Source organism: Diplotaxodon limnothrissa, linkage group LG15, assembly GCF_057381915.1.
Source record: "Diplotaxodon limnothrissa isolate DT_005_m linkage group LG15, D_limnothrissa_male_GT1.1, whole genome shotgun sequence".
In the NCBI taxonomy this organism is placed as follows: Eukaryota; Metazoa; Chordata; class Actinopteri; order Cichliformes; family Cichlidae; genus Diplotaxodon; species Diplotaxodon limnothrissa.
The window spans coordinates 338,524-410,612 of record NC_140610.1 but is presented as its reverse complement, the minus strand read 5'-3'; the positions used below and the strand labels follow the sequence as shown (position 1 = coordinate 410,612).

Genomic DNA, 72,089 nt, shown 5'->3' with positions numbered 1-72,089 from the left:
AGAGAGAGGAGGAGATCATTAATACAAAGGATTGGAGCCGTTTTTGGATTTTCACTTGTTGGCTTTAATATGAACAGTCACATAAAATTCATTCCAATTTTTTGTCACGGTTCTGGGTCAGTTTGACCCAGTATTTTGAGTTATGCTTTTGGTGTGTTTTGCATTTTGGATTCTTTTCTTATTATGATGATAATGATGATTATGACTCTATGTTTCGGTTATTCTTGTTTAGGGATTAGTTCGTAGGTTTTTGTGTTCTCATGTTTATTGCAGGTTTAGTTCAGTGTCTAGTCTATCTCTCTGTGTCGTGTCTGCGTGTTTGTTTAGTGGTGTCTTGTTTCCTGTTTTACTCTGAAGGCTCATGTTCCCGTCTTATGTCAGTGTTTCTAGCTTTGTTCCTCCTGTCTTATCAGGTCTTATTCCTCCCAGCTGTGTTCCCCTTCTGTCTCTAATTTCTTGATGACTGCCTCAGTGTATTTAAGCCCAGTGTGTCTTTGTGTCAGTGTCAGATCGTCTGTTATCCTCACCTCGTATTTTCGTAGTTTCCCTTATTGTGACACTGTGTTTCATAGCCTGCTTAGTTACTCTGTGTTTATAGTTTTTTCTATAGTTCCTTCACAGAGTGCCTTAGCCTTTTTAGTTTACACTGTTAAAAGTCCGCTCGTTCATTGTAACTGTTTATACTACGTTACCCATGATGCACCTCGGTATCTGTACTTCCGGTTGGGAACGTGTTCAGCGCAGTTCTGCACAGATGAGAGGTGTGTCGGAGGATAACGTATTTACTTGCATTCCTGTGTGAGTTAATACTGTGTGCGTGCTTACCATATGACCACACACACACCCATAGACACACTCACACCCCCTTTACCTGCATGTGAATCCTATAATGCCTCCCTACCAACGCTGTACCTCCTGTTGATGTCATCTGCCACCTCCTTAGTAAAGTTATTTGAACTACATCACTGTGGAGTACCATTCCTTCTGACCGAGGACGACTCAGTTGAAGCGTGATCGGCAATCAGTGCAAACATACATTACATACACAGTGTTCTCTGTCTTCTTAGTTTTCCCAGTCTCAGTGTCCCCTAGTGTTTTTGTTATGCCTGCAGCCACAATAAAGGCTTGCCTTATTTTGGAAACCTAGTTCTGTCTCCACCGTGTCTGCTCTTGGGTCTACCTCATTCCTCACGCCGGCGCGCCCCGCCGTGACATTTTTAGCCTTTGCTTCAATTAAGATGTTTCTTTAAATCTACAACAGCTTCCTTTTCAAAAAGTTTACTGACATAATAAGGAAGTAGCTATGGAACTCAGTAAGTATGAGCAACAATAGCTTAGGGACAGTTTCCACAATAAAGAGGATTTCATCATCTGCAGTTCGTCAAAAAAGGGCCGTATTAAAAACAATTCAGCAGACCCTCAGAGTGTGGATACAATCTGTTTTCAACTGTAGAGGTAGAGGTACACTTCATGTACTTATCAATATGCAGTTTAGAGGCTTGCATTAGAGGGCTTTGGTGCTTGGGCCTCTTTTATTTAGCATGGTTATACCTTTGTGAATTTAGCTATCATATGTTTGACATTCAAATTCAAATTCAAATTCAAATTTTATTTGTCACGTACACAGTCATACACAGTACGATATGTAGTGAAATGCTTGGACAACTGCTCGTGACCTAAAGAGAACAAAAAAGGAAAAGGCTATGAATAAGATAGGAATAAATATGAAAAATTAAAAAGGGTAAATTTAACTAGGAAGGAATAAAATATAAATTAAGGTTAAAAATGAAATAACTGTACAACACAAATTAGAATGAAGGGTAAATTTAACTGGGAAGAATAAGATAAAGATAAATATATAAATTAAAGTTGAAAATAAAATAACTGTACAACAAAATACACAATACACAATATAGAACTATATAAGAATGTATGAAGAAATCTAAATATAAATAAATATATACACAATAACAGCAGCTGTACAAGTATTAACCGGAAATGAAGAATATAGTGACCAGTGTTGTGCAAAACCAAAGTCCAGAAAGTCCAGTGTGTGTGTAAGAACCATATACATAGACATGCAACTAAAAATTCGAAAATACATTTTTTTAAATCAGTAACTTTGCAAATTTAGAGGAATTGTTTTCGGACAACATATGTGTCACATTTTAAACAGGGTTTGAATAATCAGCACTGACATACAGACAGACATTTATGCCCTGGGTATAACAGACATGCTTACCTTGTGAAAGGCCCTCGGATTTCTTGGAGCAGAGAAACATGCTGTATTGTTGCTTTTCTCTATTGTATAAGCAGCGCCCGACTGTCAGAAACGCTCTGTGCGGGTAGCAAAGTCGGCTCCAACGCACATTCAGGTGAAAAAATAAAAAGTTAAAACGATATACCTTGCGGCATTTGTGAAGTGCTGAGGAAATACTATGTGTCTGATGGGGTGTTTTTATATAGGTGGACTTGGTTTCAGTTGGGCTCTGAGATGCAGATATAAAGAGCAGGTTGTAAAGAGAAAGGTGGAAAAACTATGGTGGTTCGGTTAGTCAGTAGGATGTGTAATTGTCTGCCTGTAGAGATAAAGGTGTGGGGTGTAAGAAAATGTGAAAAACATTTGGAGGCTCAGTTGGACATGGTTTCAGTTGACCTCTGACATGATAAGATAAGATAATGGAACTGTTTGTAATTAAAAAATGTGGAAACTATGGAACTATAGTTGGGTTGTGTGCTGGGATGCTCTTGATAAGGGAGCCTCTTTTATTGTTTCATGACTTCTTTTGCTGACTGTTGGGGGCCTAACTGTAACCCTCTCTGTCTAACTGTTGCAGAGTGTGACTAGGTGTGAATATGTGGTTTTAGAAGTATCACAAGAAAAGTTTATTTCTAAAGGAATACCTATTCTTGTTTGTGGTACTCTATTTAAAACTATTAGCCTCTGTGTCTTTTCGGAGCGCTAAGGAAAAAAGTAAAATGCCCCTAAAGTAGTTAAATCATCTATGTGTAATCATCGAGTCTTACTGTTGCAGTGTGTTTGTGACTAGTAGATAATCATAGGGCTAGTTGCATTAAAGGAACATTGGGGTTGATACAGTGCTAGTGTGACTAGGTGTGAATATGTGCTTTTAGAAGTATCACTGTTTATTTCTAAAGGGATACATGTTGTTTGTGGTATTCTGTTTAAAAACCACTAGCCTGTGAAACTTAGAAAAGTGAAATCTTCCTAAACTAGCTAAATGCCGTGTGGGAATACACGGTTTTTAGAAGTATCACTGTTTATTTCTAAAGGGATACCTGTTATTTGCGGCACTCTGTTTGAAACTATTTGCTCCTAAATAACACTAAAGAAAAAGCAAAATGCTCCTAACTAGTTAAAATACCCCTAAACTAGTTAAATTACTACAGCTCTGCATTTAACACCATAATTCCCTCCACACTCACCACCAAGCTGGAGCATCTGGGACTCAGCTCATCTATGTGTCAGTGGATCTCCAACTTCCTAACTGGCAGACCACAGGCAGTAAGGATGGGCGGACATGTCTCAGCCTCCACCACTCTCAGCACTGGAGCCCCCCAGGGGTGTGTTCTGAGCCCCCTGCTGTACTCTTTGTACACATATGACTGTGTGGCCACTACCAGCTCCACCACCATCATCAAGTTTGCTGACGACACCGTCGTGGTGGGCCTGATCTCTGATAACAACGAGACGGCCTACCTGAAGGAGATTAGGAATCTGGAGAACTGGTGCCAGAGGAACAACCTCCTTCTAAACGTCAGTAAGACAAAGGAGCTGATAGTGGACTTCAGCACTAAGCAGGAGAGGAACTACCAGACCCCCGTCATCAACGAGTGCCCAGTGGAGAGAGTGGACAGCTTCGAATACCTCGGAGTTCACATCACGCAGGACCTGTCATGGTCCTGTCACATCAACACCGTGGTGAAAAAGGCCCGACAGCGTCTCTACCACCTCAGACGCTTGAGAGACTTCCAACTGCCCTCCAAGGTGCTCAGGAACTTTTACTCGTGCACCATAGAGAGCATCCTGGCGGGAAACATCTTAACCTGGTTCGGGAACAGCACCATGCAGGACAGACGAGCTCTACAGAGGGTTGTGCGGTCAGCTGAGCGCACCATCCGCTCCGAGCTCCCTGACCTGCACTCAATCTACAGCAGGCGGTGCTGGACCAAGGCCAGGAAGATCGTGAAGGACCTCAGCCATCCCAACAACAGACTGTTCTCTCTGTTGAGGTCAGGAAAGCGATTCCGCTCCCTGAAGACCAACACAGAGAGACTGAGGAGGAGCTTCTTCCCGCAGGCGATACGGTCTCTCAATCACACCACCACACAGTACTGACCCACACATACAGTTCTTACACACACACTGGACTTTCTGGACTTTGGTTTTGCACAACACTGGTCACTATATTCTTCATTTCCGGTTAATACTTGTACAGCTGCTGTTATTGTGTATATATTTATTTATATTTAGATTTCTTCATACATTCTTATATAGTTCTATATTGTGTATTGTGTATTTTGTTGTACAGTTATTTTATTTTCAACTTTAATTTATATATTTATCTTTATCTTATTCTTCCCAGTTAAATTTACCCTTCATTCTAATTTGTGTTGTACAGTTATTTCATTTTTAACCTTAATTTATATTCTATTCCTTCCTAGTTAAATTTACCCTTTTTAATTTTTCATATTTATTTCCTATCTTATTCATAGCCTTTTCCTTTTTTGTTTTCTTTAGGTCACGAGCAGTTGTCCAAGCATTTCACTACATATCGTACTGTGTATGACTGTGTACGTGACAAATAAAATTTGAATTTGAATTTGAATTTGAATTTGAATTAAATCATCTATGTCTAAATAACAGTGCTCTGAGACCTATACAATCCTTTAAAAACAGTTTAATTAAAACACATAATGGTTTCTGTGAGGAGAAAACTCTTAGGAGGCAAGAAACTCAGACTCAACGATTTTGCATGTACATGGGCGATGCCCCGCACAGAGGAATCGCGCGGGGCTGTCAGTACATTCTTTATTTATACTCAAACAGCTTTCACACCAATAGGTGTGGCATGTACAGAACTCAATAACAACTCCTTAAAAGGAGAGACCGTTAGCTTATCTGTTGAAACAGGAAAAAGGCGTTTAGCTGTCACAGCACATTTTTTCTGCACACAATGTCTCACTTCCCTTTCCTGCAGTTGTACAACTCATAAACTCTTCTTCCTTTAAATGAAGCTACAAATAAACATAACACAAAACTCAAAATCTTCCAACATTCCCTCCTGTTGTAGCTGAATTTAAAATATACAGCAGATACATCAATGTGTTTCAGACACAGACCCTACATTGTGAGTGCTTTCGGTCTAGTCGTCATAAAATGTGTATCATTCAAACATAATCATTCATCATATTAGTTTCATACTCATCGTCTTCTCCTTCTTCCTCGTCTGGCACAGTGACATATGCAACAAGAGATTGGGATATCATTCTTGATACCATTCCTCTCACACAGGGAATAATGCATGTCATAAAGATACAAAACATGATAAGTATTACGCCAATAAACATCAAAACCTTAAACATCAGCATTTTCCATGAGCCGCTCATAAGCCAATCCCACCAATTACTTTGTGAATTTGCCCAATCGGTTACCTGTGCCTGTTGAATTTCTCTAAGTAATTGTAGAGCATTTGTCATATTGTCAGAATGCACACAGTCCGCCCTTTTCTGCCAAGATCATGTCCAGGGCAACTCAGTGTTGCATAACAGTTATTCTTATGGCATCAATTTCCTGATTTTGCTCTTTGTTGATGCTGTTCGATGCATTTAAAAACAGCCCAAAACGATAGTCCAATAGTCAGGGGGTCGCTGTGGTTTAGGACAATTCCTGAATATTGATAACCTAGACTGGCAAAACTTGCTGTGCATTTCACTTGGGTCATGTTCATAGGTCTGCCATATAATGTAGCATGCTGTGTTGTAGCAGGCATGTGTGAGCATATATAACAATCTTTGCCTTCTGTGCGATTATATATGTATCTGTACCAGGCGTTGTTCATCCAGGGATGGATGTGGTCCTGTGTCACTTCAGCCAGGTGTGAGTTGTCATGTGTCCATGCCCTTCTATGCAAGTTGACTTCTTGATCCATTAAGTACATCAGGGTCCATGCTGTAAGCAGCAGGGCCAAGGTGGTAAGCAGAATAATCTTCATGGTGACCAGACACACCGATTTACTCTGGTGAGTAGACTACAGGCGAGAAGTAGAAGGCGGGATGTACCCAATCAGCCCTCCCTTCACCTTATAGATCACCAAAGAGTCGGGGTGGTGGTGTCTTTAGGTTGGGCTATCACTCACTTCCACCTTTTTGCAATGGCTCTGGTGGATCCAAGAGGGCCTCTCAGCGATTTTGCAAGCTGTTGGTGTCGTTAGGAGTACTTGGTATGGACCTTCCCATACCATCGAGACAAGTGGGAGGTCAATCTGTAAAATTTTAAGCCAAACTCTGGCCTGTTTTCTCCCAATTATTATTATTATTATTATTAACCTTTATTTTACCAGGAAAAGTCCCATTGAGATTAAAAACCTCTTTTTCAAGGGAGTCCTGGCCAAGAGGCGACAACATGTTAAAATTACAAAGTTACATACATGTTATAAGTAACAATTACATTTTAAAAAACATTTTTCTCTGGCTCTCTCAATTTGGACTTAAAAGCATTTAATGAAATAAGATCTGCTATCTTCCAGTCTTTTTTGCATCATGTTCCATGTAAAAGGGGCAGCATAAGAAAAAGCCCTCTTTCCCAGTTCAGTTCTGGCAAATGGAACATTGAGCAGAAGAAGATCGCTTGAACGCAGGCTATAAGAAACAGTACTCCTCCATGTGAGCAGATCGCAAATATAGGTGGGCATTTGTCCAAGCAGGGCCTTGTAAATAAAGATGCACCAGTGATCAAACCTCCTGGAGGACAACGAAGGCCATCCCACTCGAGCATACAGATCACAACAATGGGTCAAAGCCCTACAGTTTGTAATAAACCGTAAAGAGGCATGATATACTGAGTCAATCTTATGAAGACACTGGGCGGAAGCATTCATGTACAGCAGATCACCATAATCTAAAACAGATAAAAATGTGGCATTTACAAGACGCTTTTTTGTCTCAAAAGAAAAGCAAAATTTGTTTCGAAAGAAAAATCCTAATTTTAGTTTGAGTTTTTTCACAAGATTGTCTATGTGAGATTTAAAGGTCAGAGAATCATCAATTAAAAAGCCAAGATATTTATACGTGTGCACCACTTCTATGAGGTTTCCCTCAAGAATGGACACCAAAGGGACAGTTTGAGGAAGTCTCTTCATGTTTGAAAACAACATTAGCTTTGTCTTTTCAGCATTAAGAACCAATTTCAGCTCCAGAAGTGTGTGCTGAACCACATCAAAAGCTTTCTGCAAAGATTCTATTGCCTTTTCAAGGTTTGAGCCAAAGGAATAAATAAGATAAGATAAGATAAGATAAGATAACCTTTATTAGTCCCACACGTGGGAAATTTGTTTTGTCACAGCAGGAAGTGGACAGTGCAAAAGTTATGACGCAAAAATTAGAATACAATAAGAATAAATACAGTACACAGCTGTACAGAATAGAATCAGAGTCTAATTACTGATACGTTAGTTATAAAAAATTACGAGAAGAAAAGATAAGAAAGAAAGAAACTCAGAATGAGCAGAGCTGCTGTAACAGGCTGCCGCACACGGGGGGCGCCGGAAGTATGCCGGAAGTATGCATTTATTATTAAATAACTGTGTCATCAGCATAAAAATGCATACTAGCATTTGACACATTTTGTCCCAAATCATTTATATACATGATGAACAACAGAGGTCCTAAAATTGAACCCTGTGGCACCCCAGTGTGAATATTCAAAAATTCTGAGTACAGATTTTCACATTTAATGCATTGAGTCCTGTCACTCAAATAGTTAGTGAACCAGGAGACAGCATGTCTAGACAGCCCCAAAGAAAGAAGCCTATGCTTCAAAATAGCGTGATCCACAGTGTCGAAAGCTTTTGACAGGTCGATAAAAAGAGAAGCGCAGTGCTGTTTTTTATCCAGAGCAACAAGTATGTCATTTATCACTTTTGTGGCAGCCGTAACAGCACTATGCTGTTTTCTAAACCCAGACTGCATTTTTGAGAGAACTTCATTAGAGTACAAGAACTCTTTTAATTGCTCACTGATGAGAGACTCAAGGACTTTTGCCAAGACACACAAGTTTGATATTGGCCTGTAATTAGTCAGAATGGCCGGGTCGCCTCCTTTTAATATTGGCGTAACAAAAGCAGACTTCCAAACAAGTGGAATTTCTTTAGTTTGGATTGAAAGATTAAAAAGGATCATAAGAGGTTGTGCAATGTAATCAGCTGCTATTTTCAGAAAATAGGGCTCTATTAAGTCTGGCCCTGGGGGTTTCCTGTGATCTAAGGCTTTAAGAGCTTTATGCACTTCCTGGACAGAAAAAGGAGAAAAATCAAAAAGCTCCCCAAAATATGTTTGGGGTTCTGTACAGGGAGTCATGGGGGCTGCTCCAACAGAGTTAAATAAAAAACCAGTAGCTACGAAGTGCTTGTTAAAGCTATTTAAGACCTCAGTTCTGTCATAAACTGGGACAGAATCTTTTAAAATGAATTTTGGAAGAGCCTGTGATATTTTATTTATAGATAAGGACTTAATTACTTTCCAAAATTTCTGAGGGTTATTGAGGTTTTCTGTAGTAACAGATAAATAGTATTCTGACTTAGCCTTCTTGATAAGTGTCGTGCATTTGTTTCTTATTTTCCTAAAGTCTAACCAGTCAGTCAGGGAATCATTTTTCCTAGCTTTTGCCCATGCCACATTGCGCTGATGGATGGACTCTGATAATTCCGATGAAAACCAAGGGTTCTCCCGTCCCTTGACCCTAAATTTTCTGGCAGGTGCATGCTTATTTAAAATCTTCATAAAAATTCCTTTAAAATAAGCCCAAGCCAGATGGATGTCTGGTATCAGACTCAAATTTTCCCAGTTTACCGTGGACAAGTCATAATGAAACGCTTGCTCATTAAATGTTTTAAAATTTCTTTTACAAATGATACGCGGTTTACATTTAGGGATTTTAGTGTTCCTACAAGTAGCAACTACACAATGATCACTTAAATCATTACAGAACACGCCTAGAGACAGGAACTTATGAGGGACATTTGTTAGAATTAGGTCAATCAAAGTAGATTTGTCAGGACTCTTTATATTTGGCCTTGTAGGTAGGTTGACCAACTGGCTAAGATTTACAGAGTCACAGAAGGATTTAAATTCATCAGAAGCTATATTCAGCCAGTCCCAGTTCAAGTCTCCAGCCAATAGAAGTTCATTATAATTTAATTTGGACAGAAGATGCTTTAAAGATAATAAAGTTTCCCTTACAGCAGACGGAGGCCTATAGCATCCAACAACTGTTATAGAGAGAGACTTTACTATTTTAATATTCAAAGCCAAGAATTCCATTTGTTTAGGAATAGATTCAGATAAAGCAATAGATACTTCATATCTTGATTTAACATAAATTGCTACGCCTCCACCTTTCCTAGGCCTATCTGTACGATAAAGATTGTATCCCGTTATGTTGATGTCCTCGTCTGTAATAGATTTGGACAACCGAGTTTCGGAGATAATCACAATATCCGCGTTTGTCGATTTCGCCCAAATTCTGACCAAGTCCATCTTATGTAATAAACTGCGTACGTTTAGATGAATACATTTTAACCCTGGCTGAGATTTAAAGTCGGCAGGGGTCTGAACACTTTTTAACTCAGGTCCAGGATTTGGTTTCACATCTCCGGATATAAGTAAAAGTAAAACAATCATCATTAACCTTCGTTTCATATTACATTTAAAAGCATTTTCGTACTTTGCAGATGTTAATGACAAATACTGCTTTTTCTTAAGTGAAAGTGAAAGATTATACAGAACAAGAGAACCTTGTAGTTTGGGTAATACTTCATATCGGTTTAAGCTTACAACCAAAGCCAAATGAATCGTTGGTGACTCCAGGTGCTCTGCTACAGTTGACCTAGTGCCACTAAAATAAGTCTCACCCATACTCAGCTCATATTTTGCAGTTCTCACCCAGGGAGCACCGCAATGTCCCAAGTCCCAAACCACGAATGCACACAATAAAGCTTCGATAAGTTATGTTATGTTAATCTATGGTTTTGCCACTGTACTCAAAATTCTAGGTTGAGAAAAGTCCACCTTTATTTATTTGTGACCTGTATTGACACACTAAACCATACCATTAATATCATTTTCATTTCTTTTCTTAAAACCTCCATTTGCTTCATCTGGCTAGAGTCTGTTTCTTCTGTTTTTCTCTCTGGGTGCTCAGTTGTCACAGTGAGTCTCCTTTTATGGGCATGCAAAGTTCCTGTCACACACACACTTCCTGTTACTCTCTTTTGTGTTTCTACAGGCTAATCAAACTCATTTTGTATTTACAATCTACAAACCCTCTGTAATTCTACTAACTTTTGATCTAAAATGTAGCATTATTCACACAATAATTTCATAATCCTCTCACACACACTGCCTTTTGAATAAACTAAACTCTTTGCATTTTTATCTATTTCAGGCATTTTCTGAGTCTCTGTTTTATGGTGCCGTTAGTCCTCTCTACTAACCCTGCACTCCGTGGGTGATAAGCACAATGGTTCTTATGCTGAATCCTAGTGCTTCAGAGACCTTACTGATCACATCATTGACAAAATGTGTCCCATTGTCTGATCTTCTCAGAGAAGGGATACCATATGATGGAATAAAATGATTACATAGACATTTTGCAACTGAGATTGCATCTGCTTTTTTCACTGGATAAATCTCTGGCCAGTTTAAAAACACATCTATGATCACTAAGGTATATTTTGATCCTTGACATTCATTCAACTCAATAAAATCCATGTGGATGGTATGGAATGGATGAGGTGGTGTGGGGAACTGGCCTCTCTTAGGTCTTAGGTTTCCTTGTGAGTTGTGTTTCTGACAGATTAGGCATGTTCTTACAAATTCTTTTGCTGAAATTTCAAAATTTATAGTGTAAAAGTGTGTATTGATTATCTATACCATCCCTCCTGTTGACACATGTGTTACTCTATGTGTCACTAAGGCTACTGTCCTGTGTAACGACTCTGGTAATATTGGTTTTCCATCACAGACCATTAAATCATCTTTCAGTTGTGCTCCACATTTCAGCCACCTGTTCTGTTCAGTGGTTGTTGCAGATTTTTTGTTCGGTTTTTAGTACGTCAAGTGGTATTTGTGGACAGTAGTCGGATACTAGTAGCTCTGCCGATTGTTGTGCAGCCTGTTTTGCTGCTTGATCTGCAAAATTATTTCCTTTTGTGACAATAGAGTTGTCTTTTTGATGTGCTGCACATTTGCAAAGTGCCAATTGTTTTGGCAAGGTGATCACTTCCAATAAGGTTTTTAATAAGCTTCCAACAGTGTTGCATTGGGTTACCCGTAGAGGTGACCATACCTCTGTTATGCCAAATTTTTGCAAAGTGGTGCACTGCTGAAAAAACATACTGGCTGTCAGTGTATATATTTATATTTTGGCCTGCGTGCAATTCATATGCACGTATGGCTGCACACGTGCAGCTGACTTTTTTACTGCCTCTGCTGCGGCTACACAGGCTTGCACATGCAGGCAGGCCTGACGCAACAGAGTCTAATTTACACGAGTGTAAGTTTCACTAGGGAGGCTAACGGGCGTTGTTTTTCTCCAAATGCTTGTGTTAACACAGCTTTCACATAACCTGCTCCTCCATCTACACGTAAGTAGAAAGGCTTATCATAGTCAGGCAATGCTAAAACTGTATTTGTCTGTAATGCCTATTTTTAAATAACTGAATGCTTCTTCTTTTTTCTTCTCTATAGATGCAACATTACATTTTCACTTAAGGCATTTTTAGATAATTTCTAGTTTTTCAAAGAATTCACACATCTCACACATCTTACATATTTCAAACTTTGAAGTTAGGGTTTCATATATATATATATATATATATATATATATATAATATATATATTTTAAACTTTGCATTACTCACAGCTCATAGCTCACAGCTCTAAAACTAGGCATTTGTAAATCATATGCCTAATCACTATGTGTCACTGTGATCCACAAGTATGGTCACAAATTTGTTTCCAAACCAACAAAATAAAATAATCAAACAAAAACAAAAAACATACATGAGTCAGGACACAAAAAGAAAAAGAAAAAATGCTGCCACTGAAACAAAGCAGAAGTGTGAGGGAAAAAACTGAACTCACAGACAGCTGCATGTGTTGGCTTTTAATAGTATGCAGCTTCTGCTCTAAAAAACAAATAAATAAAAAATAAAAGAAAATGTGTAACATGCTTATCAGCTTAGCAGTGTCCACATATTTAATTCAGCTTCTCAATCCTGTAGCTTTTACTGTTGTCTACAGGGTTTGGCTTATTAGTTGTTATTATAGGTGTGCTCTATATCTCAGTAATGTTTCATCTAGGATGAATGACAGGTTTTCAAGCAGGTCAAGTGCCTCTATGCACTTAATTAGTTTAGATATTTTCTTTATTTTCTTCATCTCATATGTCATTATACTGAGTTTGAGCAAACCTTAAGCTTGATGCAGACTACTTCATAACAATCGTCCACCTCACATCATAACTGACTAAGGTGCCTCTTCATATTAATATTATGTCATTATTAATATTATCATCTTTTTTCTTTCTCTATAATAACAATAGTATATTACAATATTTTATTAGTGTATACCACTATACTACTACTGAGCCAATTTAATAGTTAGGATCATCTTACTCAGCAAAAAGATAATTTAGAATTCATCCAATCTGCACAGATTTGCTTTTTCTCTGAACAGGTTTGTGCCTACTTTTTTAGACTGGTCTTCTGTTTGCCTCATCTCAGATCCAACCTTCGGTCACATTCGTTCTCTCTGTTGCATGGCGAACCAGGCAGTTTATTATAATATATTATTTATATTTTATTTTGTATCCATCAAGGGCTTCGGGTGATCTGCAGTTTCACCATTTCCCAAGTTGGAGACATTTACCTTTTCACACACTTTCCTTGGCTGAACAATGACACAGCCTTAATGTACCTTATGCATCTCTCTGTTTTATTTAATAGGTTTTCGTGTGAATTATTTCCTTTTATTCATTCTATACATTCTGGGCATGGTCGTCATGCCAACTATGTTTCATTGTTAATATCAGTTTACAGGTGGTTATCCTTGCTATTATTAGTTTGAATATGTTAAAGATAAGTTCTAATGTAATTTTGCCTTTGTTTATTTTATTTTTATACTTCTTATATTTATATCTATTCGGTGGGGTCTGTTTCCAACCTTTTTAAACTACTTTAAACTACTTTAAACTACTTTGATCTCTAGTTTTCCCTTAATAAGGGATTTGTCAGTTGCTGCACTGTAGTGTGACCTGATGCTGATTTTACTATTAAAGTATCTTCTGAGAATTGTACTTCCTGTGGTTTTCTGTTCAAAACGGTTTTACATGCTCCTGTGTCACATAACATCTGCACTGGTTGGCCATTAACATATACTGTCAATGTAGGTTTGCCTTCTACTTCAGAAACTAATTGATGGATATTAAATACTTCTGCGTCACTTTTGTCCTTTTCTCATTTAGTCATTCATTTGAATATTGTCGTTTGTCTGTTTTATGTCTGCAATCTCTGGCGAAATGCCCTTCCTTGCCACAGTTCCAGCACTTATTATCTCTTTCTTTACTTCTTTTGCGTAAGTCTGTCTGTCCTACGTATCTCTGGCCCTTTCCTCTAAATCCTCCTCTGTCCCTATCTGTTACCTCTGCCTTTTTCTTTTTCTTTTCTTGTTTCTTTTGTTTATTCTCACATCGTCTATCTGCCTCTCGCTTCCATACTTGGAAATATTCTAATTCTTGCGTGCGTTTTCCTTTTTTCTTTAAATCTTTTGCTTCTCCTACTTCTTTTAGTAGGGCTTCTTTAAGTTGTGTTAGTGCAGATGGGCTACCACTTTCACTACTGCCTGCGATTGGATCCTCCTTTTTATTTCCACACGGCTCATCTCACTCGCCGTGACAGTTTTTGAGGGTTTCCACTGATATCGCACACAAGGTTTTGGGGGATACTGGGAGTCCCTAACAAGTTATTGTATGGGGTTTAGCGGTGTGAGCTCGGGAGAAGCCGGAGGGTTTTTTCAGGAGTTTAACCTGCTTATTTGCCTAAAGGTTGGGTGGGAGCCGCAGTGAGCTTATGCTTGGGGGGATCGCAAGGGTTTGTGAATCAGATTTTGATTCTCATTTTCTTTGTTTGGATTAAACAAATGCAAATAAATTGAAATAAGTTTTCCAACGGGGCATGCAGCCTGTATGTCTCACCATACAGAACGTTACAAAAGCACAAGTTTAACTAAGCACTTTTACTCTGGTTTAAGACATTTTTACACACACACACACACACACACACACACACACACACACACAGAGAGAGAGAAGGGGCCCAGACACAGGCGCACGCACACACGCACTGACCCACCACCAGATGGCGGGGTTTTTTTGCCCATAAAAAAAAGTAAACTTTTTTTTGGCTTGAAAATAAAAAATGCTATTTGATATATAAAAACGTTATTTTTTCTTATTTTTGGAAAATTAATGAGTTATGAAATATGATAATTTTATGAATATGATAATTTTATGAGTGTCACTTGTCTTTGAGTGAAGATTTAAGGTGATGGGAAATACAAATAACTGCAATTTGAATCTTTACTGAAGCTCAGTATTTGACACAGAGTTCAAGCTCATTGCTGTAATAACTAATAATGATTAATATAATATTAACTTTAATATCGGCCATATTATATTTACATTACCAAAGTGAGATGACTTTAGTCTCATGAACAATATTAGCTAATTGTTATTTACTACCTAATCTTAAAATGACTGTCCAGTACAGAAATGAAGCCCAACAATCATGTTTTTACAGTCCTGTGGTCTCAGTCTCAGATACTTATCAAATCACACAAAGCTCATGTTGACACAAACAAACAAATGAACAAAAGATTTTCTCCTTCATTTCTGTCAAACAATGCTGTTAGAAATGTTTCCAGTGGTTAGTATCATGGTTGCTGGGCAACCTGGGCAGCGCGACGGAGGCTGGACTGTCCCATTTCACAGGCCTCGCACTTCCGGCCTTAGGGGTCTTTGAGTACGCAGCCCTTGTGGACCATTAAGGCTGCGTACTTTAAGGCTGCAGACCCTGAATTGGGATACAGCCACAGAGTGGCATGTGCTGCCAACCCCTGTTCCCAACCCCTGTTTTAATTGAGGAGTGTGTGTGGAAGTGAGGGGAAATCATCTTGCAGGTTTGTGATGGTTTTTAGAATTGCATACACCTGATCTGTCTTAGGCCATTTGTACCTTGCTCAGTTTTTATATTTGCTTTTATACTTTTAAGACTGTTTATGTCTAAATGTTATCTTACCATGTCTGATATCTATACATTTTTCTTATGTTTTTAATGGTATTGTTTATGTGTTACTGTAAGGTGACCTTGAGGGTCTGAAAGGCACCTATAAATAAAATGTATTATTATTATTATTAGTCCCTAAGGAAATTATGTGGGTTACAGTTGCTCCAAGACAGCAAAAGTAACAGACTAAACTATTTAAACAATACAATATGTTACAATTTTTAGAAATAGCAATAATATATACATACATTTTGGGATGAATATACTGTGTGGCATTATTAGTATGAGGTAATTTTTCCATTTCTGGGCTTACTGCTTTCCATAATATTTAATTTTATATTATAGATTTTATTATCAAAGGAATATAAATGGATGAGGTCAATGACACAATCTATAAGGCTGAAATCTTTATAAACATGCACATTTTTATTCCATTGCAACATCAGATCAATATCACCCCTGAGCCTGGGCATTAGAATAGAATAGAATAGAATAGAATAGAATTCAACTTTATTGTCATTGCACATGCACAGGTACAGGGCAACGAAATGCAGTTTGCATCCATCCAGAAGTGCTTTAGTGATATAGATATATTACAATATATATTAGCAATAGTATAGATATGTAAGTATATTACAGAAATGGGTCTATTATGGTATGTTATAATGTACACGGTATGAAGTATGTTGTGAATGTTCTATAACTATAAGTATGTACAGGCTGTAGTGAGTACAAGCTATGTACAGGCTATGAACAGGATATAAATATGAAAAACTATACAGAATATGAAATAAATAACTTTACAGAAATCTGAGATATACAGCTATACAGAAATGGGAACTATGCAAGTTGTAAACAGTTGTAGGATTAAGTTTCTACAGAGGCTATATAAAGTGCTAGTGGTTGTAAGTGGTGGTTCAGTCCATGTTATTATTGTGTGTTTGAGGGTACAGTTGTCCATTGTGGGTGTGTGTATGTTCAGTCCATGTGTTAACGTGGGTCAGACACAGTTTTAAAGCATGTTTTTAAGATACAGTGGATTGCTTTCATATTAAAAGGTCTGTCTGCTGCTTTTCAGGTGTGCAACAAGCCAGGCCAGATACTAGTGATGTGCGGATCGATCCTGAAATATCGATTCCTCCAATACCAATCATTTATGTTCTAGAATCGATTCTCACATTAAAATATCGATATTTTAGTAATTTAGAGTAAATTTGTAGTTTATCATTAACAGTAACAGAGTGGAAAGAAACCATAACATTTGGATTGTCTACATTAAAAGGAACTACTTCCTCTTCCACCTTTCATAGTCATGTGCGAAATACGGCTGTATAAATGTCTCGCAGCCCCTTGGCGTGTGCAGCTGAGCGTAATTGGAGTCATGTGCGGACGTATTTTACCTCCACAAACAGCTGAGACGTGGTTTGCGATACATGTGGCAAAAAAGTGAGGTGTTGTGGCCATACTAGAGAGACATTCAAAAGGGCTGTTGGGGGGTGATAAATACATTTTACAGGGTTTATTTAAGGGATAAAATACGTTAAATGTCACCGTTATTATTGGCCGGCTCGGAAACAGCGGGGGTGTCCAAATTCAGAGGCTACTTCCACCTGAGGACCCGGCCTTCGCGGTCTAAAGAAAGCCGGGTAGTACGGCACGATCTCCCTCGGTGGAGTGAAACTCAGCCGTCTGCTCCTTGCTATCTAAAATATAACTGGGCGCTTGCGTGAACTCTGGACTGTCTCACACTTTGTTTAATTAGTTTTCTGTTTGACGTTTATTCAGCTGTGTGAAAACCCCGGAGGAACCCTCCCGTTAAATTTTATTTAATCTCATAACTTTAATCTCAGCCAAACCGATTTACTCACAAACATATAAAACACCAAAAAGCCAAACAATAACATTTTTAAGTTATCAAAGTGACTTATATATCATGTTTAACCCGAGTAGCGAAATACCGCGGGGGTTTGAAGACGATGTGTCGGTCGGCTCAGATATTTGACGTTTACAGAGCTACATTTTCACCTCAAAATATGTTAAACGTTTTTTTGCGACCCAGAAAGAGAAATAAGAGTAATATTAAAACTAAGTAGCTGCCGTCATTGTTGGAAACTGGAATTGGCTGGGCTGCGCTATGAATTCTGCAATATGGTTTTTCAATTTTGTTGTCCGGTTGGAAAATCGGGAGAAATTCGGGAGAATGGTGGCTCCGGGAGATTTTCAGGAGGGGCACTGAAATTTGGGATTCTCCCGGAAAAATCGGGAGGGTTGGCATGTATGGTTGTGGCAACATCACTAACCTTGTCAAACACCTCAGAGTAAATCATATCACAGAATATGACGAGCATATGTTGAGGCGAACTGAAGAGGAGGAGAGGGACAGGTGCTGCTAGGGCAAGACACACGTCTCTCACAGAGTCCTTTAGTGCTGCAGGCAGGCAAGGTGTTCAAATAGCCACAACTTCAGTTTTTTATTTCTATATGATGAACTCTGCAACAAGTAATCTGATGTCCTGTAATCATTATGATGCTATAATTTGAGATACAATAAATAAAATAAGTTTTTGTACAAAGTATCGGTATCGGATCAGTATCGTCGATACCACCCTGAATATTACTTGGTATCGGATTGGAAAGGAAATCAGTGGTATCGCACATCACTACCAGATACTACTCTGGAAAGATGTGTGAGAAGCTTAATATAGATAGAATCTTCCTGGCAGCTGTGACTGGTGGCATAACAGGAACAGTAGTGCTGACCCTGGTTATTGTATTCATTATCAGAAGACCACAGTAACTTTCACTTGAGTGGATGACATTTTCTCTGCATTTGTTCATTAATGAAATCAAAACTGTCATCAGTACTGGAGTGTAATGTAGCTGAAACTTTAACTTTGAAATGTAAATTTGTTATATTAGGGCTCATTTGGGAGGGAGATGGATTGTGAATGTTTCCACCTGCAAAGATTATTGTATCACATAAACCTTTCCATTGATTTTTGAAATAACAAGGACCTTCTATTAGGCATCAGGATTAGAAGCAATATAAGGACCAGGAGTAAATTGAGCCACTCCACTCAAAGGTGATGTCCCAACATAACATTATAAAAACAATGATTTGTCTATTTGTATGTGACAGTGATTTTTTTTAAAGGAAAATGTAAGGTTGGAATTCAATTTCACAACAAAAAAAGAATGTTATTTATTTTTATTTGAACAGATTTCAGATACATACAGTGGCCACACAGGGATAGTATACAGGTTATAGTTCACGCCAAACATAAATTTAAATATACAGTAATTCATCTTAAATACAACCATTAAACAAGTCCGGACTTGTTAAAGCATTTACTTTGTTCTATGCACAGTGAGCACTTGCACTCTTGGTCTACTTAATATCCAAAATCCAGTTAAGTCGAAGATGTACACAGTTAGTTATCTTTAATTTTACTTGGAATGGAAGAAAACAAATGATTTTTGCATCTACAAAGATAACTGACAAAATCTACCAACCTTAGCTAATAATAATAGCAAGAAGAATAGCTAGAAGTACTATGTGTCATGTACAAATATCATCGGAACCTTAGCGCTAATCATTGACAACAATGCTCTATTTAAAGGTATAGTATGCTACATTTTTTGGTTATTGCTAGCAAACACAATTTTCAAACTCACTACCAGATTCACTTCAGCCAAAGACAGTATAAAAGATGTTCAATGTTACCCGCTGGTTCCTGAAATCTCATTTGAAGCTTTAAGATAATTCTTTTGAGTGGCATTTTGGTGTTTTGAAACCTGATGTGAAGAGTGAAGGGTAGAACTGACCATGAAACTTGTGTTGATGTAGATATCGTGGGAAATTCTCTTTTCTGGCAAGAAGAATGACCTAGATTTCCAAGATGACTGGAAACGAGTCACTGAAACCCTAACCCTTGCCATTCAGGCTGTCATTTATGTCAAGGACGGCATTTAGTAATGACTGCAAACAAAAGTATAAGACAAGCCTCACTTTTACATCTGGCAGGTACAGCCATGTTTTACACTATCTGTCAATGCAGCTGAAGTGCATTCTTCGTCCTGTTTGCTGTTATTGTCCTGTATATGTGTTACAGTCAAGAAACATCAGTTACATGGCAAAATAAGAATAAATAAGAAAGGCAGGGTCTCTGGAGATAAAGACACTGTCATGCACTTCTAATTGGTCATAAATAATAACTAGACAGGGGTTCTATTGCTTTTTAGGAAAACTACATATAACTATAGATAATGATATGATTATAAACAACATTTAGTTAAATCTCCTTAAACAACGCACTGTAAATGTCAATGAACTACATACTAACTTAATGCTAACTGTATTCTCCTGTAGAGGGGTAGTTGGACAGGCGAGTTGTTAGTTCAGGATTCACAGTCTGAAAAGCAAAAAAATAAAACTTTTAAGACTCAACTTTAATTCACAAAAGATCATTTCTGCTTCCATGTGGTGAAGAAGTAATTAATGCTGACCATATGGGTACTATAACTGTTTGACACGTGAGCCTCGTGAAAAACAGCACAACATTCAAATTGTGATCACAAAACCAGCAGAAAACAAGTATTCATATTGTTTCAACAGGTTCAGTGTGACCATGGTTTAATAACTCGTTTTATTCAGTTTGGGTTACCCAGAAATCAAAATGTCAATTTCTGCTGCTTAAAAAAAAGCAAAACCTTGAGAAATGTGTCTTTTCCACACTGTAGATAAAGCAAATAAACAGGGTTCATAACTTTGGCAATCCATGAAATGTTTATCATCCAACATAATCAAGGCAAAATTACAATTTCTTTCTTGGCTAAATTGTTGCAATTATTTGTAATTACCTTATCCCTTATCCCTAAACATGATATCTGCTAAACACCAACGTTATCATTTTAAGCATGCTAGTATGTTGATATTACACAACCTATGCCGTTCCACCGGAGTACAAGTGCAACCCTGCTACTCAGCCTTGTTATAGATTACTTTGTAAACACAAAACAACTTGTATTTGTGTGGTGGTTTACAGCAGCCATCAACAGTTAATAGATATAACCCTGAAAATGCGAGTTTAGTTACTGAAGGATCTCTCATCACTCAGGATTGATCAGTTCAGTGGGCTACCAAGTTTCAAGATAGAAATTTGGCATTATTAAAGGAATATTGTTAAGGACAATAGATAGAACTGACCTACATCTTCAGTGGTCTTTTGTGTACGTAGTTGAAGTGAATTTCTTTGTGCTGTCATTTCCTTTTGATTTTCCCTGAGGGAAGAGACCAGAAGTATTATCAACCATGTTTCTATCACTTTATCAGGCAATTCTGTATGTATCTCATTGTTGTGCTTACAGTTATGAGCTTGAACAGTTCCTCTCTGACCTGATAGTAACAATGTAGACAAATTGTTTAATACATTAAGTACATGGCAAATACTAAACACTTTCTTCTAACCATCAATTTTTTTTTTTTATAAATATATCTAGAGTGATATCTGTTCCACTAAAATGATTAAACCTACCTTCTGCTCTGCAAAACACCCTGTGATCAAAATAAAAAAACCCTGGAAGAGAGAAAAAATACGTAACATGTCTAAAAAGACACAATGGTTTTCCTTTTGAATCAGGTTTGCAGTTTTTATCAGCAGAGACAAGAGTTTAAGGGAGTTATATGCCAATGGGAAAGTTAGATCTGTGCATTGCCATTGAATGAAGTTTTCTGATCATCATCAGAAACTTGGATATTGATAATTAACTCAACTTTAATACATGGCTTTATTTTTACTTTTAAACAATGAAATAATGAATGTTTTAAAATATGTTACTTCTACAATTGATCAACAATGAAAAGCAAAAAAATATAACTTTTAAAGAAAAAGAATTATAAAAAAAGACAATTATAATTTATAAACTATAATAGAGGGAAATGGAGATTTGTCCATTGTTGATTTTTTTATTCATATTTGTGAATGTTTTAGATCATCAAATACATTTTTTGAAATAATTATTACCTAAATTTGCTTGGTATGTGCTAACTGTGCATTCAAATTACCTGGAAGGTATTAAGGATGGTGAAAATGTAGGTGATAACGTTATAGATGGGGCTATCAGACATGATGAGTTGAATGAAGCCAACAATCCATGTCACTCCAAAGACAGGTGTTAGAACAATCACCACTTTGAGGATGCCTTTTGCCGTTTCCTTGTCATCGGCCTTGCTGCTGTCAGGGACTGAGGTCTTCATCAGTGTAACGATGACAACAATCATGGAAAAGAGATTTGCCAAAACAATGGTTCCCACAGGCAGGAGAAAAGCATGCATGGAGCCAACCAAGAGTTTTACATAAACTAGCCAGCATGTTTTGCTGTCGTAGTAGTCCTGGTTGGTGTATTTGCAGTACACATAGCTGGATCCCACCATTAGGATTGGGCAAACATAGCCTAAAATGCTGGAGAGGAACATGAAAACTCTTTTCCTCAGTGGGCTGAAGACAAAGATGAGCTGGTGGACAAGCATGATGCTCAGGCACAGCATCCAGCAGAACATAGCCAAGAAAAAGAGGTGTTTGCATATGGTCAGTACTAGACACCAGCTGTCAGTTAAAGTCTTGGGATTGCTAGAAGCCAAGAAACTGCAATCTGCAAGCAAGAGGAATGTGGCAATGTTCACTATAGCTGTGTGCCGAAAATGAGAAAGGTTAGTCTTGACCACAGCTGACCACACCAGAGATTCAATGATGAGAAAGATCACCAAGGAGCAAATGGACACACCAAGGCCAATATTTGAAATAAGTTCAAGGATAGGATCTCGTTTTCCTCCATCACCCTTGGACATTAGGACAGAGAATGCAGTTAGGTGGTTGCACTCACATATTGTGTGGTTTTTATCAGAAATGCTGATATTGCATCCTTCATCTGACCATTGATTCCTTGTGGTGTTCCAGAAGACACAGTGAGGTTGAGTGGGGTTGGTTTTCCCACTGGGGAAGTCCAGTCTAATTTGTATAGTTGAATCACTATTATTGTCCAGTGTGGCTGATAATATGAGGTCGGTACGTTCAGGTTGTATGCCATTAAAGCTGTTATTTAATTTACTCATTAGATTTTTCACAGCTACAGTTTTCAGTATTCCATTGGTCTTGTTCATATTCACACCAATGTCAAACACAGACACATCACAGTCATTACTTCGACAGAATGTAAGGTCTAGATTTGTACTGTTGATTCCGTCGCTCTGGTTGACCTTAATGTTCTTCACTAGACCTTCCACAGACTCTAGGTAGTTTGATGACATTTTATAACGAATTGTGTCATTTACCCCACTCCAGGTGCCATTCAACATATTGCTTGCTGCACTAACAAAATCCTGAAAGACAGTAAAATAGAAAATAAACTTAAAAAATTTATTTGACTGAACAGTGACTTTTCACACTTTCTCAGTTGATGCTAGGACCCCTATTCAGGCGTAATCCGCTTGGGTGTACAGTCAAGGATCTTTAAGTACTGCATGGTCTGTTGTTGAAATTTAAAGTGGAAGAGAAACTACATGTATAAAGGGTCATTTCCACTACAGAGCCCTGTTTTGGTTAGTTGTTGCTAATAGACTTACATCATTTATGTTAGCTAATTAGTAACAGAACAAGTAACATGTTTAGAAAGAGTTATATGTTGCTGTATTGACAGTTAGCTGCATCACAGAGTCGTGAAGGACATTATTTTAGCAATTCTTTTGTTATTCTATTATTTCTTAAAGGTCTTACTGTAGATTAAAGAAAATGTAACATATTTAAACTGATGAAACTGATAATCTGCCATATTAATCCATATTATACAGTTGGTGGACATTTTTTCCTGCAGAATAGGTACTTGTACATTTTTATTGACTTATTTCCATTGTGTTGTATTATTGGTATTATTCCTCTAACTATCTTGACGTGACATGAGTAGTAGAATGTAGAATGAGTATATGTTGAGGATTATTTGAATTTCTACTTCTAAAATGAAGTCTGAACTTTTATATTCAGAACTATGTATGTATAACAGAAAAGGTAGATGTGCTTACAGGAAAGATATCCTCTCCCAACACAGTTGTGTTTGATGCGTCGGCCATCATATTTAGAACACCGATGGAGGCGCTAATGTCAGCAATACTTTCACCAGATCCAGAACTTAATGTAGAGCTGTTCTTTAGCCCTTCAAATATATTCTTGGCCACCTCCGTGGTGGCCCCTAGTCCCTTCAGGAAGGCCTAGATAAAGGAATTAGTGTGTAAAGAAAAGAAAAATCCTATAATTCTATTTTATAGTTCACAACAGTAAGCACAACAGACACTATATTTTAAAGTCTTGACATACTTTTGGATTTGTATGGGTTACATGCAAAACATTAAACAAAGCAGTAGTTTTACATATGCAATATGCTACGCTGTGTAATTGAAATCGCTCCAGATTTGACCATACTCCTTCTAAATGGTATGATCTATATAGCTTAGTTTTGGAGTTTATTAAATTTTACTTATAATGTTGGGTGAAAATGGTAACAAATTGCAACAAAAACCTCTTCGTGATTAGTTGCCAGCAGATATCTGTAGTTTACATGAAAAATGCCAACTTGTCTGTCAAACACTCACCATTTTATTCTCTTAGTCGTAGTGACAGTATGATGCAAACAGTAAACTGAAGACTGAGTTGAAATGTATTGGTTGCATTAGTAAGGAATACTTTATCAGTTTCTGGTTTGTGTAAGTGTATTTGGAGCCAAGTTAGCATCTATTCTGTAAACCACTGGTTATTGTGGGAACCTGCTGGTGACTAAAGCAATTCACTCTAGCTTCCGTCAGCAAACTTCCAGTTACTACTTAATACTGGAATACACTTTTTCCGTAGCAACTAGTGGTCACCGACCAGTCTCTAGGCCTGTGTGACTGAGACCTAGCCTCAGCAGAGAGCTGAGAGTATGAACTTTAAAGTCAAGGTGAACTAAGATGAAAATTTACAAACCTTTATCATTGCAGTTTCAGAAACTAAAAATACTGAAACACATACACAAATGCAAACGAGAGCAAACAAAAACGTATTATTGTAATGACAAATAAAGACACACTCACTTCAGCTGCATTTGAAATTTTGTTCAATTGTTCACTGACGCAGCTTGAGAACACTGCCTGCCAGGCTGGGCCGTTACAAGGTCGGGACTTATAGCCAACCGTGCCTGCTGGGCATGTTCGAATAATCACTGTGTCTCCAGCTGGGGTTTTTGGCCATGTATCTTTATCCAGTAGCTCCTCTTTACAAAATGGCTTCCCAGCTTAATAATAATAAAAAAAAAAAAAACATTAGGAAAAAGAAAATAATATTATTAATTATATTTATATCATTAGCTGGTGCAGCATAGGCCTTTGCAAACATATGCAATTCTAAAGCCTGAGAATATGTCATTATACTACACATGAAATTTACAATAAACAGATTAAAGTAGACCCATTATACATTTCAGGCATATATTGCTGAATATTGGGTAGCCAGTCAGTTGAAAGTTGGCTTAAAAGAAAGGTGGTATTATTGGAACTGTTTTTCAGACAAGATTGCACCAGCCCCTGGCATAATAGTAGAATAGAAATCTGGAGCTGGAATGAGCATAATAAGGCCCCTTTAAACGTATTTAAAATAATAGACAATTTAAAGAATCCTTACCATAGATAACTGGGATGTTCAATTGTGCACTTTTAATTTGACCGATTACATTCTTAAAACTGATATTAACATATGGTTCAATCGTTTGTTTGCAGAGGATGGCAGGATTGAATGTGTAGTTGACGTAACTGCTTGAAGCTGTAACAGAAGATGACATTTTTTTTAAGTGAATAAAGATTTTGTGCAGTAAGCTTTACACATATTTTGCATTACTGATTAATCTGAGTGTTTTTAATGACATAAATAAACAACAACAAAAAAAAAAACAACTATGTATTTGTTTCTGTTAGAATACTGAAAATTCAAGGAAAAAATCTTACTTGTCATTTTTACATCAGGAGACACTTTACCATTGTAGCCCCACGAAATGGCATAGGTTGTATTGCTTGCTGGGATTATGGCACTGACGGTAATGCTTACACTTTCCTGATTTTCTGAACAGTCCACAGTAAGAGGCATGCTACTCAGGGTAATTGTATCAGGTAGGAGGGCCACACTCAGATTAGTCCTGCCTATGTGCCTGATTGACCCAATGGTAAATCCACACTCATATGTGCCTGCAGGGAACATAAGACAGTTACAATTATAATGGAGGGTTGGCCCTTTACACATTAATTGACATTTCAGTTAACAACACATGCAGGAAATGACAGGAGCTGAGCCACCAGTTGCCATATTACTGACCATAGTGGAAACAGCGCTGAGAGTATAAACAATATATGTCAAAAATATTACAATGCAAGTTTATAAAAAATCAGATTCTTATTTGTTATGAACAGGTTCAGAGCAGAGCTGATCAAACAGTTTAAATCCATTGTGCCATTGTGCTACCCACACAAAGGATCAAACCAGTTTTTTTGACCTGTCCCCTCATCCCTGTTGAAAATCAATAAAATATCGATCACAAAAAAGAAAATAAATATTCAAACCTGTTCAGAGGAAGTGCTTCACAGGATTAATTCATTATACTATCTTGTTAGTGTGAGTTTATAACTAAGTGTATTTTGTATACTGATTTCATATCAGAGATGTTTTATCTCTAATCAAGAAAAAAGTGTAAACACTTGCCTTCCCAAGTGCCTGTCACCTTGTTGAGGGTAACACCAATACAAGATTGGAAGGTATTTGTGCTACAGGTCTTATTCAGCTGGACCACACTGCCGTCGTTGAGCTCAAAGCGCTGATTCCCTGTGGTTAGATTCCAGCCTGCGCTGTCTGTGGCCTCCTCAAGTTTGCATGCAAGTTGTGGCATGGACTGATAGCAAACTTGAGTCCCTGGGGCCTCTACAATGACCATTCCTGTGTTAAGATAATACATGGAAATATAAATTATAAAAATGCTAAAAAGGTCACTTTAAACTTATCCAACTTTAAATTTAGCCAACAACATTGTTTTGGAACATTTATGAACATTTATTTTATTCATACTGAATGGTTAGAATAGATAATGTCACAGTTCTGGGTCATTTTGACCCAGCATTTTTTGTTTTTTATATTCTGGTGTTTATCTGTATTATGATTTATGTTCCGATTCTTGGCTGTGGCTCAGGTGGTAGAGCAGATCAGCTACTGATTGGAAGGTTTGTGGTTCGAGTCCTGGCTTCCCCAGTCTGCATGCCAAATATCCTTGGGCAAGTTACTAACCCCAAGTTGCTCTCCGATGCATTCATCAGAGTGTGAATGTTGGTTAAATTGCACTTGATCTTAGAAGTGATTGTATGAATGGTGTGAATGAGGCATGTTGTATGCAGCGCTTTAAGTACTCAATAGCCCTAATTTCACCCAGCTGTCTCCCTCCTGTTTTTCATTCCCTGATTACTATGCCATTTATTTAAACCCTGTATTTGCCTTTGTCGCGTTGTACCCTCTAAATGCTGTGTGTTTGTGTTCCAGCTCCTTTGTTCTGAGTTGAGTTTTGTTTTGCTTTTGTGACTTTTATTTTATGAGGTTTTTCCAGCAATAAAAGCTGTGTTTTGAGTTCCAGTCCCATCGTTGAGTGTCCTGCATTTTGGGTCCTTTTTTTCCTTCCTGCCTGCACACAGCCTATCATGACAGATAAATTGTAATAACCATGCATTAGTGAAAACTAAAATTAATTGGCATGGAGACAAATAATGGGGATATGGTAAGCTAATGTTACTGCAGCTAAATTGGTATGGTTAAATATATGTGGGCATAATATTTCATTTTGTTTTGTTTTTCCAATTTTTTCACATGTAGTTTTATTGATTCTGAAAAGACAGATCGACATATTTGACATTACTGGAATTAACTGAAGAACTCAAACATTTTATAGACAATAAAGAGTGTGCAGTTGGAATACCTCTATCTAGGGATTGAGAGTAACGAAGTTTCTATTCTCTGTATGTCCAGTACATGTGGCAGAATTGACAATAAAGTTGACTTTGACTTTGACTCTAGATCTCAAAATGCTTTTGACACAATATATTATTAAACAAACTGGAAAAGTGTGGTATTAGATAGTTTGTGCTGAATTGGGTGATGAGACAGCAATTTGTAGATATAAATGAATACAAATCAACCTGCATGGATATACAATCTGGAGTTCCTCAAGGTCCGGTGCTAGGCCCGAAACATAAAATATTCATATGACATATGAGTCTCAAAAATAATAAAATGTTTAAGACTCATGCTACGTGTTCTCACTTTGTTGCACTTGTGGAAATATATGTTTTTCAGTGAGAGTTTACAGCAGCTTTGCTGAATGGTAAATGGCCTGTATTTGTAAAGCGCTTTACTAGTCCCTAATCAATCAATCAATCAATCTTTATTTATAAAGCACTTTTCATACAAAAAAAATGTAGCACAAAGTGCTTTACATAGTTAAAAGCAGCCCACCCCACCCTCCAACTCACTCCCCACACTCTCATTAACATAAATGATGTGAATACACACATATCCCCCCCCCCACACACACACACACATACACACACGCGCACACTTAAAGAGTAAAAATTGGGCTGGGCTCGCATGAGCCAAGTGAGGAAACACTATAACAGAGAGCCGTCTGCACCGGGAGCCGGTCACAGACCGCAGCCTCCAGGCTGGGCACACAGCAGGAGGGAGGCCAAGGAGCCCCCCAGCCAGGCTGAGAGGACCCCCAGAAACCCAGCAGCCACAGTCGATCACAGCCCCGGTGCAGAGAGCGCCCTCTGAGGAAATATGACACAATAGGATATATACAGGGTAAAATGATATATACAGGGTAAAATGATAAAATAAATAAGAACAGGATACAATATAAATATAAATATAAATAGAGTAAGAAGATTAAAAAATGAATAAGAATAAAATCAATAAATATTAGGTAAAGTCTAAATTAATAATAGAATAACAGGATAGAATAAATAAGCATAAAATAAATAAACATTAGGTGAAAGCTAAATTAAAAAGGTGGGTCTTGAGCCTGTTCTTAAAAACATGTACGTTCTCTGCGGCCCTGAGCTCCTCCGGCAGGCTGTTCCACAGACGAGGACCATACCACTGAAAAGCTGCCTCTCCGTGAGTATGTGTCCTGACTTTAGGGACAGTCAAAAGGCCAGTACCAGAGGACCTCAGGGTCCGCGAGGGTTCATACGGTAAAAGCAGATCTGAGAGATAAGAAGGCCCAAGACCATTAAGACATTTAAAAACCAATAAAAGAACTTTAAAATCGATCCTGAAACACACGGGGAGCCAGTGCAGCGATTCTAAAACCGGTGTAATGTGGGCCCGCCCTCTGGTCTTTGTCAGCACACGAGCTGCCGAGTTTTGCAAAAGTTGTAAAGTTGAAATATTCTTCTTAGGAAGACCAGAGAGCAGGGCATTACAGTAATCAATGCGACTGGTAATAAAAGCATGCATCAGCATCTCCGTGTTGGCCCGAGAGAGAATAGGGCGGACTCTGGCTATATTTTTTAGATGATAAAATCCAATTTTGGTTACATGTTTAACATGTGGGATAAAACCAAGCTCAGAGTCAAAAATAACACCCAGGTTTTTCACTTGTAGCGAAGGACATAGTGAAAATGCCTCTAATTTAGACAAGAGTTTCTCTCTCTGAGCCTCAGGACCGACGATTAAAACTTCAGTCTTGTCCTGGTTAAGCTGTAAAAAGTTTTCTGCCATCCAAGGACCTTAAAGCGCTTTACACATTCAGTCATCCACCCATTCACACAAACATTCACACACTGTTAATTAAAAAAAGAAGTGAGTAAATTTGGTTTGATATGAAAACTTTATGTAGCCCTGGCTATATAAATAGGTCATTTATTTAAATAGTTCATTTATATTGATAGTTAAATGCAAATGTTCACTGTGTTCAATAATGTGTATACAAATGCCTGTAAGGTATGTGATGTGTGTCACTTAAATGCACAGCCTTTTTATTTGTATTTTGAGGTTTATGTCATTATTTTTGAAATGTTATTGATATGTACTACAGCTCCAGTGAACCCTGAAGTAGTCTCTGGTAGATGGGTGGGAGTAAGTGGGGAGTGCACTCTGCAGGAAGCGAGAGAGATGAGAGCTGAACAACAGTGTCGAGTGAACGCAGAGTTCATAGAAGGGCGACAGACGTATTTTCGGGTTGACGGGTAGTTAACTGTAGTGGAAAACTGTTGTACTCTACTGTGAGTAGGAGGAGACGGACGTCTTGCTGGTGTGTCAGAGAGGTCCCTTCTGCTGGTGTGCTGAAGTTATGTGTTCACATGATAGCACGTGGAGACGACGACTGTGAGTGCTGCTGCCGCGACCTGCTGGTAGCCTTGACCCAGTTTCCTCCACTATCCCCTTGAACTGCCTGGAGGTGTGAGTACTGTTGTTTGCACGTGCTTTTTATTTTACTACTTGGCAACAAGTGAAGCGACCATATTGTTTTAGGTCCCAAAGCACCCGAGCCACGACTCAGGCCTGCAACGAGGGGTTTGCTAGCAGAAAGACTGTAGCACTTGAGGTGTGTGTGTGTCGGTGAGAGTGCGTGTGGGCCCACAATATTATTTGATTATTTTGTTTCTGTTCAGGTAGATGGCTTACCATTGTTTATCAAACTTTATTAATTTTACTTATTTTCCTTTGTGTTGTTGTTAACCAATTATTCACTAAAGTGGAGTTAACTTTATAATTGACCTGCTTGTGTGTGGTTTATTTCCATATAGTGTAGTTTTATTGCATATTTTATACCATAAGCATTAAAAAGGGAGTATCAGTAGAAAAGTAACAACAGGAACCCAGGGCCCCTCTCAATAGAATGTGGGATGGGTGTTACATTTAACTTTGCATTAAATGTAAGCAAAACAAAGATCATGTGCTTTGGAAAATGAAAACTAACTCATTAAGCATTGTTGCTAATGTATGGATAGAAAATACACTTGGGGTGTGAACAAAAACAGCTGGACGGCTCATTTTAGACATAAAAGCAAAAGAGCAAAGACTGTTGCATTGTTGGAAACACAAGTCTCATTCTGAACCATACTGCTTACTTATTTTGTCATAGTTGAATTAGTGTGTGGAAATATGGGGTAACATATACAAAAACACAATACCCATAATGCACATTCCAAAAAAAAGAGGTATGATACTTAATATAACTCCATATCTGGAGCACACAAACTCTATATTTTTAGGTCCAAACAAATGTCATAAATCTCTGGTACAGAGAAATATATAGATTAGAAGATCAAGTTGTACAGGAATTGAAAGAATAGTAAAAAAAATTTTTTACTGACCTAAAGTGTCCACAAATATAGCTGTAGGTGTAAGCAGACTTGTAAGATTATTGACTATGTCTTGAAGTTTACTAGTCAGCACTCTGACACTGACAGCTACCTGAAAGTCAACATACTGCAGCGATGGGGATGTGGAGATGGTTCTGTAGAGAATGATGGAAAAATAACTTGTTATCGACATAAAAAAAACATTACAGTACAAACAGTAAGTTTTATTTACTGTGCATATCTAATAAATTTTGTCAGTCTCCAAAAGTGTCTAAAACCGACATTATATTACATATTGCAAGGTCTCCAAAAAGTATTTGGACAGTCTCTTTGGAATCCTAAGATTAATCTTTTTCGCAATCACTTTTGTGCACCATGAAATGCAGAAAAGAAAATTAATGAATGCAGTTTTCAAGTGCTGTCCCCTCTATTGCCAGGGAACAGCTATTGACACTAGTCATCAGGTATGCACAGAGTTACTGAAATGATGAGAGTTTTACATAGAATTCTTTGGCATGGTTTCAGGGTTTCCCATCTACCAATCAGCTTTGAAGCTCAGGTCTCTGAAACAGCCCTGAAGACATTAGCTAACTCAGGTAGAATCATTTACAAAAAACTCACCTATAATAACTAACAGTTTAGTTGGTGACTATAAGTGGTGTCACAATAATAAGTGATGTTGTTTAAAAAAAAATAACATTGACGAAAAACAAACACAAAACCAAAAAGGTAACTTATATAACATATTTCTTTGTAAAATACAGTACCTTGGACCAGTAACGTTCACATACTGAATAGCATTCAGTTTTTGAAATTGGTTTTGAAGCTAAGAAAAGAAAAAGCATGACATCGTTGATATTTTTGTACTATGTAACAATAGAAAACATATTTATATTTATAGTTTATTTATAGAATAGTACAAACGTGAGGATGAGACATACCGTTGTGTTCTTGGTTGAATCCCATGCTGCAGTCTGTACTGATCCATTGATGAAAACTGTGTTCATTGTAAATATTACAGTTTGTTATTACTTTGGGTTTTATTTTGGTTGTCAAAGACAAGCATGCATATCAGCATGGGGACTGCTTTGAATGCACAGACTGGGATATGTTTAGAGAAGCTGCTACATACTCAGACACCGTGGACCTGGAGGAGTACACAATCTCAGTGACCAGCTACATCAGCAAATGCATTGAGGATGTCACTGTCTCCAAGACCGTGATCTGCAAACTATAAACCCTGGTTCTCTGCAAAGCCACGCAACCTGATGAAAATCAGAGACTCTGCCTTTAAGTCCAAAAATAGAGGAACTTACACTACAGCCAGAGCAGATGTATCACGGGCCATCAAAGACGCAAAGCGGCAGTATGCAGATAAGATCAACACACATTTCACAAGTACAAAGGACACTCGGCGAATGTGGCAGGGCATCCAAACAATCATGGGCTACAAGCCAACACCTCCAGCATGCAGCAGGGATCCCTCTCTGCCAGACCAACTAAATGACTTCTTTGCATGTTTTGAGGCAGAGAACAAAGAGCCAGAATAACAACCTGTCTCGCATTAGTCTTCTGAACATTTAGATGGTTGTTAACTTCAGGAAGACCTCAATGGCTCACACTCCACTGCACATCAACGGATCTGCTGTTGAGATGGTCAACAGTGTGAAGTTCCTCGGTGTGCACATCTCAGCTGACCTCTCCTGGAACCTGAACACCACCACCATCATGAAGAAAGCCCAACAACGTCTTCACTTTCTTAGGAAACTGAAGAAGGCCGGTCTCCTTCCTCCTATCCTCACATCATTTTACTGGGGAACCATTGAGAGCATCCTCTGCTGCTACATCACTATCTGGTACGGGAAATGCACCCTCGCTGAAAAGAAGTCTCAGCAGCAAATAGTGAGGAGAGCAGAGAGGATCATTGGAAGCCCTCTCACATCCATCTCCCAACTCTATGACAGACACATCATTCGACGTGCGAACAGCATAGTGAAGGACACTTTCCACTCCTCACATGCACTGTTCTCCCTCCTTCCATCTGGCAGACGGTTTCGCAGCATTAAAACTGTAATGACCAGACACTGCAAGAGCTTCTTCCCCCATTCAGTCATAGCCCTCAACTCACTACCACAAAAGGACTGATATAAACATACACCTCTACAAACACCTTACAATAATCATCAAAAGACTCAAAAACAACAAAAACTACCACAAATCCACTACAAACTGGTCCTGGGAACAATATTCTCATTTGCACACTCAGTCACATACTTCTGAACACACACCTAAATTCTTTAGGTGAAATCTTTACATTTTTGCATTTCGTACACGTCTTTGTCATGTCTCATCAATAATATCCTGACAATAGCTTGAAACTGGTATTCAATACCTACTGCACATTCTCTCAGTCCTGTCTTTGTTTATCTTTGTTTATCGTACAGGTAATATTGTATAGTTACCATTATAGTATTGTATAGAATTGTATAGTTAGTAATTAGTACCTTTTTATCCCTTAATTTTTACCAAAACTTAGCATGTTATTTATTTATAATTCCTAGTTTTATATCTCTTGGATATATATTCTTTATATATTTATAAATGCACCATAGGGGGCTTATGGTGGAACAGCATTTCAGTACACTGTATACTGTGAATACTACTGTATTGACAATAAAGCTCTTGAATCTTGAAAAAGTAGAAGAGTGAAAAGCAAAGGATAAACATAGCTGTATTCAACAGATTTGTACACCACACTTATTATAGTTTATATTAATTTAGTTTCAACTGGAATCCAAGTACATTTTCTCATTTTAATTTAGGTGTAATTGTTCAAAATGTTCAAGTTGTTACATTACTTTCAGTGTATGCTTTGTTTTTGATTAATTTATTTGTAACATAGGTGCTTTTTTCATGGCAATATTTTGGAAATTCAAAACAGTATCTTAATACTATTCAACAAAACAGACACTGTTGTCAAATTTGACCAAAGACATGTTTGACTATTGTTATATATATTTTTTTAAATAAATAATATTGTTTATTTGCAAAAAAAGTACTTCTATTTTTAAGTACTTTTAATGCTTTCAACACTCATTTTAATGCAAATAGTTTAATTTTGCATTAGTTCTCTATAACACTGGTATACACTAAAACTTATTCCATATCATTAATCAACAGAATAGAAAAAATAAAATAAAAATAATAAACAAAAAAACAAACAAAAAAAGAGTTACACATTTCAGGAGATCTACCTTGAACTTTAGGAGAACAGAGGGGTGTGATGTAGGATACATTTTGTTTGCAAGTAGCATCCCCGCAGCAGCTGTAGTTGTAGCACACTTCATTGCTCCAAAGATAATTTGTAGAGCAGTTGCAGTTCGTGTCAGTTCCAACAATGAGGCATTCTAGAAATAAAAGAAAACATTCTTAATTCTCTGAGTTTTTTCTTTTTAGTTTTTTTATTTGAGGGTTAGGGCCACTCTGGATCATCAGAACTGTATGGGAAAATTTGACTGACACCTGCTTTCCTTCATAGTACAACAGTAGACAACATGTAATGTAAAAATATCTTGTCATGGTCCGTGGTCCTGTGTCTAAGGTGTCTGTGTGTGTGTGTGTTGGATGCCCTGGTGGCCACACCCCTGGGCTGGGCCATTACCGGCACACCTGCTTTCCATCCGGGGCGATTACCTTTTTTTTTTATAAATTAGTGTGAAAATGAAAATCACTAAAATGACCATTTAAAGGTAATTTTTTAAACACACATCTACATCCCACTTCTGGTTTGGCAGAATCTGCAGATGCAGCTTGTAGCAATGCTCATGCAAATTCAGACCACACACCATTACTTCCACAGGCATGCTGAAATGATCTGTATGTAAACATGCCATGTTTTTTCTTGCAGTTTCAGTACAAAACTATCCAAGGCCTAAAAACTCTGTTTGCATTAGGAGTGTGTGTGTTATTTTGATAGTCTTGTGTTTCCTGTGCTTTGTATCGGCTTTTACTTCCCCTGTCTCATTTCCTGATTTGTTGCAGCTGTCTTCCTTGGTGTTTCCCATCTTCCTAATTATCTGGTGTGTATTTAAATTCTCAGCTTCCGTATGCTCTTTGTTATGTCCTCTCTTGCAGTTTTTTTTTTGTTGAGTAGTTGTTGATTTGGTTTCCTTGTTCCTGTACCTGCATTATTTTGTATTATGATTAAAGGACATGGGAAGTAAGTAATGAAACTGCTTGCAAGTTTATTTCTTACTTTCCAAGTCCTGTGTTCCTGCCTGCTTGCCAGAATGGCAGGCAGGAGTCTGACCTCATAATTAGTTTGTGGGTTACTATGTTTTTTTTTCTGTTGTTTTTTCTGTTGTTGTTGTTTTTTTGTTGTTTTTTTTTAACCCTGCAGTAGTTTTATGATTTAAGCTTTCTTTGTGTATTAAAGTCACCAGTGACCATCAAAAAAAAAAAAAAAAAAAAAAAAGATTCTAGCCAATCATTTTACGTTTCCGAGGATAGTAGGCGGGGCCAGGTACGTGCGTTCTTTTAGAGCAGAGCTACAGATTAAAAATGGCCAAGGCGAAGCGGTCAAAAGTCTGGCTGTACTTCACAGCAAAATATGCAGACTCAGCAGCCTGCAACAAGTGCTTTAAGGTGATACTGTCAAAGGAGGTAACACCTGAAATCCGATGAAACACCTGGCGACGCATAGCGTTTTCTTTTAAAAGCCCAGAAATGCGCCGTATGATAGCTTGCTGCGAGACCTCACACCGAGCACATCTACTGTGCGTGGGTTGCCTGTTATCGGACCCGGAGTTAGCAATATCCCCCAAAAACCCCGAAGAGGAGAGTCCTGGCCCCTAGCCCTGCCAGTGTAGCAGAAATGATGATGGCAGCAGCAGCCGTTCTTCTCTGCGTGAGTAGCTTAATGTTGTTCATGTGTAATTTACGTTGCGTAGGCTAACCACGTTATTACATTAATGCATGTGAGGTGAACTAGCAAACACTATCATAGCTACATGCGGCTGTCTTCTTGTTTGATGGCAGATACTCCCTTCACCCTGGCCAAAAAGGCTAAAATGACCAAAGAAAAAGAGGGAAACAGATAAACATGAGAGGTTTTTGGACAAAGTGTTTTTTCCATTGATTAAGCACTGCTTCCAGCTAAGAGTGATACCATATATGCCCCATAGCTGCAGAAAAGGCTAACTTTGTTATCTTTTTACAAAAAACCAGCTGAACATGAGAGGTTTTGGGACCAATTTTGTGTTCTCCATTCTTTAAGCACCGGTTTGAGCACCGTTTGAGCACCGGCACCGTTTCAAAAGTACCGGTTTGGCACCGGTATCGGATAAAACCTAAACGATACCCATCCCTAGTCTCCAAAGACGTTTCAGAGAATTTGGCAGTACATCCAACTGGCCTCACAACTGCAGATCATGTGTAACCACACCAGGCCAGGACCTTCACATCCAGCATGTTCACCTCCAGGATTGCCTGAGACCAGCCACACGGACAGCTGCAGCAACAATCGGTTTGCATAACCAAAGAATTTCTGCACAAACTGTCAGAAACCATCTCAGGGAAGCTTATCTGCATGTTTGTCGTGCTCATTGGGGTTTGAACCTCACTGCAGTTCGTCGTTGTAACTGACTTGAGTGGACAAACACTCAAATTCAGTGGCATCTGGCACGTTGGAGAGGTGTTTTGTTCACAGATGAGTCCCGGTTTTTACTGTTTAGGGCAGATGGCAGACAGCGTGTGTGGGTGAGCGGTTTGCTGATGTCAACATTGTGGATCAGGTGGCCCATGGTGGTGGTGGGGTTCTGGTATGGGCAGGCGTATGTTATGGACAATGAACACAGGTGCATTTTATTGATGGCATTTTGAATGCACAGAGGTACCGTGACGAGATCCTGAGGCCTATTGTTGTGCCACTCATCCACGACCATCACCTCATGTTGCAGCATGATAACGCATGGCCCCATATTGCAAGGATCTGTACACAATTGCTGGAAGCTGAAAACATCCCAGTTCTTGCATGACCAGCATACTCACTGGACATGTCACCCATTGAGCATGTTTGGGATGCTCTGGATTGGTGTATACGACAGCGTGTTCCAGTTTCTACCAATATTCAGCAACTTCACACAGCTATCGAAGAGGAGTGGATCAACATTCCACAGGCCATGATCAACAACCTGATCAACTCTATGCGACGAAGATGTGTTGCCCTGCATAAGGCAAATGGTGGGCACACCAGACGCTGACTGATTTCCCCCCCCCCCCATAAAGCAAAACTGTGCACGTTTCAGAGTGGCCTGTTATTGTGGGCAGTCTAAGGCACAACTGAACATTATTTACGCTGTCTAATCAGTAGTGATGTGTGGATCGATCCTGAAATATCGATTCCTCCGATACCAGTCATTTATGTTCTAGAATCGATTCTCACATTAAAATATTGATATTTTAGTAATTTAGAGTAAATTTGTAGTTTATCATTAACAGTAACAGAGTGGAAAGAAACTATAACATTCGGATTGTCTACATCCAAAGGAACTACTTCCTCTTCCGCCTTTCATAGTCATGTGCGAAATACGGCTGTATAAATGTCTCGCAGCCCCTTGGCGTGCGCAGCTGAGCGTAATTGGAGTCATGTGCAGACGTATTTTACCTCCACAAACAGCTGAGACGTGGTTTGCGATACATGTGGCAAAAAAGTGAGGTGTTGTGGCCATACTAGAGAGACATTCAAAAGGGCTGTTGGAGGGTGATAAATACATTTTACAGGGTTTATTTATCGGATAAAGTACATTAAATGTCATCGTTTTTATTATCGGGTTGGAAACAGCGGTGGTGTCCAAATTCAGAGGCTGCTTCGCGGTCTAAAGAAAGCCGGGTAGTATGTCATGAGCTCCCTCGGTGGAGTGAAACTCTGCTGTCTGCTCCTTGCTATCTGAAATATAACCGGGTGCTTGCGTAAACTCTGGACTGTCTCACACTTTGTTTAATTAGTTTTCTTTTTCGACGTTTATTTAGCTGTGTGAAAACCCCGGAGGAACCCTCCCGTTAAATTTTATTTAATCTAATAACTTTAATCTCAGCCAAACCGATTTACTCACAAATAAAACACTGAAAAAGCCAAACAATAACATTTTTAAGTTATCAAAGTGACTTATATATCATGTTTAACCTGAGTAGTGAAAGACCGCAGGGGTTTGAAGACGATGTGTCGGTCGGCTCAGATATTTGACGTTTACAGAGCTACATTCTCATTCTTGAGGCGAACTGAAGAGGAGGAGAGGGACAGGTGCTGCTAGGGCGAGACACACGTCTCTCACAGAGTCCTTTAGTGCTGCAGGCAGGCAAGGTGTTCAAATAGCACAACTTCAGTTTTTTTTATTTCTATATGATGAACTCTGCATTATTAAGTGATAAGAACAAGTAATCTGATGTCCTGTAATCATTATGATGCTATAATTTGAGATACAATAAATAAAATAAGTTTTTGTACAAAGTATCGGTATCGGATCAGTATCGTCGATACCACCCTGAATATTACTTGGTATCGGATCGGAAAGGAAATCAGTGGTATTGCACATCACTACTAATCAGCCCCTTGATATGCCACACCTGTGAGGTGGGATGGATTATCTTTGTAAAGGAAAAGTGCTCACTAACACATATTTATAAAGATTTGAGAACAATATTTGAGAGTCATGGGTCTTTTGTGTATGTAGAATAATTTTCAGATGTTTGCGTTCGGCTCGTGAAAAATGTGAGCAAAAACAAGTGTTGCGCTTATATATTTTTCCGTGCATTTATTCATCAATCTAAACTAGTAATCTCACATGAGTTTAGTAGAACTGACAAATGAGCACTTCCTGACAAAACCTGAAACAGTGCACATTGGTAATATTCTTTTATTAAAACAGAGTCCAGTCCAATAGTTTTGACTCTTGTAAGAAAAACATCAGTTATAGACAAATTGCAGTTAATATTACTGCAGCTCTGTTATGTTGAAGATAATGTTTAAGTAATCACAGCCTGATGATCCTTTTTTTTTAAAGGTTAGATTACACAATTTTATTTACTTGGGGATGCAATAATAACAGCTCTTCACACAACCCTCACACACCTGGACATTAGTAACTCCTATGTTGGAATGCTATTGGTGGACTTCAGATCTGCCTTCAATGCAGTTCAACCCCACAAACTGGTTAAAAAACTAAGCAACCCATGACTCAGCAGCTCACTGTGCAGCTGGATATTGGACTTTCTGAGCAACAGACCCCAGAACATCAGAATGGGAGAGCACACCTCCTCCACCCTCATTCTGAATGTAGGTGTCCCACAGTGGTGTGTCCTCAATCGCCTCTTATACTCACTTTTCACCCATGACTGTTCTCCAATCCACACCAGTAACACCATCATATAATTTGCTGACGACACCACCATCATAGGACTACAACAACGATGATTCAGCCTACAGAGAGGAGGTTCAGCATCTGAAGCAATGGTGTGACGACAACAACCTGCATCTGAACACAGCCAAGACCAGGGAGATGGTAATCGACTTCAGAAGAACAAAGCGATCGGGGCACTCTACCCTCTACATTGATGGGGAGGAGGTAGAAAGGGTAGAAAGCTTTAAGTTCCTCGGAGTCCACATCTCGGCCAACCTTACCTGGTCCATAAACATTTCCCACCAGGCAGGAAAAGCACAACAAAGGCTATACTTCCTCAGGGAACTACGTCAGGCCCAATTACCCCAGAGACTGCTAGTAAACTTCTACTGCTCCACCATCGAGAGCCTTCTGACCTACTTCTGCACACTCTGTTTCAACTGCTGCACCGCAGAGGACAAGAGGAAACTGCAGCGGGTGGTGAGGGCAGCAGGCAATCGGCACTTCACTAACCCCCCTCAGAGACATTTATACTGGCAGACTTCAGCAGAAAGCCAGCATCGTCATCAAAGACCCCATGCATCCTGGACACTCACTTTTCCCCCCTTCCCTCTGGTAAATGCTACAGGTCCATCAGGTCGAAGACAAACAGACTCAACAGAAGTTTTACCCACATGCTGTCCAACATGCCCTACCTCCACCCTGATTGGAGGATAACTGCACTGCCAACGCTCATGGACATTATCGGGGCGATTGTGGCTCAAGAGATGGGAGTTCGCCAGTTCGAGCCCCGGCTTGGACAGTCTCGGTCGTTGTGTCCTTGGGCAAGACACTTCACCCGCTGCCTACTGGTGGTGGTCAGAGGGCCCGGTGGCGCCAGTGTTCGGCAGCCTCGCCTCTGTCAGTGCGCCCCAGGGTGGCTGTGGCTACAATGTAGCTTGCCATCACTAGTGTGTGAATGTATGCATGAATGGGTGGATGACTGGATATGTAAAGCGCTTTGGGATCCTTAGGGACTAGTAAAGCGCTATATAAATACAGGGCATTTACCATTACACCTTATTTATAAACCGTATTTCTATTTATACTTCGATGCAACCAACATCCCTACCTCTCTAAACTGTATTTATTATAACCTTATTTATTATAGTTGCAACAGCACCCCCCACTCAATGTGCAATATCACCCCCCCCACACACACACACACTCGATGTGCAATATCACTGATCACACTGCACCTCTCAATGCACCTGCTCCTCAGATTATTCATTTATATATATATATATATATATATATATATATATATATATTACCATAGTCCCCGTGGTAATCGGAGCACTAGGTGCGGTGACTCCCAAGATAGGCGAGTGGCTCCAGCAGATCCCGGGAACAACATCGGAGATCTCTGTCCAGAAGAGCGCAGTCCTGGGAACAGCTAAGATACTGCGCAGGACCCTCAAGCTCCCAGGCCTCTGGTAGAGGACCCGAGCTTGAAGGATAAACCGCCCGCAGGGGCGTGCTGGGTGTTTTTATATATATATATATAGCGCTTTACTAGTCCCTACATGAATAGGATGAGGGACCTATGGATTCTTCGATACCCAACATCCACAATGACGGCGAAACAACTAGTAGTTCAGTGTTCCAACATTCGAAAGAAGGGACTGCTCTCACAGCTAGAGATTGACGAGGTACAACACAAATGCTACGGCAAGGAGGAGTCAGGACGCCAGGTCAGGGAGGCGATATCATCACCCCCACCCGAGATTGGGTACATAGCCCCAAGTGCGATAGGAGAAGGATCGTTGAGTGCGAGAGGAACTGACCTGAAAAATAGGATCATGGCCAAGCTTGAAACCTGGATCCCCCGTAGCCGGTTACCAAGATTACGTGAAGTACCCTCAGAAGGTCTGCTAGATGATGTTAATGCAGCACTACGGACAATACCTACAACCACGCTTACCGACACTAACAAGCTGATCTACAATACGGCAGCAGTGATCAGTGAGATGCTTGGCTACAAGTTGAACAGCCACAAGGGGCAGTACCCTCCATGGAGAAGGAGGCTAGAGGGCAAGATCAAAGTAGCACGGAGGGAGGTTAGCCAACTAACGGAGTTGCAGCAAGGTGCGACAAATAAGGTGCCTAAGAAATACAGCAAGCTGTCCATACCTGAGGCCTTGGAAACTGCCAAGCAAAGACTCAGAGCCTTGGCCAGCCGCTTGAGGAGGTACACCAGAGAGATAGAAGGCAGGAGAATAAACCAGCTGTTCTCCACAGAACCAGCAAAGGTGTACTCTCAGTGGCAAGGGAACAATAAGAGAACAGCACCACCAAGGCTGGAGACGGAGCAATACTGGAAGCGCATATGGGAGAAGGATGCAACCCATAACGGCAATGCTCAGTGGCTAGAGGATCTGAGGGCAGACCACAGCGACCTCCCTGAACAGGGTCCAGTAACCATCACAGTGGCAGATATCCAAGAAAGGGTCTCCAGTATGAAGAGTTGGACAGCACCAGGGCCCGACATGGTTCACGCCTACTGGCTGAAGAAGCTGACTGCACTCCACGAGCGTCTGGCAGCACAAATGAACCAGCTGCTAGTTAACGAGAGACACCCGGAATGGCTAACCGAAGGTCGGACGGTCCTGATCCCCAAGGACCCCAAGAAGGGACCGGTCCCCTCCAACTACCGACCAATAACCTGCCTCAGTACTACATGGAAGCTCCTGTCAGGCATCATATCGGCTAAGATGAACAGGCACATGGGTCAATACATGAGCGGGACACAGAAAGGAATTGGCAAGAATACCAGAGGCGCAAAACACCAGCTACTGGTAGACAGAACAATCAGCCGAGACTGCAAGACCAGACTGACCAACCTGTGCACTGCCTGGATTGATTACAAGAAGGCCTATGACTCAATGCCCCACAGCTGGATACTGGAATGCCTAGAATTGTACAAGATCAATGGGACCCTAAGAGCCTTCATCAGGAACTCAATGGGGATGTGGCGTACAACACTAGAGGCCAACTCCAAGCCCATAGCACAAGTCACCATCAAGTGCGGGATCTACCAAGGAGATGCTCTGTCCCCACTGCTGTTCTGCATAGGCCTGAACCCCCTCAGTGAGATCATTAACAAGACTGGCTACGGATACCGACTACGGAACGGAGCAGTTGTCAGCCACCTCCTGTACATGGATGACATCAAGCTGTATGCCAAGAGTGAACGAGACATCGATTCACTGATCCACACTACCAGGCTATACAGCAATGACATTGGAATGTTGTTCGGACTGGAGAAGTGTAGTCGGATGGTATCAAAGAGAGGGAAGGTAGTCAGAACTGAGGGGATTGAACTACCAGAAGGCAACATTGCAGACATAGAGGACAGTTACAAGTACCTGGGGATCCCGCAGGCAAATGGGAACAATGAAGAGGCCGCTAGAAAGGCTGCAACCACCAAGTACCTGCAGAGGGTCAGGCAAGTCCTGAGGAGTCAGCTGAATGGTAAGAACAAGATCCGGGCCATCAACACGTACGCCCTGCCCGTGATCAGGTACCCTGCTGGGGTAATAGGCTGGCCAAAGGAGGAGATAGAAGCCACTGACATAAAGACAAGAAAGCTCCTTACCATGCATGGAGGGTTTCACCCCAAGTCCAGCACCCTGAGGCTGTACGCTAAGCGGAAGGAAGGGGGCCGGGGACTGGTGAGTGTCAGCACCACAGTCCAGGATGAGACAAGGAACATCCAAGAATACATTGGGAAGATGGCCCCAACTGACCGAGTGCTCAGTGAATACCTCAGGCAGCAGAAACCCAAGAAAGAGGAGGGAGACGAGGAACCATCATGGAAGGACAGGCCCCTGCACGGTATGTACCACCGGCAGATAGAGGAGGTGGCTGATATCCAGAAATCCTACCAGTGGCTGGACAAAGCTGGACTGAAAGACAGCACAGAGGCACTAATCATGGCAGCACAAGAACAAGCTCTGAGTACAAGATCCATAGAGGCTGGGGTCTATCACACCAGGCAAGACCCCAGGTGCAGGCTGTGTAAAGATGCCCCAGAGACAATCCAGCACATAACAGCAGGGTGCAAGATGCTAGCAGGCAAGGCATACATGGAACGCCATAACCAAGTGGCCGGCATAGTGTACAGGAACATCTGTGCCGAGTATAACCTGGAAGTCCCGAGGTCAAAATGGGAGATGCCCCCAAGGGTGGTGGAGAATGACCGAGCTAAGATCCTGTGGGACTTCCAGATACAGACGGACAAAATGGTGGTGGCTAACCAACCGGACATAGTGGTGGTAGACAAACAGAAGAAGACGGCCGTAGTGATCAATGTAGCGGTTCCGAATGACAGCAATATCAGGAAGAAGGAACACGAGAAGCTGGAGAAATACCAAGGGCTCAGAATAGAGCTCGAGAGGATGTGGAGGGTGAAGGTAATGGTGGTCCCCGTGGTAATCGGAGCACTAGGTGCGGTGACTCCCAAGCTAGGCGAGTGGCTCCAGCAGATCCCGGGAATAACATCGGAGATCTCTGTCCAGAAGAGCGCAGTCCTGGGAACAGCTAAGATACTGCGCAGGACCCTCAAGCTCCCAGGCCTCTGGTAGAGGACCCGAGCTTGAAGGATAAACCGCCCGCAGGGGCGTGCTGGGTGTTTTATTTATATATATATATATATATATATATATATATATATATATATATATATATATATGTTTGTATATATGTGTGTGTGTGTATATATATATATATGTATATATATGTGTGTGTATGTATGGTATGTACGCATGCATACATGTGTATAGATATATGTATGTTTGTGCGTGTATGGGTGTATCCGTATATTTGCAGGTGTATGTATAACTTGTACATATCTTTCTTGTGTAAATGTAAATTTGTCTGTTATTGTGTAAATACTTACGCTATTGTGTACTTCACATACATGGAAAAATGCCAAACAGCCTTTCACTATTCTTGTAACAGTGACTATAAAAGCTATTCTATTCTACTTCAAAAAAATTACAACTTAACAACAAATTCAAGAAAATGTTCCAGAAACATACCTGCTACCAGTTCAGTGTTTATGATTTGTACTGTTTGTTTGCTCAGTGAGAGGTTTGTTGAATTGATAGCTGACAGGACAGTTTGGGCATCCAGTGTGACATTACTCTCCACCATTATCTCAGCGCTGTAGATATCTTAAATAGGAATAAGATTTGATATATGTTATTATTTTGTGTGATTAGCAACTTATTTGAATAGAAGAGGTATTTGAGAAATAGAATAAATGTAAAAATTATATTAACTACATGATGAATTATTGTGTTCAATTTAGGAATTCAGATTTATTGGGATAGTAAAAGGTAGATTTTGGTTCTCATCATTACTTGTGAAATACCTAAGGCTTACTAATAAAATAAACTAAAATACATTATTAAATAAACTTAGCTTAATCAATGTGATCACCTTCAACTCCTCCTTTTTACCTTACTGGCTTACCTTGTGCAAGGACCTGCAATGGCAAAACCAGAAAAATGACAAAATAACGCATTCTCAAAAACTAACAATTCAATGTTAAGATAAATTAAAGTACACAAATCATATCTCTGTCCATAAACGTGAATATATGGATATACTGTGGAGTTGAGATTTGGAATAAAACAGGTTGAATTTTCTACATTAAACTAGTATATAACACACAAGAGTAAAATATAATTAACATTTAACTTGAACCTTGATTGGTAAACTGTACTCCTATACAAAAAAGTACCCCATTAGACTGAAGAGGGTTCTCTACCTGGTAGTAGATGTACACAGCTCCGGTCAGAAAAATGAAAACCTTGGAATACATTTTCATCACCTGGAAAAAAACACAAGTTATGACAAGCTGAGAAGAGAGATACTCAATGAAGAACATACATAAAGTACACAATTTATCCAAGGTACAGCACATGGATGCATAAAGAAATACTGGTCCTATTTGTAAGGACATTAACACTCTCACAACTATTATTGTGATTTGCTATTATAAATAAAATGGAACTCAATTGAAAGTGTCAAAACATTAAAGTGTCGGGAAGTATAATCACTAAGCTAGAACTCTGTTTTCTGAAGCCAGTAAAAGCACCGGATTCAAAAGTGTGCAAAGGTAGAGGTTTTAAAACCAAAATACTGAGCTGAAATGCAGTATAAGACTTCACCTGTTTCTATTCCTACATGTGCTTATTGAAATCTCACTATAAAGTTTTGTCTTTTTATTAACTGTGTCAGCACTGGGTCTCCCATATATTTAACTATGAGTCTCAAACTATCTTGAACTATTTTTGTCTTTAGCTTCCATAACACTCTTATCAGCTGCTATCTGCTTTCCATTCCAAAGTACAGGAAGCTTGTATTTAGCTAGGAAAAACCTGTTTGCATCATTTTGCATGTTGGCTATGAATACAAACAACAAGTTGGTGGTTTTTCTTTTAACAGTGCACTGTTCATTCCTGTCCACACCAACGGTAGGATAGCACCACTGTGTGCACAAAGCCCGGTGATGCGGTATAGCTTATGCCCACATTATTTTCTTGTTGAGTCAAAGACACGGCCGATGTGTTTGGTTCAGCAATCGTAATGTATCATAAATATTGATAATTTAAAAACACATTTTTTTTAAATCCAGAAACAGAAATGTATGCACCAAACCATGTTATAAACTAAAAAAAAAAACCTAAACTAATCAGTGAACTGAATAGATATAAAACACAACTTGTTCACCTACTGTGATTCTACTCAACTTGATGAAATCACAAAGTATTTTCAGTTCTGTTATTTGGCTTGTGGAAGGGAAGATCCTGTTAACAAAACAGAGGTTAAAGGGTTTCTTATCATAGGAATAGCATATTGTGATACTGAATGGTAATGTATCTCATGACAGCCATAGCATGCTGGGGGCTTCTATAGCAGAAACATAAAGAGATTCACATTTAAAGGTTTAACTATTACAGGATTTATGACTTTTTAGATTATGTTAAACTATGATTATTTAACATCTTAAGAACCACAAAGGTCAGGGATAGTGTTTTGGTAATATGCATTTTTTAAAACTGATATATCCAGATGGAGACATTGACAACATAAAACCTGAAAGGCTACAATATATGAAACTTAATTTGAAATGTCAGAAACTTTTAACTCCAATAATTTAATACAAGAGGCAGACTTGTGTGTAGTTCAGTCAGGTGGTAGTGAGAGCTCACCTCTGTTATTTTCCTTAAAAAGATACAACAATCTAAAGAAATACACAAATAAAACATTCTTACCTTTGCTGCACTCTACACAAAAATGATTGTTAACCCATTAACTTTGCTTCAATTAACAAACAACACTCCATGTCTATCAGACACCGATCAGATTTCCAGTCAAAGTGAGTGAGCAAATTGCTTATGAACACTAAGTTACACTGAACAGAGGGTGTGTGTTAAGGGTAGTGCGTATGCGTTTGGTTGGGAGGGGATGTGTTACGGGACACATTCCCTCACAGATGGTGCTGTTCTGGCTTTGGTTTTGAAAGACCATTTGCATTGATGGCATCTCTCCATATGTGTCGAGCCTTTTGACTTTCCATGAATATTTGTCTAACAAATCGAGCATTCTCCTTCAGGAGGTCAGAGCGCAACTGCCTGCCTCATAAAAAAGCTCAGTGTGTGTGTGTGTGTGTGTTGTGTGACAGGGATGATTCTAATGTATATAATATAAAACAAGCATTGAACAAACTAATAAATGCTGTAGTGAGAAATGTCTTTTTTCAGCTATCTAGAGTTAAGCCTTTGATCTTTTGCCTTTGGCAAGAGATCAAAGAGATTTTTGCAATGCACTTTATGTTGGTGTTGATTCAAGCCACCACTTTAATGCTGCTCCCCATTTGATGCAGGGACACAGAAACATTACAGTGGTTTCCTGTATGGAGTACCATAATGTGAAAACAATATGTTAGAATATTACACAGTAGCACATTCTTTTGGGTTGTAAGAGACATAGTTCAGTTTTGGAGGATGGTTAATTTTGTCACCAATATCCATCGATTTACTCATCCATCCATCCTTCACTTATCCAGTTTTACATTGGTAAAAGATGTAAAGATATCACTCACAGACTGTGGTGTTATGGCAGCAGCAAAGTTTACTTACACTAAAAGGAAACTAGACTCACCAAACCCAAAAGGCTAACCCTTGAATGCAAAAAACCCCCAGTATCATAGAAACATTTCAAAAATTGTACTATTGTATTATCCAGCTAGGGTTTACAAAGTTATCTATGTATTTAAAATCTATAAATGTTCACATTTATGGTTTTCTTCATTAAAAATCATTTAAATACATCTATTAAGCTTTTGCAGGGCAACAAACCATTTTACGTCATACCTGAAGAAGTGGGTGAAATTCATGGAAAGTTTCTTTTCAAGTGTGCACACAAGGTGCGTGCATACAGTCACACATCTGCTTTTTGCATTTTGTTAAGACTTCCTCACTTATTTAAATATTTCAAATTAAGTGGGAGCATCCATCATGCCAAGGGCGAGCCAGAGGATGATACACAAATTAAAGGTGATGATGTATCCAAAACAGGAAATACCTCTGATCTTATATCAAAAGCGTAAAGACCAGTCATAATCTGTCTTTTTCACTTTTTATATTTTCCTGCTGTTCTTCAGGATTGCAAACTAATGCATATTGCGTATTTGCACATCAGCAAACATGATGTAATGAGCTTTGAGTCCCTTTTAGCACATTTGGGACAATTCCCAAAGAGATCCTAGCCTAAATCTTGCCAGAAAGAAATGACAGGAGTGTTTACATCATTTGCAGGAGATGAACCATGAATGAAAATCATGTGGTTGTGAAAATGCCATCTCCAAAGAAGGGAAACAGAGAGAAAAGACTAAGGCATGAAACATTTTAAAAAGAACTGCAGTATGGCCTTATGGACTGATTAAACCAAATTTGAAAATTTTGAAGTCTTTCTCAGTAAGTACAGTGGTGGTCAGGAGAACAGTAAGCCTAACTAAAGGCATCTGCTATGATGCTCACACCTCTGATAAGGTTTCACATGTATCAGTACTGATAAATGATCAGAATTATAATATTTCTGACTGTCTGAGGCAAAATTGAATCGAATCGGGACCTTGTGAATCGGAATCGAATGGCTTGTAGAAATCAGTGATGATACCCAGCCCTAGTGAGCAGCCTAGGCCCAACAGAAGTGGATATAGCTGTGGTTAATAAGAAAAGATGAAAAGGACTATTGATAAATTTTTTGATCCTTCTGAAATTCATAGCCAGTGCTCTGACACGGAGCCATCAATCGTTGAACGCTGAAAAAGCAGTGTATCCAGAAAATACATTATATGCTGCAATAAACGCACTGCCCAAGTGTCCCCTCTCTCCACTGACTTTAAGCGGCAGGCAGCAGCAGCAAACAGGTCATCAGAGGAGGCTGATGTGATGATTAAGTATAACATTGCCTTACAATATTGTCAAAGAGTGCCAACGCACTTTAAGCACAAGCAGTTTTTCAGTAACTTATCTTTCTGGTAGAAATGTGCTCCAATTTTGCATTGAAAAGATTGTTAGGTTAATCATTTACAAATTAATAGTGTCTGTATGGACAGCAATTTCTCCCCCTTAAATGTGCACACGTAAAACTGGGCACAAAACGTGTTAAGCGATCGTGCTGAAAAATTTTGGTGCACCTAACCATTGTGCTGGTGCGCCTAAGGAAAAAAGTTAGGCACACCAGTCCAACCATGTCAAAAAGTTAGTCTAGAACCCTGACTTATGTAATACAATCTGAAAAGCATCTGATTGGCAATAGATAATGGTAGGTGCTACATTTCTTATCATATTGGCATTAAAGCAATTAACATTAAGACAGACAACAACACTGGTGAAAGGTACGGGTCTGATCAGTGCTGTATGCCACAAGAAGTATTTGACATTCAGTGAAGCACTGGGATGAGTAGAAATGGCTGTTTTTTCAATTTCTGATCATTAAGGAGGGCAATTCCTTATTTTACATGCTGGGGTTCAATTTCACTGGTAGGCCCACCCAAGTCTGTTTGTCATTGTGATGTTAACCCTTGAATAAATAAGTTCACTGATCCTTTTCAGAAAAGCTTTGCCAACTGATTTGTTTTGCAAAGCAAAACAAAAGAAGATCAGTTTTGCATGTACTTCAAGGACAATGTTGTTTTAGAGTTACATAACGAAGAACATTATCTGTAACATGCATTTAAAAACAGAAGAGTGTTTGTGATACTATGAGTATGAGAGCGTTTGTTTGAAAATGCATCGCTTTCTCTCTGTTCTGTCCTCCCGTCTACACTGAGATGTCGTTTTCCCCAAGGAAAAATGCAGTGTTTTGAAAACGCATCATGTGATGCAGTCATGTGACCAATTTCTTCAAATTCTTTAATACTCACTGCCTTTTGCACATGCGCAGGACTGGAACGTAAGAGTTTTTGGCTGGTTCGATGTGGACGCACAACTGTGTGAAAACGACTGAAAATACTAGTGTGGACGTGGAGCGTTTTCAGACGAAAACACCGTTTTCGGGGACATTACAGTGTAAACTTGGTTCTTTTAGTGAAAGACTATCTCTCCACACTGTTACATATTCCATATGTACGGGGGTACGGGCCGGTTAGGGGAAATCAAATTTGGGGTTAGGGGGGGATCTCAAATTTGGGAGCACAGACCGTACCTGCTCCCGTCTCAGGTGTCCAGGATTCCCGAAGCATGACCCAGAGGAAATTTAAAGTAGAATCCCGTGGATGGGGGGAGGAGAGGTAAAGAGGAGCAGGGAAAGGATAGGGGGAGGGGACTGAGCCTGCCACCTCTGTGAGGCAGGAAATGCACGGGCCATCCCTCCCGAAGGAAACCCACCCTGCTGGTTGTCACGATTACGGGAAAGCCTCCATCTTTTCCCGTATTGGATGACGGTCCAACCTGCGGAGGTCATCCGGTCCTCAGTCTTTGGCTACTTTTTGCATTTGTGTTGTTGTGTTGTATGTTTTGTATATTGTTATAGTTTTTGTGATGTCGGTTCGCCTTTGTTATCTAAATAATTATAACTCTTATATGAGCTTTTATGAGGCGAGATACAAATGCAGAAAATGAAAGGGAAAAAAAGGAAAAGAATAAAGAAAAATTAAAACAAAAGCTTTTATTAATTAAAAACGTTCAAAAAAATAGTGTGCCATATGCGCAACGTTTCGACCCCTCAAGGGTCTTCTTCAGGTGCTTGGCACACAAAAAAACTGCTGCGAAAATGTGGCTGTAATGCACAGTGCTGCGGCTGGTAAGAGATGTTCACTCTTCAATGCTCCAAATCCGAATGAGCTCCTGGCTGACTCCACCTCCCTTTATACCCTTCTGTATGTGAATCCTTTTCACCATTGCCATTAAATATGAACTGGAAACATTGTACAATAAACTTTTTAATATTTAATATTTTTAACTGTATTTGGTTTTTGAGTAAGAAACAGGCCACCAGCAAGCTGGTAGATTGGCGTGCACGGACCATCGATGGGGCTGGTGTCCCTGCCCTGGTTCAAAAAATTACCCATTTCTAGTGTTTAGTGCACTTCATTGGGCCTTCGCTGTCACGGTATGGCATGGCAAACCGTGGAAGGAGTGGGGAAGGAGGACCCAGGCGCGGTGCTCTATGTATAAACAGTGTGTTTATTTACAGTGTGCAACAAAGTAACAATAAATCCCCGTGTTTTCCCAGACTCCCGTGTCGTGTCTCTCCGTGAATAGTCCGTGTCTCTGTGCTCTCCGCTCCCGTGTCAGCATCCCCCGGTGCTCGCTGCTCTCGTGTCTTCCACGCTCCTCCTGCGGGAAACAATAGACGCAGGCGTCAGGACACATACAACTGCGGGCATACACACACACTAACTCAATCAACGGGACGACTAACGTGGAGCCTCAAGGAAATGATCCCGCGTCGGTGGGAGCTCCAACTCTCTCCTAAGTAGCTCCCCCGACGAGGCCTGATCAGCAGCAGGTGTGTGACTTCGGGTGTGGCCAGTCCCTCCGCAGGGCCACACCCCTCAGGCCTGCAGGTGGCCGAGCTCAATCCTCCAGGCACACCCGCAGACATACACACCCATACCTTGCCCAGTCCCAGGACCCTGACATTCGCGACGTTTCGGCGTAGTTTTGCCTTCCTCAGGCTGGCCCAATGTGTTTCTGACTGGGGTTAGGGAATGAAGACTGACTCCTCCCCCCTCTTTCGAAGGCAGAAGGACGTGCACGGTCCATCCCCCAGGTGACCAGTTGCTGCTGGAAGTTGGACCGCCCAGGACGCCGCTGGCGCCTCCCGCGACGGACCACCGTCCAACAATCCTCATTATCAAAAAACGCCATCGAGCCCGATAGACATTTTAATGTCTTTTTGTTTTTGTTTAGTTATGTAGTGTGTTGACTTTTATTATTGTGGTATCACCTTTGTTATATATTAATAATGTCGCCTTTGGTATCTAAGTAATCAAAAAGTAAGAATGGTAAAGAAGAAAATAAAATGAAATAAAAGCTTTTTGTTTTTCTGTTATTTATTAGTTTTGTATTTATGAATTTAAAAAAAATGAATTAAATTAAATTAAATCAAATTTCAGTTTGTGCCGCCGCGACGTTTCGGCCCTGAAAAGGGCCTTCTTCAGGCTATGGCACAAAAAACAAGCAAAACAAACTTCTGTGTGTTTGTCTAGTCTCTGTGATGTTGCTCCTTCTGTGTCTCAAGGCAAAATGCCCTTTCTGTGTGTGTCAGCTCCTTTTATACCCTCTGCTCCAGTTAGATTTTTCATTCATCTTTTTTATCCAAATTTCCTTTCTGTGTAAATAGCCCTTTCCCATTAGTTTTTAAAAATGCTTACTCCATGAATTATGATATTTCCCAGTATGTACTTAATTATTGTAGGCCCAAATCATATGTGCACCCATTATTAAAAGTCCAATTTAACATGAAATTTCTAATAATTTTTAATCCCAAAATTTATGTTAAATGTTATTACATATGAATGTAATAACAGAGAGAACCCCTAACCCTAACCCCAACACCACACCCCAAGGCGGCGCCGGACTAGGCACTCCCCGCCACCTGAAACCCGCCCCCACCCCCAAACACAAGGGGGAGGCCAAAGAAGAAAGAGGAAGGAGGACACCCACAGGCACGCATGCCAATGAAAAAAACCCCCGAGAAACCAAAACCCAACGCAGGACGCCCAACCCCAACCCACTACGATTACGGAAAGGGCAAAACCCGCGATCGGGGCGAAAACGAAATCCCGACGAGGGCACCCCACGGTTAGGGTGTTGAAAAAAGATCAGGGAACCAGCAATCGCCGGTTCCCTGAGATGCACTCTCCACCGTGGGACAGGATGGTGGTACCCCTGCCCCAGTTCAAAAAATTGCCCATCTTGGGTTTATGCGCATCTACTGAGCTCTTCGCGACGTTTCGGCATTCCTTCGCCTTCTTCAGGCCGAGCTCAGTGTGTCTGTGTTGTGTGCCGTCTTGGCTTTTATACTGTTGCTTTGCTCTTCCCACTTCTTGGGTTCTCTCTTTTGCTTTTTAAGTGACTTACTTGTCTTTTCACTTTGCTTTCTATCTGTGTTTCCTTTTTTCCTTGACTTGTTTTCTCTTTGTCTTAGGGTTGAAGAAAAGAACCTGTCCCTCCCGAAGGAGGAACAGGGCGTGCACGGGCCATCAACCCCGATGGTCCGCAGCCTCACATCCCTCTACCTCCATAATTGATTTTTAATTTGAAAGGTAAGTATTTCTTTTTTTACAGGTTTGCAAAGGTAGGTATTCTTTTTTTGCAGGTTCCCAATTTTTCCGTTACTTTGGCTTGTTTCCAATATTTCTTTTTTTACAGGTTTGCAAAGGTAGGTATTCTTTTTTTGCAGGTTCCCAATTCTTCCGTTACTTTGGCTTGTTTCCAATAAAGTGTTTTCAATCCCAATTTGTTTTCTGTGTGGTTTTTAATTTTGTTTTGAGTTCTCTCTAATTTAGCAGTCGGACGTACCGCCCGCGGTACATTGGATGGTTTAGGGGACTAATTGGTTACGTACAAAAACTTATCAAAAAAGAAGCTAAACATGTTATATATATTTGGAAAGCTGAGATTCTCGTGATTCGAACGATGTAAAGCATTTCAAGATAGAATCAACATAGCAGGTACAATTAGTGTTTATGTCAGGCTGCCAACATCGAAAAAAAAAAAAAAAAGTAAGGTCTGTACTCACTTATTTTGCACCTGTTAGTCCACTGGTTCATAATATTCCAACAAAAACGGTGTAGTTAGACTGCCAAGAGTCCAGGCAATCCAAATCAGTCCAATATTTAGTCTCTGAGACATTTATATGTTGATAAACATCCACTGAATGTAATAGTATTGTTTCAAAGTAGCCGGCGAATAATCCTATTTTCGGTGCTTCCTGAAGCATTAGCAGCTCTTGACATGTAAATATTCCGGGTATTTTGATCTCAAAATGGCCGCTGACCTCTGCACTTTCGATTGACACCTCATTTGAACCAATGGGTGCTTCACACAGGTGTGAACAAGCAGCGATAGCCAAACACAGCTGGTGGTCAGCGGTCTGGCCAGCCCCCCTTTGATGGGCAGTAACTTCTTCCAATTGTGGCAGAGTGTCAAAATGATTGGCGTATCAGATAGCCAATGATCTTTAAAGAAGATTGATATGCAGCTTAAGGGGGAGGACACTTGTTTTCACTCTTGTATTCTCATGCGCAAAAGGTTTTTGTCACTCGTGCGCTTTTGCGTAAACTTGCGTAAACTTTCATAGCGACGACAGCGTCTGTGTTCATACAGCATTTTGACAGAACTTGCGACCAAAGGAGCTTTGTAAGTACAAAATGGCAAAGAGGAAAACTTACTTCTCACTGGAAGAAGTCCTCGAACAATGCACTCGGCGTGACAGTGATCAGTCGGAGGAAGATATTTCCGAAGAAGACAGTGATGTTTCCTTTGGTGACTCGGTAGCAGAGGATATTTTTTTGGATGGAGGAGACGCTACGCTCGACATGTAAGTGTTTATTATATCATAGAATGATATTACTGTTTGTATGTGTGCCTTTGTGTGTGTGTGCGCGCGCCTGCTCCTCTGTGTGTTTGATGCGTTTTTACTAACTCCTGCTGTGTTTATATTGTTTGTTTGTGTGTGTGCATCTTTGTGTTTTGATTGTGTTCTTACTAACTCACGTCGTGTGTCTTTATATAATGTGTGTATATATATATATATATATATATATATATATATATATATATATATATATATATTGTGTGTGTTTTGAGGTGTTCCTGCTAACTTATATCGTTGTTGTTTTTTTGTATATCACAGACAATCATCAGAATCAGATGAACTATGGGAGCCAGCCAGTAAAAAGACAAGTACAGAGGAACACGATGACAGCATTTCGTCAGAAGAGGAGCCACATCCTTCCACTTTCCAAAGAGTTTCTGGAAGCAGAAGGCCAAGAGGTAGGGGCAGAAGGCCAAGAGGTAGGGGGAGAGGAAGAGGAAGAGGGAGAACTGGCAGCAGTCAAGCTGAGATGCCAGCCAGTACATCTGAAGAGGGATGGAATGATACAGATGTTCCAGACATAATACCACCACAGCCCACCTTCAGGCCCATCAAATCACCAGGACCTCAGATCATAACTACAGCTTCATACACACTTTTACAGCTTTTTCAACTTTATTTCACAAACTCCATGTTGCTGACAATAATTAAAAACACAAATGACTTTGGATCAACATGCCACAAGCCCTCTAACCCATGGATTGACTTGACTTTACAGGACATGTATGCTTTTATGGCCATGGTGATTTATATGGGTCTGGTCAAACTCCCTGCAATCACTGATTACTGGCGAGTTAGTAAACTGTACAGCCTTCCATTCCCTAAAAAAATAATGTCTTGTAAGAAGTTTCAAAGGATCTGCCGCTCCCTTCACCTAAGCAGTTTGGAGGACAATGCTGCTAATGAGCAGAGAAGAGGTACGGCAGATTTTGACCGTCTCTGCAAAATAAAACCATTATACACGGAGATGAGGGAGGTCTGTAAAAAAAACTATAACCCTGGCCAAGAAATTTCCATTGACGAGCGAATGGTTGCCTCCAAAGCACGTATTGGAATAAAGCAATACATGAAAAATAAGCCTGTTCGCTGGGGATACAAACTTTTTGTTTTGGCAGATTCGAGCAACGGATATACATGGGACTTTTTCGTGTATGAAGGGAAGCTGCAGGGAAACAGTGGCAAGGGACTAAGTTATGAATCCGTGATGGAGCTTATCGATACACGGTTGCTTGGCACAGGATACAAACTTTTTGTAGATAATTTTTATAGTAGTCCCTCCCTTTTCTGTGACCTCCTTCAGAAGAGGATCTGGGCATGTGGAACAATACGAACAAATAGAATTGGATTTCCAAAAACCAAAAAAAATTGCCTGGACTCTAAATCTCCCCGTGGCAGCATAAGATGGATCCGAAAGGACTCCCTTCTCTTCGTTCAGTGGCGAGACACAAGGGATGTGTTCCTGTGCTCAACCCTCCACACAGCCCATGCTGGGGACACTGTTCAAAGGAGAGTTAGAGATGCAGATGGACACTGGGTGCTGAAAGACATCTCTGTTCCACCAGCAGTGAAGGAGTATAATCGGTATGTATTTTATATTCAACAATCTATATAACTATTATGTTATTTATTTTGTTTTTTGGAAATCCAATTTTGTTTGTTCTTGTTATTCAATTCTGTTTGTTCTTGTTTTTTCTGTCAATGCAGGTGCATGGGTGGGGTGGACCACTCCGATGCCTTGATAAACTACTATAAAGTCATCCACAAGACTCAGAGGTGGTATAAGACATTTTTTTATCATTTTCTGGACATTGCTGTTGTGAATGCCTTCCTGCTTCACAAGAGCATCACAAAGGGTAAAGGAGAGGTACCCATGCACCAAAAGGCTTTTCGGGAGACACTTATTGAGGAGCTGGCAGCGGCAGCTGGCAGCCTTGCTCCATCGCCCGCACCATCACCCTCTCCAAACAGAGCACATCACAAGCCTGTGCATATCAGTGGACACAGCACCACAGGTCGTCTGAGGTGCAGACACTGCCAGGCAAAGACACCAGTAAAGTGCTCCTCCTGTGATGTGCCTTTGTGCTTTTTGCCAAGTCGAGATTGTTATAAAGACTGGCATGATGCCAATGATCTCTAAAAAATATAATTGTAAAAATACATTTATGTGAAAAACTATATATATATTTATACACACACAGATGCATATACATAATGTGTATATATAGTGAGTTTTAATGCCATAATACTTTTTTTTCCCTTTACATTTGTTTCGAAATTGAAAAAAAAACACTGTATAATGTTTATGCTCCTGTAATTTTGTAAAGTATTGACAATAAATCTGGATGTAAGAATAGCTCTGAGTGTAACCTTTAATTAGAGACCAAAATTAGGACTGTACATAAAAGCATTCAAGAATTACAGCCTTTTATGTGTTGATTGTTACAAAGGGCCATTTGGAGTCTCCAAGTGGCCTTTTTTGGGTAGCGCCTATACATAGACCTAAATAAACTTGCATAGAACACTCATTTTCTAAGATATTGTTATCAAATTTGAATTGTGGCTTGGTAAGGCTTCATGCTTTGATCCTGTTGTGTTTTCCAGCTAATACCTCACAAGGTAGGCATCTGCATGCATTCCTTACAAAAAAAAACTTGGGCGGATTTTTTTTTCTCTCTTTTTTAGTGTGTTCAAAGTTCTATTACTCAATAGCAGTATGACATAAAGTGATTCTGACACCTCAGGAACAAACTACAGATTGTCTCCTTTCAAAAGAGACCAAAACCATGCATATACTCCAAATGGTTCAAGAGCAGCATGCAATTTATTTTGGAGATGCCTTTTTCACAAATTTTAGGCAAAATTGGTCCGACTGCTAAGGGGTTAAGGAAAATCAATAAAACATGAATTAAAACATGAAATAAAATCCCCCAAAAATAACAAACTAAAATAACAAACTAACGTAAAATTGAAAAAATTAAATGAGTATGCCCTTGTCGCGACGTTTCGAAGTTGTTTCTTCTTCCTCAGGCGAGGGCATACTGAAGAGCACTGGGTTTAAGGCTCCTATTTATACTCTCCCCTCTGATCCCGCCTCCTTGGCTTTCTTTGGCTTTCTTGTAATATCTTTTTTTAGCTGTTTGCTTTTTTCCAATTCTGCCAGACTTTTTGGCTCTCATTTTTCCTTTTTTCTTTCTTTCTTCCTTTCCAGTCTTCTCCTCTTTCCCCTTTGACTTTTCCTTTTTCATCATCCTTTTCTTCCCTTCTCTTGACCTCTGCCCTTTACCCTTCCTTTTGGCCTACATCTGACCTCTTTCTCTTCCGAATTTTGGGCTACTACAATGCCGACTTGGCTTTAATACTACACTCTCAACCCTGCTTGGGGAGGACTCAACCCGACTTGGGGAGTAAATTTAGAAAGGAGATGTGACTTTGGGTTAGGCTTTAGGTTTCAGCTGGGATTAGGATTACTTGGGCTTCAGATCCAGTACTTGGGTAAGGTTTAAGATTTAATTTCCAGGGTTAGGAGTTTGAGGAAAACAGGCCAAATGAGCCTGACAGGCACTGTCCATCGTGGGGGCCGAGGGTTCTTGCCGGGAGGTGGAGACCCTGCCCGGGTGGCCCAAAAATTGCCCATATCTTGGGTTACAGGTAAGGCCATGGGCCGTCGCGACGTTTCGGCTGGAGTAAGCCTTCTTCAGACTGGCCCACAGCGTTCTCAGCAGGTAAGTGTGCTTTAGTTGTCCTTTTATTTAGGTTTTAAGGTAAGTATGTTCTTTCTTTTCTCTTTTTTAGGTTTTAAGGTAAGTATGGTTTCTTTTTTTCTTTTTTCTCTTTTTAGGTTCTATTTACAAGTTGAATTTAACCCCCCCCTGGTTAGGGTTAGGGTTAAAGCAGGCAGGGGCATCTCCCACCCCCACGAGGCACGGGCTAAGTTAGGAGTTTGAGGAAAACAGGCCAAATGAGCCTGACAGGCACTGTCCATCGTGGGGGCCGAGGGTTCTTGCCGGGAGGTGGAGACCCTGCCCGGGTGGTCCAAAAATTGCCCATATCTTGGGTTACAGGTAAGGCCATGGGCCGTCGCGACGTTTCGGCTGGAGTAAGCCTTCTTCAGACTGGCCTACAGCGTTCTCAGCAGGTAAGTGTGCTTTAGTTGTCCTTTTATTTAGGTTTTAAGGTAAGTATGTTCTTTCTTTTCTCTTTTTTAGGTTTTAAGGTAAGTATGGTTTCTTTTTTTCTTTTTTCTCTTTTTAGGTTCTATTTACAAGTTGAATTTAACCCCCCCCTGGTTAGGGTTAGGGTTAAAGCAGGCAGGGGCATCTCCCACCCCCACGAGGCACGGGCTAAGTTAGGAGTTTGAGGAAAACAGGGTTAGGGTTGAAGGGTTAGGGGTTGGGGGATGAAGACTGACTCCTCCCCCCTCTTTCGAAGGCAGGAGGACGTGCACGGTCCATCCCCCAGGTGACCCGTTGCTGCTGGAAGTTGGACCGCCCAGGACGCCCCTGGCGCCTCCTGCGACGGACCACCGTCCACCCATCCTCATCATCAAAAAAAGGGTTAGGTGTTAGAAAAGAAACAGGCCACCAGCAAGCTGGTAGCCTGAGGTGCACGGGCCATCGATGGGGCTGGGTGGTGATACCCCTGCCCTGTTTCAAAAAATTACCCATCTTGGGTGTATGCGCATTGTACATCATGGGGGCCCTCGCGACGTTTCGGCATATCTGTGCCTTCTTCAGGCTGGCCCCATGTGTGTTCTCTTGTGTCTGTTTGACTTCTGTCTTGTCTGTGCCTCTCTTGGCTTTTATACTCTTTCTTAGCTCCTCCCACTCTTGGGTTTCCAACTTGTGTTTCTTACTTGTTTTTCTTTCTGTGTTTCTCTTTACGTGACTTTCTTGTCTTACTATGTTTCTTACTTGCTTTAGGGTTAGGTTTTGGGAAAGAGAAAGGGGACCCAGCAGCCGCTGGACCCCCTTGGAGGCACGCTCACGTCGAATGAAGTGGGCAGATGTCCCCCGTTCAAAAAATTGCCCATATAGGGTGATAATTGGCCAACTGCGCATCGTTGGGCCGTCGCGACGTTTCGGCGTAACTTGGCCTTCTTCAAGCTGGCCCAACGTGTCTTCTGTTTGTGTTGCATGCCTGTCTCGGCTTTTATACTGTCTGTCTCCACCCACTTTGGGTTTTCTGTTTTTTATTTAACTTTCTTTTCTTTCTCAGTTTGCTCTTTAAGGGTTAGGGTTAGGGTTAGGGTTAGGGGGGGTGGTTAGGATTTGAGAAAGGACTGGGGCCCCAGCAATGCTGGAGACCCACAAGTGCACGGTCCTTCGTGGAACGGGGGTTGGTGCCCCCACCAAGATAATTGTTCAAAAAATTGCCCATCACGGGAGTTTAGTAGGCCATAAATGTTTTTGTTGAGCTCTTCTTCGCGACGTTTCGGCGTCTGTAACGCCTTCCTCAGGCTGGAGCTCAATGAATTTTAATTTTTATCCCTCTGTTCTTAATAAAGTTTTTATCCCTTTTCTCTGTGTCCCGTGTGGTCTTTTATTCCCTTGTAGGCAGGCTTTTTAAGTGACATTTATTTATTTATTCATATCCTTTGTGGATTTTTAATTCTTTCTGGGTGCCAATGAATTTAGGGGGTTAAGTAGGGTTAGGGTTAGGCGAGAAGAGAGGAGTGGTTATGTTTAGGGCAAGACCCCTTGGCCAGGGTCCTCTCCCTTCTGCCTACCCACCAAAAATTAGTTTATGCAATTTAAATTGTACCCAATTGGGGTTTACTGTGTGGCCAACAGGCATCGTGGGGCCCCTTCGCTGAGGGGTACAGCCCCAAGCAGGAAGAACCGCCTCCTCACACACTGGCATCACGGATCCCTTCCAGAGACCAATTTCCAAGTCTAGGTCTCGCCAATAGGCATCACGGGTCCCCTTCCAGGACCAATTCCCAATCCTAGGTCTCACCAATGTGTGCATTGGGGGACTCCCCAACCAAGAGACCGACCCCTGAGAGACCAGGGTCCGACTTCCGTTACGTGGTCTCACCTGGTGGCTAGGGAAAGAAGGTAAAGGGCACCGCCCATCCCACGAGGCACAGGCGAGTTAGGATTTGAGAAAGGACTGGGGCCCCAGCAATGCTGGAGACCCACAAGTGCACGGTCCTTCGTGGAACGGGGGTTGGTGCCCCCACCAAGATAATTGTTCAAAAAATTGCCCATCACGGGAGTTTAGTAGGCCATAAATGTTTTTGTTGAGCTCTTCTTCGCGACGTTTCGGCGTCTGTAACGCCTTCCTCAGGCTGGAGCTCAATGAATTTTAATTTTTATCCCTCTGTTCTTAATAAAGTTTTTATCCCTTTTCTCTGTGTCCCGTGTGGTCTTTTATTCCCTTGTAGGCAGGCTTTTTAAGTGACATTTATTTATTTATTCATATCCTTTGTGGATTTTTAATTCTTTCTGGGTGCCAATGAATTTAGGGGGTTAAGTAGGGTTAGGGTTAGGCGAGAAGAGAGGAGTGGTTATGTTTAGGGCAAGACCCCTTGGCCAGGGTCCTCTCCCTTCTGCCTACCCACCAAAAATTAGTTTATGCAATTTAAATTGTACCCAATTGGGGTTTACTGTGTGGCCAACAGGCATCGTGGGGCCCCTTCGCTGAGGGGTACAGCCCCAAGCAGGAAGAACCGCCTCCTCACACACTGGCATCACGGATCCCTTCCAGAGACCAATTTCCAAGTCTAGGTCTCGCCAATAGGCATCACGGGTCCCCTTCCAGGACCAATTCCCAATCCTAGGTCTCACCAATGTGTGCATTGGGGGACTCCCCAACCAAGAGACCGACCCCTGAGAGACCAGGGTCCGACTTCCGTTACGTGGTCTCACCTGGTGGCTAGGGAAAGAAGGTAAAGGGCACCGCCCATCCCACGAGGCACAGGCGAGTTAGGATTTGAGAAAGGACTGGGGCCCCAGCAATGCTGGAGACCCACAAGTGCACGGTCCTTCGTGGAACGGGGGTTGGTGCCCCCACCAAGATAATTGTTCAAAAAATTGCCCATCACGGGAGTTTAGTAGGCCATAAATGTTTTTGTTGAGCTCTTCTTCGCGACGTTTCGGCGTCTGTAACGCCTTCCTCAGGCTGGAGCTCAATGAATTTTAATTTTTATCCCTCTGTTCTTAATAAAGTTTTTATCCCTTTTCTCTGTGTCCCGTGTGGTCTTTTATTCCCTTGTAGGCAGGCTTTTTAAGTGACATTTATTTATTTATTCATATCCTTTGTGGATTTTTAATTCTTTCTGGGTGCCAATGAATTTAGGGGGTTAAGTAGGGTTAGGGTTAGGCGAGAAGAGAGGAGTGGTTATGTTTAGGGCAAGACCCCTTGGCCAGGGTCCTCTCCCTTCTGCCTACCCACCAAAAATTAGTTTATGCAATTTAAATTGTACCCAATTGGGGTTTACTGTGTGGCCAACAGGCATCGTGGGGCCCCTTCGCTGAGGGGTACAGCCCCAAGCAGGAAGAACCGCCTCCTCACACACTGGCATCACGGATCCCTTCCAGAGACCAATTTCCAAGTCTAGGTCTCGCCAATAGGCATCACGGGTCCCCTTCCAGGACCAATTCCCAATCCTAGGTCTCACCAATGTGTGCATTGGGGGACTCCCCAACCAAGAGACCGACCCCTGAGAGACCAGGGTCCGACTTCCGTTACGTGGTCTCACCTGGTGGCTAGGGAAAGAAGGTAAAGGGCACCGCCCATCCCACGAGGCACAGGCGAGTTAGGATTTGAGAAAGGACTGGGGCCCCAGCAATGCTGGAGACCCACAAGTGCACGGTCCTTCGTGGAACGGGGGTTGGTGCCCCCACCAAGATAATTGTTCAAAAAATTGCCCATCACGGGAGTTTAGTAGGCCATAAATGTTTTTGTTGAGCTCTTCTTCGCGACGTTTCGGCGTCTGTAACGCCTTCCTCAGGCTGGAGCTCAATGAATTTTAATTTTTATCCCTCTGTTCTTAATAAAGTTTTTATCCCTTTTCTCTGTGTCCCGTGTGGTCTTTTATTCCCTTGTAGGCAGGCTTTTTAAGTGACATTTATTTATTTATTCATATCCTTTGTGGATTTTTAATTCTTTCTGGGTGCCAATGAATTTAGGGGGTTAAGTAGGGTTAGGGTTAGGCGAGAAGAGAGGAGTGGTTATGTTTAGGGCAAGACCCCTTGGCCAGGGTCCTCTCCCTTCTGCCTACCCACCAAAAATTAGTTTATGCAATTTAAATTGTACCCAATTGGGGTTTACTGTGTGGCCAACAGGCATCGTGGGGCCCCTTCGCTGAGGGGTACAGCCCCAAGCAGGAAGAACCGCCTCCTCACACACTGGCATCACGGATCCCTTCCAGAGACCAATTTCCAAGTCTAGGTCTCGCCAATAGGCATCACGGGTCCCCTTCCAGGACCAATTCCCAATCCTAGGTCTCACCAATGTGTGCATTGGGGGACTCCCCAACCAAGAGACCGACCCCTGAGAGACCAGGGTCCGACTTCCGTTACGTGGTCTCACCTGGTGGCTAGGGAAAGAAGGTAAAGGGCACCGCCCATCCCACGAGGCACAGGCGAGTTAGGATTTGAGAAAGGACTGGGGCCCCAGCAATGCTGGAGACCCACAAGTGCACGGTCCTTCGTGGAACGGGGGTTGGTGCCCCCACCAAGATAATTGTTCAAAAAATTGCCCATCACGGGAGTTTAGTAGGCCATAAATGTTTTTGTTGAGCTCTTCTTCGCGACGTTTCGGCGTCTGTAACGCCTTCCTCAGGCTGGAGCTCAATGAATTTTAATTTTTATCCCTCTGTTCTTAATAAAGTTTTTATCCCTTTTCTCTGTGTCCCGTGTGGTCTTTTATTCCCTTGTAGGCAGGCTTTTTAAGTGACATTTATTTATTTATTCATATCCTTTGTGGATTTTTAATTCTTTCTGGGTGCCAATGAATTTAGGGGGTTAAGTAGGGTTAGGGTTAGGCGAGAAGAGAGGAGTGGTTATGTTTAGGGCAAGACCCCTTGGCCAGGGTCCTCTCCCTTCTGCCTACCCACCAAAAATTAGTTTATGCAATTTAAATTGTACCCAATTGGGGTTTACTGTGTGGCCAACAGGCATCGTGGGGCCCCTTCGCTGAGGGGTACAGCCCCAAGCAGGAAGAACCGCCTCCTCACACACTGGCATCACGGATCCCTTCCAGAGACCAATTTCCAAGTCTAGGTCTCGCCAATAGGCATCACGGGTCCCCTTCCAGGACCAATTCCCAATCCTAGGTCTCACCAATGTGTGCATTGGGGGACTCCCCAACCAAGAGACCGACCCCTGAGAGACCAGGGTCCGACTTCCGTTACGTGGTCTCACCTGGTGGCTAGGGAAAGAAGGTAAAGGGCACCGCCCATCCCACGAGGCACAGGCGAGTTAGGATTTGAGAAAGGACTGGGGCCCCAGCAATGCTGGAGACCCACAAGTGCACGGTCCTTCGTGGAACGGGGGTTGGTGCCCCCACCAAGATAATTGTTCAAAAAATTGCCCATCACGGGAGTTTAGTAGGCCATAAATGTTTTTGTTGAGCTCTTCTTCGCGACGTTTCGGCGTCTGTAACGCCTTCCTCAGGCTGGAGCTCAATGAATTTTAATTTTTATCCCTCTGTTCTTAATAAAGTTTTTATCCCTTTTCTCTGTGTCCCGTGTGGTCTTTTATTCCCTTGTAGGCAGGCTTTTTAAGTGACATTTATTTATTTATTCATATCCTTTGTGGATTTTTAATTCTTTCTGGGTGCCAATGAATTTAGGGGGTTAAGTAGGGTTAGGGTTAGGCGAGAAGAGAGGAGTGGTTATGTTTAGGGCAAGACCCCTTGGCCAGGGTCCTCTCCCTTCTGCCTACCCACCAAAAATTAGTTTATGCAATTTAAATTGTACCCAATTGGGGTTTACTGTGTGGCCAACAGGCATCGTGGGGCCCCTTCGCTGAGGGGTACAGCCCCAAGCAGGAAGAACCGCCTCCTCACACACTGGCATCACGGATCCCTTCCAGAGACCAATTTCCAAGTCTAGGTCTCGCCAATAGGCATCACGGGTCCCCTTCCAGGACCAATTCCCAATCCTAGGTCTCACCAATGTGTGCATTGGGGGACTCCCCAACCAAGAGACCGACCCCTGAGAGACCAGGGTCCGACTTCCGTTACGTGGTCTCACCTGGTGGCTAGGGAAAGAAGGTAAAGGGCACCGCCCATCCCACGAGGCACAGGCGAGTTAGGATTTGAGAAAGGACTGGGGCCCCAGCAATGCTGGAGACCCACAAGTGCACGGTCCTTCGTGGAACGGGGGTTGGTGCCCCCACCAAGATAATTGTTCAAAAAATTGCCCATCACGGGAGTTTAGTAGGCCATAAATGTTTTTGTTGAGCTCTTCTTCGCGACGTTTCGGCGTCTGTAACGCCTTCCTCAGGCTGGAGCTCAATGAATTTTAATTTTTATCCCTCTGTTCTTAATAAAGTTTTTATCCCTTTTCTCTGTGTCCCGTGTGGTCTTTTATTCCCTTGTAGGCAGGCTTTTTAAGTGACATTTATTTATTTATTCATATCCTTTGTGGATTTTTAATTCTTTCTGGGTGCCAATGAATTTAGGGGGTTAAGTAGGGTTAGGGTTAGGCGAGAAGAGAGGAGTGGTTATGTTTAGGGCAAGACCCCTTGGCCAGGGTCCTCTCCCTTCTGCCTACCCACCAAAAATTAGTTTATGCAATTTAAATTGTACCCAATTGGGGTTTACTGTGTGGCCAACAGGCATCGTGGGGCCCCTTCGCTGAGGGGTACAGCCCCAAGCAGGAAGAACCGCCTCCTCACACACTGGCATCACGGATCCCTTCCAGAGACCAATTTCCAAGTCTAGGTCTCGCCAATAGGCATCACGGGTCCCCTTCCAGGACCAATTCCCAATCCTAGGTCTCACCAATGTGTGCATTGGGGGACTCCCCAACCAAGAGACCGACCCCTGAGAGACCAGGGTCCGACTTCCGTTACGTGGTCTCACCTGGTGGCTAGGGAAAGAAGGTAAAGGGCACCGCCCATCCCACGAGGCACAGGCGAGTTAGGATTTGAGAAAGGACTGGGGCCCCAGCAATGCTGGAGACCCACAAGTGCACGGTCCTTCGTGGAACGGGGGTTGGTGCCCCCACCAAGATAATTGTTCAAAAAATTGCCCATCACGGGAGTTTAGTAGGCCATAAATGTTTTTGTTGAGCTCTTCTTCGCGACGTTTCGGCGTCTGTAACGCCTTCCTCAGGCTGGAGCTCAATGAATTTTAATTTTTATCCCTCTGTTCTTAATAAAGTTTTTATCCCTTTTCTCTGTGTCCCGTGTGGTCTTTTATTCCCTTGTAGGCAGGCTTTTTAAGTGACATTTATTTATTTATTCATATCCTTTGTGGATTTTTAATTCTTTCTGGGTGCCAATGAATTTAGGGGGTTAAGTAGGGTTAGGGTTAGGCGAGAAGAGAGGAGTGGTTATGTTTAGGGCAAGACCCCTTGGCCAGGGTCCTCTCCCTTCTGCCTACCCACCAAAAATTAGTTTATGCAATTTAAATTGTACCCAATTGGGGTTTACTGTGTGGCCAACAGGCATCGTGGGGCCCCTTCGCTGAGGGGTACAGCCCCAAGCAGGAAGAACCGCCTCCTCACACACTGGCATCACGGATCCCTTCCAGAGACCAATTTCCAAGTCTAGGTCTCGCCAATAGGCATCACGGGTCCCCTTCCAGGACCAATTCCCAATCCTAGGTCTCACCAATGTGTGCATTGGGGGACTCCCCAACCAAGAGACCGACCCCTGAGAGACCAGGGTCCGACTTCCGTTACGTGGTCTCACCTGGTGGCTAGGGAAAGAAGGTAAAGGGCACCGCCCATCCCACGAGGCACAGGCGAGTTAGGATTTGAGAAAGGACTGGGGCCCCAGCAATGCTGGAGACCCACAAGTGCACGGTCCTTCGTGGAACGGGGGTTGGTGCCCCCACCAAGATAATTGTTCAAAAAATTGCCCATCACGGGAGTTTAGTAGGCCATAAATGTTTTTGTTGAGCTCTTCTTCGCGACGTTTCGGCGTCTGTAACGCCTTCCTCAGGCTGGAGCTCAATGAATTTTAATTTTTATCCCTCTGTTCTTAATAAAGTTTTTATCCCTTTTCTCTGTGTCCCGTGTGGTCTTTTATTCCCTTGTAGGCAGGCTTTTTAAGTGACATTTATTTATTTATTCATATCCTTTGTGGATTTTTAATTCTTTCTGGGTGCCAATGAATTTAGGGGGTTAAGTAGGGTTAGGGTTAGGCGAGAAGAGAGGAGTGGTTATGTTTAGGGCAAGACCCCTTGGCCAGGGTCCTCTCCCTTCTGCCTACCCACCAAAAATTAGTTTATGCAATTTAAATTGTACCCAATTGGGGTTTACTGTGTGGCCAACAGGCATCGTGGGGCCCCTTCGCTGAGGGGTACAGCCCCAAGCAGGAAGAACCGCCTCCTCACACACTGGCATCACGGATCCCTTCCAGAGACCAATTTCCAAGTCTAGGTCTCGCCAATAGGCATCACGGGTCCCCTTCCAGGACCAATTCCCAATCCTAGGTCTCACCAATGTGTGCATTGGGGGACTCCCCAACCAAGAGACCGACCCCTGAGAGACCAGGGTCCGACTTCCGTTACGTGGTCTCACCTGGTGGCTAGGGAAAGAAGGTAAAGGGCACCGCCCATCCCACGAGGCACAGGCGAGTTAGGATTTGAGAAAGGACTGGGGCCCCAGCAATGCTGGAGACCCACAAGTGCACGGTCCTTCGTGGAACGGGGGTTGGTGCCCCCACCAAGATAATTGTTCAAAAAATTGCCCATCACGGGAGTTTAGTAGGCCATAAATGTTTTTGTTGAGCTCTTCTTCGCGACGTTTCGGCGTCTGTAACGCCTTCCTCAGGCTGGAGCTCAATGAATTTTAATTTTTATCCCTCTGTTCTTAATAAAGTTTTTATCCCTTTTCTCTGTGTCCCGTGTGGTCTTTTATTCCCTTGTAGGCAGGCTTTTTAAGTGACATTTATTTATTTATTCATATCCTTTGTGGATTTTTAATTCTTTCTGGGTGCCAATGAATTTAGGGGGTTAAGTAGGGTTAGGGTTAGGCGAGAAGAGAGGAGTGGTTATGTTTAGGGCAAGACCCCTTGGCCAGGGTCCTCTCCCTTCTGCCTACCCACCAAAAATTAGTTTATGCAATTTAAATTGTACCCAATTGGGGTTTACTGTGTGGCCAACAGGCATCGTGGGGCCCCTTCGCTGAGGGGTACAGCCCCAAGCAGGAAGAACCGCCTCCTCACACACTGGCATCACGGATCCCTTCCAGAGACCAATTTCCAAGTCTAGGTCTCGCCAATAGGCATCACGGGTCCCCTTCCAGGACCAATTCCCAATCCTAGGTCTCACCAATGTGTGCATTGGGGGACTCCCCAACCAAGAGACCGACCCCTGAGAGACCAGGGTCCGACTTCCGTTACGTGGTCTCACCTGGTGGCTAGGGAAAGAAGGTAAAGGGCACCGCCCATCCCACGAGGCACAGGCGAGTTAGGATTTGAGAAAGGACTGGGGCCCCAGCAATGCTGGAGACCCACAAGTGCACGGTCCTTCGTGGAACGGGGGTTGGTGCCCCCACCAAGATAATTGTTCAAAAAATTGCCCATCACGGGAGTTTAGTAGGCCATAAATGTTTTTGTTGAGCTCTTCTTCGCGACGTTTCGGCGTCTGTAACGCCTTCCTCAGGCTGGAGCTCAATGAATTTTAATTTTTATCCCTCTGTTCTTAATAAAGTTTTTATCCCTTTTCTCTGTGTCCCGTGTGGTCTTTTATTCCCTTGTAGGCAGGCTTTTTAAGTGACATTTATTTATTTATTCATATCCTTTGTGGATTTTTAATTCTTTCTGGGTGCCAATGAATTTAGGGGGTTAAGTAGGGTTAGGGTTAGGCGAGAAGAGAGGAGTGGTTATGTTTAGGGCAAGACCCCTTGGCCAGGGTCCTCTCCCTTCTGCCTACCCACCAAAAATTAGTTTATGCAATTTAAATTGTACCCAATTGGGGTTTACTGTGTGGCCAACAGGCATCGTGGGGCCCCTTCGCTGAGGGGTACAGCCCCAAGCAGGAAGAACCGCCTCCTCACACACTGGCATCACGGATCCCTTCCAGAGACCAATTTCCAAGTCTAGGTCTCGCCAATAGGCATCACGGGTCCCCTTCCAGGACCAATTCCCAATCCTAGGTCTCACCAATGTGTGCATTGGGGGACTCCCCAACCAAGAGACCGACCCCTGAGAGACCAGGGTCCGACTTCCGTTACGTGGTCTCACCTGGTGGCTAGGGAAAGAAGGTAAAGGGCACCGCCCATCCCACGAGGCACAGGCGAGTTAGGATTTGAGAAAGGACTGGGGCCCCAGCAATGCTGGAGACCCACAAGTGCACGGTCCTTCGTGGAACGGGGGTTGGTGCCCCCACCAAGATAATTGTTCAAAAAATTGCCCATCACGGGAGTTTAGTAGGCCATAAATGTTTTTGTTGAGCTCTTCTTCGCGACGTTTCGGCGTCTGTAACGCCTTCCTCAGGCTGGAGCTCAATGAATTTTAATTTTTATCCCTCTGTTCTTAATAAAGTTTTTATCCCTTTTCTCTGTGTCCCGTGTGGTCTTTTATTCCCTTGTAGGCAGGCTTTTTAAGTGACATTTATTTATTTATTCATATCCTTTGTGGATTTTTAATTCTTTCTGGGTGCCAATGAATTTAGGGGGTTAAGTAGGGTTAGGGTTAGGCGAGAAGAGAGGAGTGGTTATGTTTAGGGCAAGACCCCTTGGCCAGGGTCCTCTCCCTTCTGCCTACCCACCAAAAATTAGTTTATGCAATTTAAATTGTACCCAATTGGGGTTTACTGTGTGGCCAACAGGCATCGTGGGGCCCCTTCGCTGAGGGGTACAGCCCCAAGCAGGAAGAACCGCCTCCTCACACACTGGCATCACGGATCCCTTCCAGAGACCAATTTCCAAGTCTAGGTCTCGCCAATAGGCATCACGGGTCCCCTTCCAGGACCAATTCCCAATCCTAGGTCTCACCAATGTGTGCATTGGGGGACTCCCCAACCAAGAGACCGACCCCTGAGAGACCAGGGTCCGACTTCCGTTACGTGGTCTCACCTGGTGGCTAGGGAAAGAAGGTAAAGGGCACCGCCCATCCCACGAGGCACAGGCGAGTTAGGATTTGAGAAAGGACTGGGGCCCCAGCAATGCTGGAGACCCACAAGTGCACGGTCCTTCGTGGAACGGGGGTTGGTGCCCCCACCAAGATAATTGTTCAAAAAATTGCCCATCACGGGAGTTTAGTAGGCCATAAATGTTTTTGTTGAGCTCTTCTTCGCGACGTTTCGGCGTCTGTAACGCCTTCCTCAGGCTGGAGCTCAATGAATTTTAATTTTTATCCCTCTGTTCTTAATAAAGTTTTTATCCCTTTTCTCTGTGTCCCGTGTGGTCTTTTATTCCCTTGTAGGCAGGCTTTTTAAGTGACATTTATTTATTTATTCATATCCTTTGTGGATTTTTAATTCTTTCTGGGTGCCAATGAATTTAGGGGGTTAAGTAGGGTTAGGGTTAGGCGAGAAGAGAGGAGTGGTTATGTTTAGGGCAAGACCCCTTGGCCAGGGTCCTCTCCCTTCTGCCTACCCACCAAAAATTAGTTTATGCAATTTAAATTGTACCCAATTGGGGTTTACTGTGTGGCCAACAGGCATCGTGGGGCCCCTTCGCTGAGGGGTACAGCCCCAAGCAGGAAGAACCGCCTCCTCACACACTGGCATCACGGATCCCTTCCAGAGACCAATTTCCAAGTCTAGGTCTCGCCAATAGGCATCACGGGTCCCCTTCCAGGACCAATTCCCAATCCTAGGTCTCACCAATGTGTGCATTGGGGGACTCCCCAACCAAGAGACCGACCCCTGAGAGACCAGGGTCCGACTTCCGTTACGTGGTCTCACCTGGTGGCTAGGGAAAGAAGGTAAAGGGCACCGCCCATCCCACGAGGCACAGGCGAGTTAGGATTTGAGAAAGGACTGGGGCCCCAGCAATGCTGGAGACCCACAAGTGCACGGTCCTTCGTGGAACGGGGGTTGGTGCCCCCACCAAGATAATTGTTCAAAAAATTGCCCATCACGGGAGTTTAGTAGGCCATAAATGTTTTTGTTGAGCTCTTCTTCGCGACGTTTCGGCGTCTGTAACGCCTTCCTCAGGCTGGAGCTCAATGAATTTTAATTTTTATCCCTCTGTTCTTAATAAAGTTTTTATCCCTTTTCTCTGTGTCCCGTGTGGTCTTTTATTCCCTTGTAGGCAGGCTTTTTAAGTGACATTTATTTATTTATTCATATCCTTTGTGGATTTTTAATTCTTTCTGGGTGCCAATGAATTTAGGGGGTTAAGTAGGGTTAGGGTTAGGCGAGAAGAGAGGAGTGGTTATGTTTAGGGCAAGACCCCTTGGCCAGGGTCCTCTCCCTTCTGCCTACCCACCAAAAATTAGTTTATGCAATTTAAATTGTACCCAATTGGGGTTTACTGTGTGGCCAGGGTTAGGGGAGATCAAAATTGGGAGCACGGACCCCGAAGGGGGCCGGGCTCCAATGCACAGACCGTACCTGTTCCCATCTCGGGTGTCCAGGATTACCCCAACCTCACTCAAAGGAGCTGTAAGGTGGGATCCCGTGGATGGGGTTAGAAGGTGGAGGGAGGAGAGGTAAAGAGGAGCAGGGGAAGGTTGGAACTGGGGATCAAATCCCACCCTGTGCAGAGTAAATTAAGGTTAGGTTTAGGGCCCAAAACACACTCTGCACCGGGTCTACTGAGGTTAGGTTTAGGGCCCATCCCAGGGGTAGGGGAATATTCAGTCCCATTAGGGATTAGGTTAGGTTTAGGGCCGGAATTAATATTTGTATAGGGTCCACTAAGGTTAGGATTAGGGCCAGTTGCAGGGGTAGTCTGTTCCCCAGTTAATTTTTACAAAGAGCTGAAATATACAATATGAGAGACAGTAATAATACATCAGAATGTGATACAGTAACTATATACAATCTCTGGGATTAACTCCTTCCAAATCCCTTCTCATTAAGGCCTTTTGGATAAATTGTATCCAATTTGGCCATCCAGATCCTCTCCGCTCTTCTCCTCTGCTGTGTTGTCCACCTCGAATTCACCTGGATTGCCGTCGCTGTGACAGATGTCCAGCCATGGAGTAAAAAGTGCTTTACCAGGTAAGTATGAGTGTTCTTTTTTTGTGTAATATTGTGTCTGTGTTGAGTAAATCTAATTAAAAGTGTGTTCCCTGTTTCTCCCACATACTGGATTCCACACTTTTTACATGTAATTAAATATACACAGTTCTTGGATTTCGGGGTCCCTTTGCACATTGATCGAAAAACCGTACCATTGGCATGACTGCGTACCCATTTGCGGTGCTGGAAAAATTGCCCCTGGGTTCTGCG

The 72,089-nt window shown here is 41.6% G+C and overlaps 1 protein-coding gene and 1 pseudogene across 1 annotated transcript; both read right to left on the bottom strand.

The window, feature by feature from the left end:
• Positions 1-20,798: 20,798 nt before the first annotated feature.
• adgrf3b (adhesion G protein-coupled receptor F3b) lies at positions 20,799-45,273 on the bottom strand. Its single transcript, XM_085372762.1, has 16 exons — positions 45,214-45,273; positions 44,916-44,928; positions 44,480-44,614; positions 34,257-34,409; positions 31,944-31,999; positions 31,770-31,828; positions 31,015-31,157; positions 26,357-26,587; positions 25,609-25,845; positions 25,289-25,426; positions 24,703-24,902; positions 23,659-23,844; positions 21,649-22,962; positions 21,119-21,160; positions 20,950-20,979; positions 20,799-20,864 (listed from the first exon to the last, which is right to left on the bottom strand). The coding sequence occupies exons 1-16, from the start codon at positions 45,271-45,273 to the stop codon at positions 20,799-20,801; spliced, it is 3,063 nt and encodes a 1,020-aa protein (XP_085228888.1).
• On the bottom strand, positions 36,430-37,171 carry LOC146616740 (uncharacterized; annotated as a pseudogene).
• Positions 45,274-72,089: the final 26,816 nt, after the last annotated feature.

Coding starts and splice junctions, on each gene's coding strand:
- adgrf3b (XM_085372762.1), bottom strand. CDS start 45,273: ATGAAAATGTATTCCAAGGTTTTCATTTTTCTGACCGGAGCTGTGTAC. Junction 25,846..26,356: donor GGTGACAGGCACTTGGGAAG/GCAAGTGTTTAC, acceptor TGTTCCCTGCAG/GCACATATGAGTGTGGATTT. Junction 25,427..25,608: donor TCCTGATGTAAAAATGACAA/GTAAGATTTTTT, acceptor CTTCTGTTACAG/CTTCAAGCAGTTACGTCAAC.